Raw genomic sequence first — 71,339 nt, 5'->3', positions numbered from 1 at the left:
TATGTAGCATGCCATATATGCAGAATTTATAGGCTTGATCATGGGATTTTTTATTCAAATATTATAATTTTGTTCAGTCGTTTTTTTGTTTTTGTTTATGTTTCTGATGGATTGGTATGTCGGTAATTTACTTAAATTTGTCTACGGATTGGTAATGTCGGTAGTTAACTTAAATTTGTCTACAGATTGGTCCGTCGGTACTTTTCAGGTCTGTTAATATTTAGCAATCGAGTACCGTACATTTTAATTTCATCCAAGAAAACCTTTGAATTAGATAAACAAATGTAAAAAATATATTTAGGGATCAATTAAATAAAAATCAAATAAAAAGTACAAAAATGTCATAACTTGCATCCAACTTTAAGTTTAAGGTCAATCAACAAACTTCATTATCATATAACAGTGTCCTCTTTAAATTCAAGATTATTATTGTTGAATAGAAATTGCATCCTAAGAAAGTTTATGTACTTATATTTCTTTTATGAAGTTTTCACTATGACCATCACTTGACAATTGACAAAAATATTAGTAGTAAATAAAGGCTTGAATAATTCAATCTCTTATTTGATTTTTTTTGGGGCGATGACAAAAGTACCTAAAATTTTAAAAATATTTACAAAAGTACCAGTAAACTTTTTTTATTTACAAAAATACGACTGATTTAAAATTAATTACAAAAGTACCAAAAAATGAAAAATAATTACAAAAGTACGATTTGTATAATGTCGGTATAATTAAGGTATAATTTTGGAATACTAAAACTATAAATCAGATAATTTAAAAATAATATTTGGTTTATTATTGGTATAATTTCAGTATATTTTTGGTATATCGATTATAAATTTTTATATATTTTTTCTAGTTGATAACATGTATATTTTTTTTTTATATGTACTTTTCACTATAGTTGGTAATGAACTAGAGAATTTGTATATTGTTGGTATAATTTTAGTATATTGTTAGGTTAATATTTAGTATGCGATGTGGTGTAATGTTGATGTAATAATAAAATTTCAGTATATTTTGATGTGTACATTTTTGGTATACTGTTGGTATAATTTTGGTATATTATTAATTTAATTTTAGTATACGATTTGATGTAATTTTGGTAAATTTCCATTTAATATTAATAAAATCTCAGTATGTATAATGTCGGTATAATTTTGGTATAATGTTAGTTTATTAGTATACTGACATTATACCCACAGTATACACCGTATGTTTGATATTATTTTTTATTTTTTTGTACTTTTGTAAATATTATTAATATTTTTGTAAATGAAAAAAATCAACATGTAGTTTTGTAATTATTTTCATTTTTTTTGGTAAATGGTGTAATTTCCTCTTTTTTTTTTAAAAAAAAAAAGGAATCATTTCGGTCCAAATACTCGTATCACGGAATCAAATAAATCAAAATCAAATAAAGCCAAAACTTTACAAAATTAGAAAATAGTCTAACTTGAAATGAAACAGTAAAAAAATAAATTAAATTCATTTGACCTGAAATTATAAAATTAAGGCTCTATTTGATTTAAATAAATAAAATAAAACCTTATTAATCCCAGTCACACAAGGTTGTGAACCAAATTTTTGTCTCAATCATTTTCTCTATTTTCAAGTTCCACCATTTAGGAAAATAGAATGGAGATGGGAAGAACAAGTTGAGCAGAATAAGAATAGAATTGAATAGATATATAATAAATACAACACAATTATAATTCAACTCTCTCTATATAACGCAAAATAAGACGATCTGGCCAACAAACGTAACTAACTTCTAACAAAAAGGAATAGAAAGGAAAAAGAATATTCATCGAAACCTTCTCTTTGTTTCTCCGTAAGCAACTACACCCGATACAGTCATGGTGTAGCCTCCGATGCCTATAGCGGTGACAGGATTCCGGAATATGAATAGCGAGATTACAAACGCAACTGCACCTTTCGCATTTCCTAGTACCTGATCACAACATTCCACCCACAAATCAAAGTTAAGGCTCGAGAGAATTTGAAGCCGTCCAAGAATTGCAGTGCTTCAAGATATTCTCTTTCGCGTTGATAAAAAAAAAAGTCATCGAGGTCCGACACAACAAATTGTAATAGTAAACTATTGCTTATAGTAAGGTTTAACTGGATTATGTAGTTAAATGAGGTAGTTTGTATAAGGCGGAGCAGTGATAGACTGCTCATAATGACTGGGAGATTATCGTGCCAACTAATTTCAGGCTGATTAGTTTATGTTCAAGTTGTGAACTTTCAATGTCAAATTTATACTGTAATAAATATCACCACAAATTTACGATACATGTGGTCGATGATGAGAACAGTTGAAAAACCACGATAATAACATTTTTTATGCTTAACCAATGCAAATAGCAGACAAGACAATATTGCAATTGCTTAAAGAATTGATAATAATTTCGGTTGCTCATTCTCCATTTTTTATATTCAAGTTTTATTTCATTCCCTGCAATTCAGTCGCCAAACAGGAGAAAATAGTGAAGAATGATAAAATGCCAAACCTGGAGAGTCAGTGCGCTTGTATGCTTAGTGACCAAGAAGTTTGACAAGTTAGCCGAGTACGCCATTGTTGAATTAAGAATCAATAATAACCACATATATTTATGTTCTCTTCCCAGAGATAAAGCGACTTCCAGTACATTAGGCTCCATTATCAGTGCTGCAGGCAACAGTACTAATACTGCTATAGGGGACATATACAACAACAAGTTCATTGAGTTCAACTTTTCTCTGCAATCCAAAGGAATCGAAGATATGAGGTGGCTAATGTAAAACTCGGTTTAAATTAGAAAGTTAAAGGAAGAAAAACAATTAAAGCAGAAACCATCACAACCAAAGAAAACATTTTTTTTTATTCACTGACTTTTTACTTTGTTTTCTCAACAAGCTAAGATTTTTCATTTTACATTCTTGTCATTTTCCTAGACTTCACAGTATTTGGACATTAAGGTTTGGATCAGGACTGGGACCAAAACAAAATGTACATAATGACTATGCACAGACCATAATCATGTGACAAGATATGTTGTAAAAGCCATTTTCGTGATGCACGCCAAAACTAGCAAGCATAATGAAGACACTATGTTAACTAATCTTACGCCATATCATAGCAGAAGTCCTTTTCTGATGTTGTTTTTAGCTTTTTCTCCACATACAATAGCAATTCATAGTTAAACTTCACAATTAACATGGAAAATGTGGGAACAAACATTTTGCTATTTATTAATGGTAAGCATGAGATTAAAGCATTTCCTAGAAATTAATATGAAATGAAATAAATTAAACATATTAAATCAACCTTCAAATTCTACCTCCAATGGAATAATAAAGCACTTCCTAAAAATCTTGGACACCGCAAATTAACTTAAGAAAGTAAAACCAGCTGAATAAAACTAACTTTGCTGAATAAAACAGTTCAATCAAGTTACAGCAGAAACTTGAAATTGATAAAATGGCACTTTATTGATTGCATAATTCTCTAAATCAAAGGATTCTTTGCTGTTTTTCCTTTGATTATAACTACTAGCTCCCCTTTATAAGCTTGTCTATTTTCGAGAATTAAGCATCAATTCAATCTCCACACCATATATCTAGTCCATCACATGTTCATTTCAAATGTCTCAGATCGTTTTGTTTATTCGTTTAATTGCAACACTATGATTACAGAATCAGCTTCGCTCATAAAACGAAAAAAGAAATGCGTTCGACATGATTATCCACTCCTACGAAATAAAATGCATTTACCCTTCAGATGAAAGCAGGATACCCTGAAGAACAGACTTAAAGGCCCTTGCAGCAGTCGCACTTATGCACATAATAAATCCAAACAAGTGAAAACTCGGTTCACCCTGCCACCATCAAATAACAAAGTAAAAATGTAAAAAGTCGATGAAATTTACCCACAAATAACAGCTAACAAAGACAAAGATCCAACGGCGACACTGTTTGAGAACCAAAATTTTCATGCATTATGCAATACAGAGTAAAGTATCTTTCAAAGAAAAGACACTAGGAAATAACAGTCGATGAAATTTACCCACAAATAAAAGCTAACAAAGACAAAGACCCACAGCGATACTGTTTGAGAACCAAAAGCTTCATGCATTGTGCAATATAGAGTAAAGTATCTTTCAAATTAGGATTCATATCTGTACCTATTACGTAAAATCTCGCCAAGTCTTAGTTCACCATCGACCCCTCACTGCAGGGCCCATGATGAACTAGGCTATGCAAGATATCAACCCCCATCCCTATATCTTCACCAATGTATTAGAAAGATACGGACATAATGCACCTGAAATCTAAAGAAACTAACCATTGCAAAGAGCTTGTTCAAAAGCTTTAATGAGAACAAATTATAATTTGTTCCAAAGATGCTGCATAGAAATACCACTTTCAAGTCTCTACATTTAACATCTGGGCTGCCATTGGTAGAATGTGAGGATTTTTCACATAAGTAATTGCCATTTTACAGAAAAATCATCCAACACAAAACCTCTTTCTAACAATAAAAAGAGATCACAAACAATCGACACTAATTAAAAGAACAAACAATCACCAATTCCCACACACAAAACACAAACAAACATGATTTTAGATCCACATTGTAATTGCTAAGTCAGCATTGCATAACACAAACACAAATCTCAAAACTCAAACCACTCTAAAAAAACAAAAATCCCATAACTTTAATCAAAACAATCCACCAAAAAAAGGAGAAAAACTTACACCACTAGCAATGATAACACCAGTAACAACAGGAACAAGAGCAGCATAAGTAACCCAAGCCTCCCTCTTAAAGGTCATCAAGTAAGCAAAAACAGCAGTAAAAAAAGGAGTGGTGGCACCCACAGCCTGGTTAAACGAAACCGGCAGATACCTAAGAGATATATTCCCACCCACAACCGACCCACAAAACACAACACTCAAAGTTGCAATCTTGAGCAGCTGATTCCTGGATTTCACAGCCTGAAGAGGCACAATCTTGAAGAACACAATGGACAAATAACTCAGGATTGCACAAGCTGACATGTGGCACATTGTGAGAAAGATTGGGAATCTGAATCCATAGTTAGAAAGAAGGTACTTGTTTAATAGTAAAACACCAATGTTGGAGGAGTACCAGAGGATTATGAGAGATGAAATGAAAAGGGTTGATGAAGATGATGACATTGTGTTTGGATTTGTGTTTGTGGGTTGCTGGTGGTGTGATGATTTCATGATCTCAGCTGCAAAATCAATGAGCTTTTTTGTTTTGTTTTGTGTTTTTTTGGTCTGTTTTTTGTGTCTATATGTGGCGGTAGGGGAGAGGGGGGGAGAGGGAGTGAAAGTGTGTCATGTGTGTAGTGCCTAAATATATTTATATATTACTAATGTAGAGTATTTTGTATTATTTCTATTATTAAGAAAATTTATAATTTTTTATTAAATTAATGTCAAAAAAAATCACGAACTTTACACGTTTTCTCGTTTTAATCACGCAGTTCAAATTTTCTCATTCTCATGCACGAACTACCACTTTTTCTCAAATTCACGCACGGTGCTGAGGTGACACTCATTCATTGGTGTAAAATGACTTCCACCTCAGCGATTTACACCAATGGAGTCGTGACACCTTAGCACCGTGCATGAATTTGAGAAAAAGTGGTAGTTCGTGTATGAAAATGAAAAAATTTAAACTACATAATTAAAATGAGAAAACGTGTAAAGTTGGTGAATTTTTATGGCATTAATCAAGATACTTTTCATTTTGATTAAGTATTGTAATTTTAATCATATCTTTTCATTTTGATTAAGTATTGTAATTTTAATTTTTTATTATAATTGTATTTTAACGGTCGTATACTCGTGTAATTGTATGAAATTATTATAATTTTACTTCTTTCATGCCTTAAAAAATTAAAATTAATCATTTTAGACGTCTTAAAATTAGATAATTTTTGTTTTCTATTTAATTAGTTAAGTTGAAATTAAAATTTTACTGTCTAGTTTCTACTATTATATTTTTATGTAGCCATTTTTAGTATAATAATAAATAATGTCTTTTTGTTGGACAACATAAAAGTAATAAGTAACTGAAGCGTCTTATGATAATTTTTTAACATCTGGATAACGGGATAGTGGTCCACTTAAGCTTCCACTGATAATTTTTTAATATCTGGATGACGGGATAGTGGTCCACTTGACATAATATAAGTGGAATAATTATATAAATCAACATGTAGCGATAAATTTGAAGGATTTGATCACAATTTGTCGAACATAACCAATAAAAATCAAAGAAATTATGGGTAAAAGTCCTGAATTAAATCTAATACCTTACAAATTTATGAGTCAATTTGTAAATTTTAAGACTTAATCACTAAAATCATAAACTTAATGACTTTGTGAGTCATTTTTGACACTTTTTGAAGCCAAAATAGCCTTTTTACCACTTTTTCCATGATACACTTAAAATAATCAGAAAATAGCATTAAATAATTAATAAATACACTTAATTAAGTTAGATAATACTAATCCTAGAATAAGCCTTAACTAACCTAGCTAAACATTATATATACCACTTTATATCTACACTTAGGTGTAGAGATGGCAATAGAAAGGGGATTTTCCGTTTTCCGTGGGGACCCGCCCATAATAGGGCGAGAAATCCCCACCAATTACCTCCATGGATACGGGGATGGGGGAAAATCATTTCCCAACCACGGGAATGGGGAGAGGATGTGGAGTATAGTCCCCACCCCATGGGAATCCCCATCTCTGTCCTCATGGGGACCCGATTTATATTTATGCATATTTATATTATATTATAAGTTTTAGTATGTTATTTATAATTTTAAATAATTTAACTTAATTTTTTTATTAGTTTCCATTTAATTATAAATATATAATATTATAAAAGATAATAGTATTTTCTATAATTAATTTTTTTTAAATATCTTCTGAAAATAATGAAATTATTTATAAATTATATTTAATTGTACGGGGATCGGGGATCCCCATGGAGATGGGGAATCCATGGGAATGGGGATGGGGATGATTTTATCCCTATTAATTAAATGGAGACGGGGATTGGGATCCCCATAGACGTGAGGATGGGAATGGCCGCCCATTGTCATCCCTACTTAGGTGGTGGCAATATTCAAAAAAAGAGAGAACACACAAAATCTAAATGGAGACGGTCATTCAACTAAATTTTTGCCATATGCCGGCTCATCTCATGAACCGGTTAAATTTAGAACCGGATAGAAGCTAGCCCAAAATTGATAGAAGATTGGTTAAAATTTTTTTGGAACCAGATATGTTGATTTTGATTTTAAACTGCCGTTTTCGAATTCATACCATAAAATTTTAAATTTTAAAATATAAATATATTAGATATATTTTTTAGTATAATTACGACTATTTATTTAAGTCTATGGACTTCAAATATAATGAAATGACAAGTTAGAGTACGGTAGGGGCAGAGGATATTTCTGGTGGAACGGTTAAATGCGTAAAGAACGAAAATAATTTGAACGGTTAAAGTACTCTACTGAGCCGACACTAACACTGAGAGACGAAGAATAGAGGAGTGAATGAGATTAAATACCACAGTAGTCCTACTCGTAAATTATGGATCCATCTTTTAAACTAATACATTTTTTAGATATGCAAGTGTTGGAATGACTTAACTATGTTTGATGTTTCATATATTTTGTTTTTATTTTTCCATCTGGAATTATACTCCAATAACGTAAAATGATGAAACATCTCACATTGTTATAAGGCTATATTTTATGACTTGAACATCTTTACACATACAAGCCTTAAAAAGAGCAACCCAATACTAATGAACTTGTTAATTTAGTTAACGCTTTTGAAATTAAAAAAATAATTTTTTTTAATTTAAATTTTCAAATAAATATTTTTATTTATTTTATTTTTTGAACTAGTCCAAAACCGTCAACAAGGCGGTTCGAAGGCAGTTCATGTTTTATTGAACTGTTAACGGGCAGTTCTTGAACCGTGGTTAGATTTACCTTAAATAGCCACCACAATCAATATAATACCTTGTAATTTTAAATAATTAAAATAGACCACGAGGTCAAAATGGACAATCAAAATATTGAATATAATATGTTGAGGTACGAATATTAAGACAAATATTCATAAAAGAATTATTTTAATAGTTAAAGGATAATCGTCAAGTTTGACTATCTAAAATTATTAATTGAATCATGAGAAGTGATTTAATGAGCCGGGAGTATATAAATTCAATTTAAGCGTAAATTTAATTTATAAGTATCCCTATATGTATAAGAATTATATGAGTTGAAAAATTTAAACTGGAAATTTAAATTTTAATAATAAGATTTATCAGGACTAAAAAAGAGTTTATAAATTAATATAAAATAATTTATAAGTCCCGAATGAATAATTTTGGTGTCAATATTCGCGAAATAATTCTAAGAAACTATCGTCAAACACTACTAGAAAACAGCGTTTTAGCGACGGATTTTAGTGACGGATCTAAAATCCGTCGCTATTTTTTTGATTAGCGACGGATTTAGCGACGGATCTAAAATCCGTCGCTAAACACCACATTAAATTGGCGGGAATGATCCCGCCAACTTTAGCGACGGATTTTCCGTCGCTAATGTTGGCGGGAGTAGTCCCGCCAATTGTTTTAATAAAATTTAGCGACGGATTTTCCGTCGCTAATGTTGGCGGGAGTAGTCCCGCCAATTGTTTTAATAAAATTTAGCGACGGATTTTAAAATCCGTCGCTAATTACTGGCGGGAATACTCCCGCCTTTTATTTTTCGCAATTAGCGACGGATTTTAAAATCCGTCGCTAAATTATGCCTTTTGCGACGAAATTTAGTGACGGATTTCAAATCCGTCGCTAATTTTCAATGTCAAAAAAAATTAAAAGGCATCTAATATTATTTAGGATAGTATTTAATAAAAAATAATTATTAATTTTTTAATTAAATTTATATTATTATAATATAACGTTTTTATTTATAAAATAATAATTAAATATTATTTATGAAATAATAATTATATATTATTTATTTATTTAAAGTATATAAATATTTTAATAAAATTATTAATTATAAAAAAATTATCTTAGAATGCGGGTTTAAATTATGAAAACAGATATTTGTTGTTTTTAGTTAACATTTAAGTATAATATACATAAATATATAACATGAATATGAGCTGGTTAAAATGGAGTTGTGCGCGGGAGAACTACAAGGTTAAAGAGTCTTGAGTGGGAGCAATGGAAGGATGGGTGACCTACTGGGAAGTTAGCGAAAATTGACAGGTGGATGCGGGTGGTTGATTTAACTCGGGTGGGTGAGTGAAGGAGGGCGCGGATGAGGGATTGATTAAATAAAAAATTTATTTTACGATGTAATTTTTAAATTTTTAATTTTTTTTAAAATTAGTGACGGATTTAAATCCGTCGCTAATTAGCGACGGATTTAAAATTCCGTCGCTAAAACGGAGACCAAAATCCGTCGCAAATTTTTTTTTCCGTCGTTATCAAACGTTGCGACCAAAAAGGTTGCGACGGACTGTTTCCGTCGCAAATCCGTCGCTAAACGTGTTTAGCGACGGATTTTGGTCATTTAGCGACGGAAAAATCCGTCGCTAAATGACTGTTTTCTAGTAGTGAAATTTTTATGAAATTTGGATGTAGTATTATTTCAAGCAAAACTGATCTAGACCCAATAAATTTTTCGGGATTTATTAAAAATAAAAAAATAAATCGGATGCGAATAAAAATTATATTTTTATTCATTTTATATTTTATTTGATTTTTGGATAAAATTTTGTGAAATTTAAAATTAATATCTGTTTGAGCTACAAATGACTAATTAAAAATTAAAATTAAAGTACATGATTGGGCTAAAATAAAACGCACTAAAGAAAAAACTATATAACTATATTTCAAATGAATGGAATGAAGCAGAAGGCTCATTACATTCATTCCCTCTCATAATTTTCTTAGGGTTTTGGAGGCGTGAAACTAGGGTTTCGCCGCAGTTCGTCCGATTACTCGATTCCGACTCCGATTTTTTTGATAATCCGCACCATGAATTCGGTTACGAATCAATTGGATTATATTTGAAATTTAAACGGTTATCGTATCGAATTTATTGTATACGAATCGAATCGACGTTTAAACTATAGAATTGGATGTTTTAGATTGAGTGTTAGCTTTCGGAGAGAAAAAATGGATTGAGCACATCGTAAATTAGTCCGGGGAGCGACCCCAAGGATGCACATCGTACAGCCAGAGGGATGCACGACCGCGCAACATTGAAACTCCACGACCGTTTTGAATTATATTTTAAATAAAAAATAGATATAATTATAATATAAACAAATTTTAAAATAAAAATAAATAAAAATATTAAAAGGGTGAGATATTCTTTTTTCTTATTGAATTAGAAGTCGTATTATTTTTGAAAATGAAATATATATTCTAATTGTTTCTAATAATTTTTATGAGTTCTTATGAATTAATTCTAACATTTTCACTTGTTCTCAATCTCAATAAATTGTTTATTTTAATTTAATGTTGGTCTAATTATTTTTAGTATTTGAGTTAAAAATATTAATAATAAGTTAATTAGTAAAAATTGTATTTTTTATATTTTCATAGATTAAATGTATAACTAATAAACTTATAGATTATAGACCTAATGATAAATTAAATCTAAATTTTTATTGGTTGTTGCAATTTTATCAAAAAAATTAATTTTTATAATAATATGTTAATTATAATATTCGATTGTAATTTTAATCATTTTTTTCAATTAATGTAGTTTGTTCGATTTTTCCCTCAATAAATACCAATTAGTTTCCTTTGATTTTTTGTTTTTTTATCAATTTTAACTTCAAATTTGTTTTTTTAGGGATTCAATCATCGAAAAAATTAAAGAATTTGTAATTAGGTTTAAATGTTATTTTTAATTTTTTTAATATTAGAAGTTAAATTTTGATATTTTGAAAAGTAAATTTTGTTAATTAAAATTCAAATTAAAAAATATTAAAATTAAACTATTGTGTAGAGATTAAATTTTTAAAATAGAATTACTATGCAAAAAGTTGTCTGACAATTGGAAATTGAAAAGTTCATGCATAAATGACGGTTACAATTTCAATTCTGCAAACATATATCAAAAGCTTTTACATAATAAGGCTTGGGCAACGGTGATTGACGGTTTCTTGGATGCACCATTTGATCCAAAAAAGGAAAGCAAATAGCGGAATAATATAAGGACAATTAAATTGGACATATTAAGATGCAGTAGTGGTGGAAGGTATATTTTACTCACATATTGCTTCTCAAAACATGCAGATGGTGGTATATTGAAATGCCATGGAAGACAGTGATACCATATCCATGTGATGCACAAGAAAATATTGTATGTCCTGAAGCAGTCGCCGCCTTTCTCCCCCATCGTACAGGTTTTTTGTTTCTTCACTTATTTATTGGTTAATTTAATACACAATTTTTTTACGAGTTCTAAGAACGAGAATGAAAAATTTATTAGATATGGCTAACTTCAAGTTATTTTCTTTAACTAAATACTTTTGCATTAATGATATTTTTTTAATAATTGAAAATTCTTGGCCGGTAACTGCCACCGGAGAAGGAGAGTATTAACTACAACTGGTAGATGGTTAAATTCCATCACCTTCATTATGTTGTTGCCCCTGCCACTTACAGTTGCGGTGTTTTTGGACTTCTTCGTGTGACAGTGATAGAGTTAGCAACTATGCAATTATCATATTGTGCTTCAAAAGTGAATGCTGTGAAGAAATGGAAATTGTTGTTGTCTAAAATCGAAAGTCGGACTGTTGTTTCAAAACAGATAATTTGTGATTCTATTATTCTCTTTTTCTCACTAAATCGAGATTATAACAACAGTTACATGTATTATTCGTGTGCTTAGACTTTTTTTATTTGATTTTCATTAACGTCAAGTATATAATTTTATTCATAAAAAAATATATAATTTATAAAGACACATCATATTGTTTAATTAATTTTAACGGTTATCCAACAATGAATATGCCGAAAAATCGTTAAAGGCAACTGGTCGAGCCCTATTCAGTATTATATTTTAAAGATAACAATTTTTTTCTGAAACGCCATCACTAACTATTGATTATTCATTGTTTTAGTTTTTTAACTCATCATTAAATTGGATTAAAATTCATAATTTTTTTTCTTTTTTTCAATTTTATTTTTGCATTGCATAACTTGGCCGTGAAATGTTGATGGGTATGATTTTGATTATTTGTTGTAGAACATTTTTCGATAACTATTTCATATGTCAAAAATAAAAACTGGTTCTTAACTTGTATTAGTTGATAGTGACCAAAAATGAGAAAATGTGTTTTTAATTTTCATTTTTGAATTCATATTTTATATATTTTATCATTCATTACTATTAATCAAATGCACAAATATCTTAAACTATGATAAGGAGAATACTAACGAGGATATTGAATATATTGGTGTGCTCCTTGTGAGATTATTGTACTCCTTGTGAGGTTTTGTACTCCTTGTGAGGTTATTGTACTCCTTGTGAGGTTTTATACTACCTGTGAGGTTATTGTAATTCTTGTGAGGTTCTATATTTCTTGTGAGGTTATTATATTTCTTAAGAGGTTCTGCATTAATTTTTTTTGATGAATGAAAATGAATGAAGAAGCCTCGAGAAAAGGCAAACCAAAACTCGAAATCAAACCGCTAACGAGAAAGGCAAATAGTATATCCAATAACCTTGTATGGTCATGATACTTCTTATCAACGTAATTTGTTGGTAGTAATAGGTTGGAGAATACATATGCGTAATCACGGACCATAATAATTTCATTTCCATTTAGGTGTTTCTTTTCTCTTTGTGGGTGACTGTATCACTTAGTTGATTTATTATTTTGTAGAGTTTTTAATTTTTTTATAAGAGATCGGCCCCTCTAACTCCTATTTTCGATAGGTAATTCAGAAGTCTCCTCCAGCATCAGGTATGATTACACTAAACTATTATTTTATTTTATAAATAAATAAACAGGTATGCTATGGTAGGAAACCTTTCGGGATAGTTTTTCAATCTACGCTACTACATGATGCAATAAACTCACAAGGTACTATTATAATATCATATCATTTCTACCAACGGTACGTGTCTTGGTCATCTTTAATATTGTCATTTTATTTTACCGTTCTACCGTTTGTTTAACAAATTATTTAAACTTTGGTTTATCTAAATTTGTTAAATGGATGTGTATTTGGATGGCTCGTATAGTAGCTACAAAGTCCACATATTATTATTTGTTTAAAGAATGGCTCATTTTTTTCATGGGATGGTCATTCTTCCCTATATTTATATATTGTTATCTCTGGTAAAAAAAAAATAGAACTACTATAAATTTATATTTATTTTGCTATTAAGCCTAGATTCTATAACTGCATGGAAAACGAATGACTCGAAACGAAAAGATTTCTCTCTTCTGGGCCCACTAATCCTACATGTCAATATCTACAGCCCTCAAGCAAACCTAGATTTCCTAATTTACCCTCATCAGGATATTTCTGTTACAGTTCCATCCCTGTTAAATTACGGTTATTATATTTTTCTTGCTTTCTTTCTTCAGCATTACATTATCTTTCAAGCACCGTTTTCAATTTGAAGCATACTTGCAGAAACACATCGCAGGTATTTTTCTTTGTGTTTTGTCCTCTTGTTTGGTTGCTGAGAAAGCTCTCATATATTCTTTAAACTTGTGTTCTTGCACATCTCAGTACGTCGATCAGCCATTTCATACTAGGGTTTCTTTAAATGGTTCATTTTCTTTTGACGATGATGATGATGGTTGCTTTGAATATAATCTGTGGACTTAAATTATACGTAAATCGAAAAAAAAAGGTTTATATTCCAAGAATTTGGTTTCTTGAAGTTTTCAAGAATTGAAAACATTGGTCAGTTTGATAACACAACTGGCTTATTAAGATTTTTACATGTTTATATCTTATCTGTAATGTTGATTGCAGGGTATATAAGATAGAATCGATCGCACCTAATGGATGACATTGGGGAGTGGGATCTATGGAACTGGAGACCAGGTTAATTTGCACCACTTTCTTGAAATGTATACTTATGCTTTAATTTTGGCTTCTTAGTATTGATTTGGTTACTTTCATTTGCAGAACAAACCACATCTTGGTCTCAACCTGAAATACCTTCTCAGACTGGTAGCTTTTTATATGAGACTGGTACATATTATGTTGCATCGAAACTTTTCGAGTCATATCTTTCGGATTCGTTTCTATTTCCCGTTTCCGTACTATATATGCCCCTTCTTACTCACTTTGTAATATCATTGTGCGTGTGTGATTTTCGGCAACTCTTGTAGATATGGTTGAAGAAGATGATTTGAATGTGAGAAGCTGCATCGAAATCTTGAGGATTTTAATAAAAAATGCAGATAATGAGATCGATAAACTGAAGAAAGAGTTTGAAGTAAAGCAAATAACCGAACGGATTTGGAGACAAAACGCGGCGCGGTTTAAAGAATGGTGTGATACTCTACTAAAGAAGACAGCTGAAACCGAAACTACAATGATGATCATGGCGAATACGAAATTCAAGAATATAGAAGAGCTACAGTATATAATGTTTGATAGACCAGTTGAAAGTCTGGATGAAATATTGGAGCATCTTCTTACGAGTGAGAATAGTTGTACAATATTTTTGAAGCTTCATGCAGAGAAGAATAATGCTCGCAAGCCAGAAACTGTCGAGGTACTCAAATTTCAACTCAAAACGTTTCTATAAACTGTTCGGTTGTATATGAAAGATGGTGTGTTTGTGTGAGTAGGAAGCAGATAATAAGTGTGAAAATGGTGAATCACGAGGTTCATTTTCGGTGAAAGATGAGAATATTGTTGCACCACAGGCCAAAGAAAATGAAGTTTGTAGGGCACAAAGTACAATTCAAAATGGTGCATTATTAGAGAAAATGAAATATAGTGAGGTGCTGCAGATTGCAAAGCGGTACAAGTTAGGTCCTAAGAAGGCTCTTATTCAACAATTACTTGCTATTCCCCATCTCCAAATCTACGATCCACCAAATTAGACATTTATTAACTCACTCCTTATATTTCTTGCTCACCTTTAGCCTATCAATTGTACACACACATTCAAAATTCTATTTTATATCTTTACAAATTTAGACTGCTCTTTTGCTTTCCAAGTGTTTTGAGTTTAGTGTGTGCATTCTATTTGATTAGTTTTAGTTTAATTTGGTTTAATTTTCTGTATTATTGCATGTAATAGTATTTTTTTTAGGTTTAAAGAAAAAACATAAAAATTTGAGATATTAAAATTTATGCCAAATTTTGATATTTTAACTATTTAAAAACACATAAAAATAGTATTATTTTTAGACCTATATCAATCTTTAATTCAATAAAAGTTTATTTTGCTCTACAGCTTGATACAAATTATCAATTACAGATAAATTTATAGTTCTGCACAAAACTATCCTTAGATTGATTAATTGAGCTCATTTTATCCCTCTACCTAAGGTGATAGAAAATAGAAAAAATTATATTAAAGTCCTTGAGTTATATCGTAATTAACAGTTTAATACCTTTTGGTTTCAAAAATCTATTTAATAGTTTCTCAGTTTTAATTCCGTTAACTGAAAAATCCTTTCATTTAATTTGAGGGACTAAATCGTTTAAGAGAAATAAAACTGGAGTACCAAAGCGTTTAAAAATGAGGTACCAATTCGTTTAATAAAATAAAAATTGAGGGACAAGGTGGGATACCAAATCGTGTGATAGTAAATGTCAAAATTAACAGAGGGGCCTAATAGTTAATATAATTAAAACTAAAGAACCATTTAGTGGACTTTTAAAACAAGAGTTATCAAACTGTTAATTATAATATATCTCAGGAACCTCAAAGTAACTTGCTCTATAAAATAATTAGAGCATTGTATATAAATTAGAATTGAGGGTAAATGAGTGAAAATACTTATTTTTAAGGTGTTTTTATTTAAAATGCTTATTTTAAGGATGATTTTCTCTAAAGCCACGAGTTTGATTTTATTGACCTTGCATCCCAAGTTCAAGAGATAAAATAAACCTTTGTTGGTTTTTAATTTGGTTCGATTTCATTTTCAATTTTATTGAACATAATAGTATTTGTTTAAATTCAAATGAAAAAACTATAAAACTTTTACATTAAATTTATAATCAAATTTCTGTATTTTAACTATTTAAACCCATAAAATTAATGTAACTTTAAAATAAAATGTAGTTTCACCCTTTTAATTTTTTAATATTTTAAAACCAACTCAATTTTTTAATTTATAATAAATAAACCAAATTGTTTATTTTGGTTCAATTTTTTTGTTAGATTCTCTATTAGACATAAATAAAAAATAAAGATCACATTTAAGATCATAATTGCTGTTTAATTAACAATAAATAGAATTCCTAAATGATATAATAAACCGAGTTGTGAGCGGAGAGGGGTTCGGAGGCCGCTCACCCAACCTTATGGATGACCTCTATTCTAGAAAGGTTTGAGAAAATGTGAAGTAGCCACCTAGATCAGCTAGAAATGCCGTTTAACCGTTTGCGGCATTATGCCTTTTCCTTGATCGATTGTCGCTTGTATTTTAGTCGTTGTCTTTTTTTTTCTTATTGAAAAATATTTCTCAATAAATTTGACTTTTACCTTTAAAATATGTCTCTCAAAAAATTTGGCCGTTGCTTTTGAGAAATGTTTCTCAATAAATTCTGTGACGTTGCCCGTTTGTAGAATTTTTCTTTTCATTTCTTCATCGGATGTCGCTTGTATACGAGACATTGCCCATTTGTAGATTTTTTTTCTTCGTCGAATGTCGCTTGTATACGGAACGTTGCCCGTTTGTAGAATTTTTCTTTTCTTCCTCGAGTGTCGCTTGTATACGGGACGTTGCCCTTTTGTAGAATTTTTCTTTTCTTCATCGAGTGTCGCTTGTATACGGGACGTTGTCCGTTTATAGAATTTTTCTTTTGTTCATCGAATGTCGCTTGTATGCGAGACGTTGCCCGTTTGTAGTTGACATTATCATAAATTTGCTTTAATAACTGATTGGTCGACCTGTGCTTTATAATAGATCAAGTATAAAACAACTCATAATATAACATGAATCATAATTTTGTGATGCTCAAAATGACCACCTCTAACACTTAATTTCAAAAAGAGAACAACATACATTTTCTACAGAGCATTTATGTTTTGCGTATCGGGCTTATCTATATTCATATAAGATCTTCCATAAAAGGATGTAAAAACGTAGGTGAATAACATTATACAATCTGGATGCATCGCTAGTCTCACATGAAATGATATTTATGCTTATATATCAAAATCTAGCATTAAAAATATACATGGATATATATGCTAGCAAAGACTTCCTAATTTAATTATCTAATGTGTTGGGCATATCTCCTACATCATGCTACTATAGGCTGATTTACTTAAGGGGGCACTCGAATAAACCTACAAACCTCTTGCCGCTTGTTAAAGACTTCCGAAAGATATAGATCTAAACGAATCCGAACATCAAAAATTTATTTATAGGAGAGTTATTCGTTTCCCACAGACGGCGCCAAATGATGGATCCGGTCCAAGATCGTCTTGTCTTTCGGGTCGCTTCGTGACAAACTTTATATTTAGGTGAATTCCGAGTAGTGTCCTACACGACAAATAAGGTCAGATAGGATTTTGGACCCTTGGTCTGAAATTCACTCCGAAACTTAAGTCAGTATTGATCTCCATATAATATAGGAAAATACTATTTATAAGAGGTAATAAAACTTAACTTGCCATAATAATAGGTTGGTTTGCCTTTATATAAAGACTTGTTGAATGAGCTCATTTATAAACTAGCAATTTAGGATTTTGATATAAAGTGGCCATATGAAATTTTGTCTTTTTACATTATGTGAGATTTTGTCTATGATGGAGCTTTTGTGAAAGAATCGAATACAGAAGCGTGCGTAGCTAGGGACCGTGAAAGGAGAATGATCAATTTCTTTCCCTTCCGAGTTAATCACGTGGATTCCCCGACACATGTTGAAACTCATGCTTTGCGAGAAAGTATCTAGGCAGGAGGTTAAGACTTAGCAGTATTGTGTTTGAGACTGTTGTCAAAGAACTTGATAGAAGCAATGCAGAATGATGCGATGGTGAATGTGAATTGCGATCTAATTCTTCAAGACTGTAGGTGTGCTAAGGTATACTTTTTTTCGTTTGTTAGACGCAATTGTAATTGGATGACTTTATAATCCCAAAAAGTCTTTAGAAATAATGAATTTTATAATAATTCGTTCGAGACTTTTGTAAGTCGTTTTTCTAATTTATGAAGTTTTCATACCGGCAAAAAAAAAAGATATAGAAGGCTATATTTTGATTCTCTGCAGTACTGCCACGTGTACAACATTCATTAAAAGCCCAGAAAGAACTAAAACCATGTTCCCTCCCTTGACCGGCAGCTAAGTCCTTCTACAAATCGAAACGGCGGTACTCTATTGTCGTTTTCCAAAAGCAGAGCTCTCATTGCCCTTAAAACGGCCCAGCAAAGACACTCAAAAATTTCCACACCCATCCCTTTTTCTCGTTTCAGAATCACCAAATCCAACGGTCCTCATTCTTCCAATTAATCTCAAAAAGAATCTCTCCTCCTGGACCCCACTTTGCTTACGTATCATCACATGCTGACGCACACAAACTTTCATTTCCCATTTTGTCCTTGTCTGGATCCTATATTTACCGTTTCATCTCTGTTGCAGCTTTTTTATTTTCTTTTATCCTTGTCTCCTTTCACTCTCCACTGATCACACACACTGCTCTCACATTCTCTCAATTTCTCAGCAATTTCAGGTAATTCCTCTAATTTTCTTTCTCTTGTTTGGTTCCTCAGAAAATTCTGTAAAGTTAGCTGTTTTCTGTGTTTTTTCGTTTGCATTTTACAGTTAATTTGTTTTATATCTTTAAATTAACTTTTTTCATGTTTGTTTATCTTTTAATTACGTGGGTTTATTTTGTTGTTGATGATGGGACCTTAAAATCGTAGAAATGACTAAACTTGCTATGTGGGTATCAGTTTAGTTCTGCTCGTGTTTCAGATTTGATTAGTTTAGACTCAAATTGGAAATGTGGGTTATAAGATTGTCCAACTGGGTATTTAGGCTTGATTGTAGATTATGAGAATTTTTTTTGTAATAGTTATTTACTTACGTAGCACAGACACAGACAAGGAGAAACGGTACAATTTGAAAGTTTTCTATGTAAAAAATGAGGTTTGGTGTCCGAAATGTCAAGTGTTTGAAATGTTTCCGAAACCGGACACTTTGGTTTAACGAAGTGTCCTTCTAAACCAACCTCGTTTTTCCTTTCTTTATTGGTTGCTGTTCTTATATATGTATATATGGTGTTTACACTGCAGAATTTTTATTGGATTTCATGGATTGGGATCTTTGGAGTGCGCCCGGTATGTGGCAATCTTTATATAGTGTTTAGGTTAAGGTTACGTCCTGGTTTTTGATTATTAACTCGTTCGATTTACCCTGACTTGCAGAAGAAAGCTGGATTTTCTCCCTACGTGAAAGGCCATGTGATTTTTACTTTGGTTATGGGTTTGGTATGTGTATGGCTCTTACTGATTACTTTGGTTATGTGTGTATTCGTGCATATATGGTTCTTATACGAATTTTCATTACTCTTGTAGACGTGATGGAAGAAGATGCTTTGAATGAAAAATACTGCTTACAAGTGTTGAGGAGATTGATAGAAAATGCGGATACCGAGATCGATAACCTTGAGCAAGATTTGATATCCCTGCAAAATGAAATGGGTTGGATAAACAATGAGGATTGGTTCGAAATATGTTGTGATTCGTTGAGAGAGAAGATCAATTGCCTTGACGTTTCAATAAAGAGTTTGACAAATAAGGACAAGAATGATGTTGAGGTTCATTTATTGAGGCATACAAAACCAGTTGAAACATTAAAGGAAATATTTAAGGATCTCCTCAGCAATAACTTGCACAAGAAAGATGAGCAGGTTTGATTCTTGAAGATTTCTTTCAATTATTTTCTTGATTTTGTAAATTATGATTTAGCCTTGAGGTGAAAATTAGTATGAGATGCAAACTTTGTCATACAACTTCTGATTATGGGCACATATGTAGCACGGAAATGGAAACTCTTGCCATATAACTTCTGATTAGAACTGAAAAACAACGAAATATTTTACAAGAATAAGTTATAAGTATAGAGTTTTGGAATAGATAGATGCTTTTGAAAATGAAAAAGAGATGCCAAAACGTAAGAATGAAGTTTCCATGCAACATCGATGGGCACATATCACATGTGGTGAATCATGCGCGTGCACTTGCATCTGTTTTCTTGTCTACAGATGCATGTTGCATATATATGCGTAATGCATGTGACCACCAGTACTCATTCATCCTGCACTTGGCAATTTGACTTCAAGGCTGTAATAGTTTGTTGGGTCAATACAAAAAAAAAACAGACATTTGATGTATTTGGTTGTTTCTTATTATACGTTTTCCATTTAATGTATATTTATCTGTTTTTCCTTTCGTAATGAACAGCCTGAGGAAGTTAAGTATGCTGTTAGCTTAAGCACAACCTCTGATGCTCATGCTCCGAGAGAACCTATCAACATTATGGGCGAGAATGAAAAAAAAGGCAGTTGTAACTCTAAATCTTTTTTGAAGGAGGGAATGAAGGGTTCAAGTTTCATGACTGATAATGTTGCAGTACTAAATCCATCTTTGAAGCTTCAAGGGAGGAAAACTAACAATCAAGCTATTATTAAGGTCCTGAGGCTCCCAATCATGGTTTAACTTGTAATGGTACCTCATTTTATGCAAATAGTGAAACAAGGTGAACTTTGGGGCATTTGGGTTCACTTTGTTCTGTTCGTGGATTCCTTTTGCCTTTTCACTAAAATCTTATTCGACAATATGTTGTTTCTATACCTGGATTTCTTGTTCATTTTTAAAAAGGAGTCATGTTTTTAAAGAGAATAATGATTTAATGAGACTGTAATTATGGTCAATCTGACACTATTCAAAGTCATGTATTTCTTAAACTTCTGGTTGAATGATTTATGAGTGGAATTTTTATTTTTTTAATATTTCATTTCTTCATTTATGAAGTAGATAGTTTGGAATTGTTGGCAAATAGGATGAACATGCATCCTAATGTGATTTATGAATGAAAGCTTTCTTTTGTTGCCTCTTCTTGACATTTTGTTGTCACGATGAACAGCCTGCAAATGTTGGTACCGCAGCTGGTCATTCCACTGAGGAGATATTACCAGGCAACTCCAGTACGAAAAATCTAGGGAAGGGGGAAGATAGAAAATATGGTTTTATTCTGAAGGACCAAAGAATGATCCAAAGTTCATCCTCAAAGTCTGCAGACAGTGAGAGATGTAGAGCAGAGACGATTAAAATTGAGGTAGTTTCTCTTGTTTATTTTGGTTATATTGGAAGGAATTCTGTCAAGAAAATTTGACTACTTTTTCCTTTCTTTTTTCTGCTATAAGGAGACAGTATATATTTACAGAAAAATGGCTACTTACAAAATGCATGAAAAGTAATTGCACTTGGATTAAGCCCCTTAATGACTAATAACTGTTGCATATGGAACTTATAAATCAGAGGGAAGAACCTGATTATGAATATGTTTTACCATAGATGTCAACAAGGAATACTTAAAGGAAAACACAAGTAATCACTCGTACAACTCATGCAGACACATTTACTTTCTGTTAGCTTATGCATATTTTGGAAGTACTGATCAACTTTGCAATTTCTCTTTGATATTCTACAGCCTACAGATGTTGGTATTAGCAATTCCATCTCAGTTGCTTGTGGCAATTTCAGTACGGAAAAAAAATCGAGCAATTCAGGTTCAAGTACTGTGAGTGGGGAGATTGAAGAGCATAGTTCTATATGTTCATACATCAGCTTAGGTCCATCAATTAAGCCTGAGGTGAAGAAAACAGATCCTCGTAAAAAGGTGAAGGTACCCGTACCTTTCATATCTAATTTAAAGTAAGCCTGTATTTAGTGTCCATTAGTTTGTCGTCAATATGATCATGTATTGGAGGGCCCAGAACTTGAGGGAAGAAAATTAGTTGAACTTGTAGGTCAAGTGATTTGCATACTGTATGCAACTGGCAACTGGCTGCGGGTCCTAATCTTATTTATCTTCACTAAGAGTTCCTGTGGTTGATCCTAACCTGTTGTGTTTGGTTCTTTCGTCCGGTAATGAACAGCTTGCAAATGCTATTGTTAAACGGTTAGGCCAAAACAGGCAGGCAACTGGGAGCTTCAATGAGATGAAAACATCAGGCAAGTCTAATTCAAAAGTATCTGGAAACAAGGGATTCTGTTCTAGGCCTACAGAAAAAAGAAAACCTTTGAGTCCATCAATTAACACCGAAGGAAAACAAACTTGTCCAAGAAAACATGAGGTTTGATGTCTTACTTTCTTAGATTGTTATCCTTAAAATGTTGATCTATTGTGCAATCATATACCATAGTCAATACAATAGTTTTAACCAGTAGTTCAAATCTAAGGGATAATTATTCACTCTGAGAGTAGATCAAAATTATTATTATACCTTGATTTTTTAAAAACCACTGTTATTCTAACAGTTTGGTATTAGTAACTGCAATTCTACTTAACAGTGATTTTTTAAAATACATGAGAAAATTAGTGATTTTACCCTAACCTCAGGGTTGATAGTAATTTCCCTAAATGTAACTGCTGGACAAATTTCATTTATTGCTGCCTCTGAATTTGCTGGTATATGTTTCTTTTTGAGCAGCATGCAGATTTTGTTAAAACTGCCAGTGCCGAAGAATTGAAATGTACACCTGGTCTGTATAGGAGAAAAGAGAATGACGATTCAGGATTTAGCAGCAGCAGTAACTCTGATATTAAGCAGAAAATCTGCATTGTTGCACTGAAAGCTGCGAGCAAGGGGACTGCAAAAGATTCGAAGGTTGCTTCACTTGAGAATGTGGTCTCAGTAAATTTGTATCCGAAGGTGGATAGAAAAGAGAAAAGTCCTTTGCGAATTAGAAAGGTGGTTGAAACTGCTGTGACTGAGACAGAGAATTGTGCCTTAACTTCTCTTTCAGAGCCACGGGAAGAAGGAAAAGACGCAATCAGGCGACAGCCTAAAGAGGAAGGAAAAACTACGTCTGAAGAGCACATATGTGAAGTTGCTGCTGATGAGACGAAGTCCAATTCGAAACCATCCCTGATATCGCTGAAAGAAAAGGTGAAGAGGAGTAACAAGTCAAATCTTCCAATTCTGTATGATGTAAGTATCTCTAGAATGGTAGATGGTTCCTGCTCATCTATTATTTCCAAGGCCAAGAAGCGAAAACTATCAGTGGTCAGTCCGCTAAATGCCGGTATATATCAGGATTGCAAGACCACTGCTAAGAAATTGGTTGAGCTAAGAGAATGTGCATCTAAACGGAATAGTCATTCTTCTGGCGACGTCCCAAAATCAGCTCCGATGAAGATTTTGAGTTCAGACAAGAGCATAAATGAGAGTTCATATAAGGATGACCCGTCACTGTTCGAGTCCTCAATTTGTGATTCCAGTTCCAATTCTGCACTTTTATTACCTTCTGCATTAACACTGGAGAAAATGAGATTAGGTGAGCTCCGAGACATGGCGAAGCGATACAAAATAAGCAAGTACTACAACCTGTCAAAGAAAACTATCCTGCAACAGTTAGCTGGTAGAATGGATGATTAGTGGATGTACATATTGCTACTATTCTCTACTTTGACATGATTTTGAAGGGTCATCATCTTTAGTATTTAATTTGAAGGTACAACTCGAAATCCATGTACAGTTAGGATTTAGCTTTTTAATTGTAATGGTAATGGATATGCAGATGGCAGGATTTAGAAAATATATACAAATATATATACATATATGAATGACATAACAGGCTGAAGTTGTTTTTGAAGTCATTAGCTGCAATGCAATCAGTTCAGAAGCGGCAGTAATTTCCTGAAATCAAAATATGATAAGATGTATGGTTTATAGATAGACTTAAGAATTAATCTGATCCCTAAATTTGCAGTTCATGGTCAATAAACTACAAAAGTAGTCATCCAAAGTTGAGAATTTTGATAATCTATAAGGAATCAAAGGACTAATTGATCAAAATTTGGATTATTCGATCAAAATAATTAAGTTCAGAGTCCAAATAAACGAATTTAGGAGCGATTGATAACAGAGTTAATTGATGATAATCTACAATTTGAGAGGGCATTATGGATACGAGTTGCAGATTTGCTGCTGTTTATCATATGATTCTGCCATCAATAATGTCAAATAAATCTAAATTCAGACAGAACAATAACAAAATTTGAATCCATTTTATATGAAATTAAACATTTCTCAGTAAAATCAAATCTAAATAATCCCGCCATGTATGTTTGTAGACTGAAATGACCTCTTTCTCAGAAAATTCCATACACTTGAACCCTAGTTGATACCAAACTAAAATATTTCCAATTGTTTCATCATGTTAAAAAAATTTAGTAGATTGCATCTTATGGTTGCCGCTTCATAATCGTAGATCCTCCAACTTTGCGGTGGTTTGTGCTTTTTGTTCTGAATCTGCAGAAACCAAAAACGAGACTTCTGATAAGTAGGTTAAGATTAATAGACAGCAAAGGAGGGTAATCTTATGCCTGCATTGATTATGAATATTCCAAAAACTGTTACTTTAACATATTTATCATAAATATTTGACAGTGTTCTTCATAAGAGTGTGCATTCGGTCATACTGAACCAAATTGAACTGGAGTTATAGTTCAAAGATAATTTATAAGGATTTAAAATGGTATAAGCGTTGAGCAACATTATGCTAAGCTCGTGGGTTCAATTCCTCCACAAGCGCTCCTCTTCTCCAATGATGAAAGAAAAAAACTAGTTGATTTTTATAAATTCTATTTGATTATTTTGATTTGGTTTGTATCAAAACTGAACTGAAATTTTAGCTATCAAAACTGAACATAGCATTAAAACCAAAACATTTTTTTAATATAAAAACCGAACCAAATTTATCGGTTTGTTTTTTGTTTTGTTTGCATACCCCTAGTTCTACAAAAGAAGAAGCACTTCCATTTTATTATGATGGTGATGATTAATGAGTGTGGTCAGGAAAGAAGAGACGACAATTATTAGCTATTCAATAACCAAAATGATCTCTCTAATAAAAAGAAAGGGCATAGTATTTAAAATATTTAGTTTGTGTTAATCTCCAATGGTAAACATTCTTAGCCTGACTAAACAATATCATTGTTGTGCATACAATAATTCCAATCTAACTTATTCTCTTAATGAAACATTACTCTTAATTTTCTAATCTTAAGAGACAACAGTTTAATTTTTAGTAACAAAACATAGATAATTATTAGAAAACAAAATGATGTTATTTACCTCTCAAGGCCTCCAACTTGCTGTTACTGTCCCGAACTGCCCTGACAAGATGTGAAATCTGATACTGCAGCTTCCCATTTTCCGCAGCAAGCTTTCTGTTTTCCGCAGCAAGCTTTCCGTTTTCCGCAGCAAGCTTGTTAGCCTGCAAGTAACAGTTGACAAAGTAAGAAATGAAGGTAATGTAGGTCAATCAAAACGAACAGATCACGAAAACATTGACATCTATAACTGTTCTCGTTCAGAAGCTACCTCTGCGTAGAGTTCACTACTTGTTTTCATAAGTTGCTCATCTTGATCATCAGCAGTACCTATGAAGTTACCTTTTTTAGTTGCAAGGGCAGCCTCAATCCTTGACAATCGATCCTTCAATACCCAGAAAAGAGAAAATTCTCTTATCATTAAATTAAACACGGAAAGATGCTAACCAAGAAAATAACATCTTTTTAGGGAAGTTTGAATTTTCCGTCAACGCATCAAGATTTTCTTCACATTATCGGAAGATTAATAAACAAATGTATCAATCACATACCCAAAATCAAAAAGAGCAGAACAATCAAGACAAAAAATAACTAAACTCAAAAAAAATATTCAGAACTAGACTAAGCAAAACATCATAGCAACTTTAAATTTCAATCAGCAGTGTGTTTAAATTCCTCATTTAATGAAATAACCAAACTTGGATTTAAATATACTTGTTTTATTAGAAACCTTCGAATAGGGGCATGGCATCATACAGATGGGCAACAATTGTATGATTATGGTTTCCAACCCGTTCGAAACCAGAACAAAACGCAATATTAAACTGCGAAATCAGCAGTGAAGGTTTAGTTTAGTTTTTCCCTAAGCAAATATTGAGAGAATAATTTAGAAAAAAAGGGTATACTACTGTATCAAAAATCACTCAAAACAAACCATTTTTCACTACTTAATTCAATAACTGTTATGATTCTCACCAATCCAACCCAATAAAGTAAAATTAATGAACAACAGATAAAAGGCATTAAGCAAAAGAAATAAAACCTCAGCTTCAGAAGCTCTTTGGAAGAAGGGTTTAAGGAGACCTTCATTGTTGGTTTCCATTTCTCTCTTTGTTTTTTGCTTTCTGAAAACTAAATACAAAATCTAAAGGGTTTTTATTGGTATTTTATTCATTTTTTTACTATACATGATATTGTCGGATTCTAACTATAAAACGACACTTTTAATATTATTATATGAAATAAAAAATTAAATTAGATTTGCAAAAGATGAATAAATTTATCAATAAGTTATATCATGTTTTAATTAAACGCTAGACAACAAACTGTTATATCATGGTTTCAAATCCTTCTCAATTAAAAAAAAATGAATAACTTTATAATCTTTTTAGTACACTAGGCCTTATTAATATTAAAAAATTAAATTAGATTTGCAAAAGATGAATAAATTTACCAATAAGTTATTATATCTCAAATGTTATAATTAAACGCTAGGCAGCAAACTACTCCCAATTATTAAAAAAATGAGCAAATTTATAATTTTTTTAATACACTAGGCCTTATTAATATTAAAAAATCTTGATAAAAATAATTAAAAATTCAAAAAACACAATAGAATTGAAATAATCATTACATATTATTGAAAAAATAAAAGCTTAATACCTTAAAAAATCCGACCTTGTAACCGCTTTTCGATCCTACTCTGACGTTAAAAACTTGTCTATTGTACCTTATTTTCATTTTATCGTTTCAATTATACCCTCAAATATTAAATTGACGTCTTTTTCATTTGGAAAAAAAAATTAAAAACATTCTTCATGTATAGCATATACTAATTGTACATATTTAAAATTTATTTAAATTTAGTTTTTTTAATTAAGAATTTCAATTAATTTTAATTTGATTATGATTTTTAGTTAGTTCTTAAAAATAAAGGACTTATATGTACTTTTTTGAATGAAAATGAATTTAATTTTATCGTTAAACATGGTTAATTAAATGATTTCATCATTCAAGTAAAAAAATTGATAAAAATTAAAAAATTGGAATACAATTGAAACGATAAAATGCAAAATAAGGTAAAATTGACAAGTTTTTAACGTCAGGGTAGGATCGAAAAGGGGCTACAAGGTCGGGATTGTTCTAAGACATTAGGCCTAAAATAAACTATACTCTCTACAAGATAAATCATCGAAAAGAAAACCTGATCACAAGGATCAAACAAATGCATATTACTATACCCATTAATGATATTAGATATATAAAATAATCATCATAAATACAATATGTTTTTGTTCATCACAATCATATTCATAAAAAATTGCTATTATATACTATATAATATATATTTTAATTAACTCTTATATGATGACTCTCATAAGCAATGTAAACCCGGTGAAGTCAAGGTTGGCCAAGAAGAGATGGCCTGTAAAATGCATGACTTTGTGCAATCTCAATGCGTTCCCGGGGATCATTCAATGTTTCATCTCTTAATGCTTGTAAGATAGCTTGTGTCAAATCTTCCCTGTAAGATTCAAAATCCGCCACAAACAGAATATTAGTTAGTGAGTTTTTGATTCATCCGTTTCCAGGTCCAACATTAGTTGTTTGACTCACACAACAACTTCGATTGATAACATAATGAAAATACGAACATTATAAAAATACGAGGTTTGTAATACTTGGAAAACATATGAAAAAGAGAAGATCGGTGAATTTTTCGAGTTCTGCAGGGATTATTACCTTGAAATAAGTATTTTATAGAGTGTTTTCAAAATGGGGCATAGCTCAACAGGCGCGACAAGCCTCTTTTCATTGGGATGCAATACACTCAAGCTTGGCTGACTCAGGAGTGCATAGAAAGCTTTAACCGCAGAAACTCCCTACAGACATGATCGATTATAAGCACTGAAGAAGATTTATCTCGTTCACGAAACAATCATTAGAATCATCATTAAATATTCCATGTTTAACTTGAGTGATTCCTTGTTTTATGCATTTTCCTTGTCAAATGTTTTGCTTTACAGTAAAGAGGAAGAATCAAGATCACTACCTGAATCATTCCTTTCCCGCTGATGCTATCACCCATGTCTCGGTTCAACTCTCCTTTGGCTAACATTTGTCCGTACCATGCATTACGACCTTTTAACAAGGTTACGTATGTGTCTGCCAGCAAAGGCCCTGCAAGCTTCTCTGGTTCTTCCGCCAATAGATGAGTAATAAATATCATTTCTGATGTACAATGTGCAAAATATACAGACTTGCTGGTAGCACTCTCATTGGTAAGGGCAGCTACCATTCCTGAAAATGTCAATTTGAAAATGAGTGCTAAGATTCATGTAGAAACCAAATGTTTCTATAAACAATTTAAATTCGTTTCTTGTTTATATATTTTCCGAGAGTAATTATGCCAAGCGACTACGTAGCTTAGATTCTATAGCTTCCTCCTAAGCAAATAAGTGAAGTGTTGTTAAAACTGTGTAAGTTACCGTATTTTCCTATGAAGATGTTGATTGGTATGACAAATATGATTTCGTTTATACATCCCTTACAATAATAACGAAAAACAGCAACTTACCGGCTCCAATAGCATATACATTCTTCAGGCCACCCATGACTTCATGAGTGACAAGATCACTATTGTCCCATACGATGAAATGCGGCTGTCTTAGAAATTTAGCGAGCGGCTTTCTCCACTTATCAGCACCGCATATCCGAGCATTAGCATATTCCTTGTGATATATTTCCGAAGCTATATTTGGTCCACCGAGATAAAGTATATTCTCCATATTTACTCCAGCTGATAGGCATAGAAAGTAAGGTTTTAGGTATAATTGGAAGAAGGTTACTTATCGATTAAAGTGAGCGGAATACAACAGTCATAAATGAAACAATGGAAGTTTGGAGAAAAGTAGCCATTTACACATTAATGAGGCCGCTATCGAGCAAATTCTAATATAATTTAACAAATTACAGAGTACGAAGTACGAGATTTTTGGTGCAAGCTATGTTGCTCAAAAACGGAAATGTTGAAATAAAAGCCGAATTGATATTTATAACAAGAACAGGCTACAAATATAAAGTTTCACATTTTCTAAAGCATTTATGGAAATGGAAACAAAATGCCGAAATATATATTGAAACTTAGATCTTACTTGCTTTATTAATCATCTGCGTCGGAGTAATTATGTGGGGAACAGGTTCGAGTGCAGCCTCTATACCCTTTGCTAAAGAAATGATGATAGGTTCACTTATTCTCTCCTTCCAATAAGGCCTAATCTCTTCGAACACCTCGTACGTTTCTGTCGAAGGAACGCCATTTACCACAATATCTGCATCCCAAACAGCCTCTTGCAAATTAGTCACAACCTTCAAAGGACTAAGGGGCGTATCGATCATGTTCAAGCAAAATCCGTCTTTCAAAATCTCATCTGCAAAAAGGGTCCTATCGCCTAGTCTTGCCTCGACATATTTCAAATAAGCACATCTCCTGATCAACCTCCTCAATACATCCTCCCTCGAATTGATCACTTCAAATAGATGTTCTGCTGTGGCTCTATCGACAGCTCTGCCAGGCCTTCTCCATATCCTGATTTGGACCTTATCTCGAAACTGACCATAATTATCTTGCAGCAAAGCAGCAAAAACACTTCCCCAAGCTCCCGCCCCGACACCAACAATCCTCAAAGGATCACCATCGGCCTTTCCAAGAAGGCGCCGAAGTTCATCGAGCTTATCTTCCAAACCATTACCATTAGGTCCATTACCATTCTGAGCAGACCATCCATTTTGATGAACATTCATTGCCTCAATACTTCCAACCATCTCTTACCACTAAAACCAGCAACAACGACAAAAACAAATCCAAAAGAATCAGCAAATCAAACCCAATCAAACACTTCAATCACTATTGAAATTAATTCCTTAAACTTTTTTGCATCCTAAGTACCAATCACCATTAATTCAACTCTCCTCCTCAACTAGTATATAACAAACAATTAAATCAAATCTTTATAGGTAGGATCTTATTGCCAACATCAAAACCAAACCAATCAAGCCCTGTTCCTCAAATTAAGGGTGAAGCTACAGACAAAAACAGTAACAGAACTAATACAAATTCTCATCAAAACACACCTAAAAATGTTCTTAAAAGTTGTCTAAGTATGAAAATCCAAAAGCCATATACACATGCAGCTTTGTTTTCTCCGTCTGAGTTGGTTCATCTACCCTAACTATATATATAAACTTCCAAACTAAGCAAATTTAAATTTAAAAATATATATCATTAAGTCAAAAGGAAAACACCGACCTCTTAATTTTCATGTATAGCTAACTACAAAGCGGCATTTCTGTGCCCATCATTGACAAAACTCAAAGATTTGAAAGCTTTTTGTGTCATCAAGTTGCAGTTTCTTGGAGGGAAATTAATAGAATGGCAAGAAATGGAAGGGGAATATGCAAAAGAAACAAAGAAAATAATAATGAATGAGTTGTATAGTAATGTGAAACTTTTTTGTTTTTTAACACAAAAAGTGCATGCAAGTTAAGTTACAAGAGGAAACAGCAAATTTGCTTTTGCATTATTGTTGATTGATGATAATAAATTAATAATTAGTTTAAGGGGAAATTAATATTCATTTTTTTGATGAAAATTATAAATTGTTTGTTATATATTCCCCCTTCCAAATTAATAGACAGTTTCGGACAAACACAAGTAATAAATTTTTTTTAGCAAATTTATGTAAAATGAGTAATTTCATAAAAACATATCACACTTTCCCTTATTTAATGCAGTGTAGACTTTGTCTTTTAGTGGTGTTTGCTCTCTTTTTAATATAACTAGTATTGTCTTACATGCTACGCACGTGGCTCGTAATGTGACACGCGAACGATTGTTTAACTTTTAATTAAAAATAATATAAATAATTAAAGTTTATTAGTAGACTAATTAAAATTTTCAAGGGACCAATTATTATATTGAAGTAGTAAATAAAAAAACTTTTTTTTTTAAATATTATTCAATATAATAAGAGAATATACAAATAAAATTATATTTTATTAATTAAAATATCTAAAACATTTAACTTAAAAGAGATAGTAATGAATAACTTGAAAAAGTATGTAGTCTAAGCAAACAATAAAAATTATGAAAAATAGACAAATTTACACAAAGTATAAATGGTTTATATAGTGTTTGTCGATTATATTATTATACATTAATTATAGGACATTATAGATAATCAAGAATTTACGTATTACATTTACTATAATTATATTAATACATTCTATATATAATTAATATTAAATTAATTAGAGTTTTTATTAAATTAAATTCTAACTTTAATTATCAAATGACAACAATCCTAAATTTGCATCAAACACAAAAGCAAATTATTTATATGACCTAATAACTAAATATGAAATTATAATGTTGACATTGCTATTATTAGTGGTTAAATAATTGTTTTTTCAGTATGTTTATAATTTTACTACGTAAACCAATAAAGCAATGGAAGTTAAATACCTTTCAAATACTTAAAACTTAAAAGCATGTGTTTACATGTTGTACGGTTTATATAATCTAATTAGCATTATTAATTAATCATATTAGGATTAGTTTAACCTAGTTAGTATTTTAGATATATTACAGATAGTTTAACTTGGTTAGTTTTCTAGATATATTAGGAGTACTCCAATTAGTTTTACATGTTGTCCGGTTTATATAATCTAATTAGTATTATCAATTAATCATATTAGGATTAGTTAGATATATTAGAGGTAGTTTAACTTAGTTAATGTTCTAGATATATTAGAAGTACTCTAATTTAGTTAATATTTTAATTAATTAATTTTAAGGACGTTAGCGTAAATTTGCCTGTCCCCCCCATCCGTGCTTTTATATATAGTATAAATATGTAATTCATGAGGGTATCCGTGCCGTTTTATCATTTTAATAATAAATGACTGCCTATAATTTAGAACAAAAAAATTTAAAATAGTGCCTATCAATTTGAGACGGAGGGAGTATAAAAAATTTAATTAATATATGAATATATCTATATCTATACTATATATAAAAGCACGGATGGGGGGGACAGGCAAATTTACTGAATAATCCTTCAGTTTACTACTAAATAAAGGTTTTATAGTCATTAACTAATTAATTATGTAATTAATCACTATTGTAATTAAAATCCTAATTAGAATAAGTAGCTAAATTATCTCCAGTTTAGTTTTGAGTATGTAAAAAATAACTAAATTGTCTCCAAATTAGTAGAAATATCTATCTTTTAGTTTGATTGAACTATAAAATTAAAATACTTATTATTTAAATTTCTATCTTATTAGTTTTAAAGATATTATTAATAAAATTAAGTTAATTATTTAATTATGTTTATTATAAAAACAAAAGAAAAATAAATTCAGTATGGAAAAAAAAATTAATAACCGAATATATTATATTTACTTTTATAAAAATTGTTAACTAATTTAATATTAATTATAAATAAAAAATTGATAACCTAAAAATTTCTCAAAATTAGTTGTATTTAGTTTACATTAACATGTATATATAAATATATATACAAAAAAATAGATGATCATTACATAATTGATATTAAAGGATTTCTATTTTAGGTGAATTGGCCACAGTTGGCAAATTGAATTTTTTATTATTTTCAAATAACATAATTATAAAATCCCTAAACTAATTTCTAGGAACTATATCGACTTTAAAAAGATTATATATGGGAAGTTCATGACTCTGGCATTTTTGATTTTGAAGATGAAAGTATCAAAAGTCTTAGGGTTGGTATCATGTCTGATTAAATGATTTTTAAATTTATTTTAATTTTTTTATTTATATAATTTTAAATAGGCCTAATATTTTAAAAAACCCCGACCTTTTAACCCCTGTTCAATTATATCCTGACGTTGAAAATTTGTCAATTTTACCCTATTTTGCATTTTTGTGTTTCAATTGTACCCTGAAATATTAAATTAACGTCTTTTTTACTTGGAAAAAAATCTAAAAACATCCTCCATGTCTAGCATATATTAATTGTATGTTTTTAAATTTTATTTAAATTTAGTTAAATTAATTAAGAATTTATAATAGTGTTAATTTGATTATGGTTTTTAGTTAGTTTTTAATAATAAAGGACTTATTTGTACTTTTTTGAAGAAAAAAGAATTTAATTTCATCTTTAGACTTAGTTAATTGAATGATTTCATCATTTAAGTAAAAAAATTAACAAAAATTAAAAAATTGGGGTACAATTGAAAACGGAAAATTCAAAAGTGGATAAAATTGACAATTTTTCAACGTCAGGGTGGAATTGAAAAAAAGTCTAAAGGTGAGGGGTTTTTGAGTGATTAGGCCTTTTAAATAATAATAACTTCATTTTAGAAATAATCACAAGTGCAAGAAAAACTCAATTCCAATAAAAAATAAAAGTATAAAACACAATAATATATATCTATATCCTGTCCATGACGATAAATAAATAAATTAGAATAAATAAATTAGTTATTTAATTAAAGGACAAAATTATATTTAGCTGCAATGTTATGCCAATATGCGGAAGATGTTTAAGATGTTAATTTTAGTATAACATAATCACCTTTTAACAAAAAAGGGACAAATTATATGATACGTATGTTTTTGTATCTTAATTTTTGTAAATATTATTTGATTATTTTTTAAAATAACATACACAATAAATTACTATAATAACCTCAGTTTAGATAATTAATCAATAATGAAAAAGAGAGATCAACCTCCATTTATGCTTTTAACATTTAATATTTAAACGAACTCCCTTTTAAAAAACAAATTGACTGTTACGTTACGAGCCACGTGCGTAGCACGTAATGCAAAACTAAAATTGACATAAATATTAAACTAGAGTGCTCTATGATGCTTATAAATGTATTTTAGAAAAATACAAATTGTCTTAATTGCTTCATATACAGAGAGACAGGTGCATTGATGGGTATGGGGAAAGTTGAGATAAGTTGGTGTAAATAGATAGACTATTATTAGACTTGAAATGCATTAAAGATTAGGGTATGCTTTCTGCCAACTTCCCCAATAGTCATTAATATCTTACTTTCCTATGCTAATACAACTGTCAACTTCTTTAAAAACAAAATATTTGCTCATTTTCAATAAATTTTTTTTTTTTAAAATTAATATTTATATTTTTTTACTAATTTAGAATAGGATTATTTTCAAATACCTAATTTGGGTAAAATATTTATACCATTTTGCTCCATCTTTTCCTCTTATTCTATATTACCTAATAAGTTAACTTATTTACAAAAAATTCCTACTATATAAAGAAGTTTTATCTCATTTTAGGTTAAACTTTTTTATAGTCGCCTTTTCTTTTCTCTCTCTTCTTCTCTCTTCTTCTCTCTTATTTTTCATTTGATTTTCAGTTTATCTCTTCCGATTATTTTTCCGTTCGTCTTTTCCGTTCGTCTTTCCGGTCGCGCTTCCGTTCGTCTACTTCCGATGGATTTCTCGTCGCTTTTGGTCGTTTTTCCGTTCGTCTTTTCCGTTCGCGCTAGTTTGTTCGTCTTTTCCGTTCACGCTATGGATTTCTCGACTCGTTTTTAGATTTGTGTAATTTTTTAGATTTTTTGTAATGATTTAAATATTTTGTAAATAAATTATTGTAAATCTATAATTTTTTGTTTATAAAATTGTTCTATTATTCATATAATTATTTATTTTGTCTTCTCTTATTCATAAATTTGTTTATTACTACTGATTTTGTAAAGAAAATGTTGATTTGTGGTGCATTTGTAATAATTTTATAATATCTTTACGTTTTAGTGTATTTTTGGTGTATTAATAGTGTATTTCTGCCGTTTTTAGGTTATTTATGGTGCATTTACAGTGTTTCTGGTGCATTTACAGTGTTTCTGGTGTATTTGCAGTGTTTATGGTGTATTTGCAGTGTTTCATGGTTAAACCACAAAAACACTACAAAATGCCATAATTACACTACTTATACACTATATACACTAATTGTACACTATATAAACACCATAAAAACACTACTGTTACACTATAACAAATAAAATAAAAATTCAGGAAAAAAATCTATAAAAAATAAAAATTAACACTATATATACACTAATCTTACACTATATATAAAAACTGCAGGTCGGTTTGGTCGGTTCGGTCGACCGAACCGAAATTGAAAACCAAAAAAAATATTTATGAAATTAAAAAAAAAGGTATTTTTCGTAAATAAAAAAAATCAAAATTTGCAATGTAAAGTTATAAATAAAATGCCAAAACATGTATTTTGAGAAATTACCATATTTAGAATACATCATTTGCTATTATTATTTGAGAAAGAAATTACCATATTTAGAATACATCATTTGCTAGTATTATTTGAGAAAGTGAATTAGTCATTATCATAATAAGAGCATAATAGATAAAATAAAAAGTAAATTTATTAAAAAATTAAATATTAATTATAGTTTTGAAAATGTGTGTGTTATAATTTAAAATTCAAAATCTAGAAACCCAAAAAGTTAAATTTAAATGGAAATTTGTCCTCCTTATTTACAAAAGAATGCCAATTAACACATGTTTTAAGTTATAGTCAATTTCATACTCCCTCTGTCCTGTTTAAGAAATCTCATATTTTATTTTAAAATGCCCATTTAAAAAGTTCCATAAAATGTTTCTTCAATGATTATCCTCTTTAACCCTTCATTTAGTCATCTTAAAAACATTCTATGGCATTTCCACTACCATTAATAGGGGTAAAATATGAAAAAATATAAAAAGACATAAATTATAAATATTTTCTTAATTTGTGCGTAAAATCAAATGAGACTTTTCAAACGGAACGGGCGGAATATATAAATTTGTTTTTTTTATTAATTTGTCTCATTTGTAAATTGAACACAACACGTGATATTCATTCCTAATAGAGAATGCGTATATTATTAAATACCAATTTACCCCATAAATTAATACGTTGTTATCAATTAACACCAAAATTAGATTTTTTTATCAATTTTTTTTTACTATTTTGTCAATATTTATCAATTAGATTATATTATTATTATGAGACTTCAATAAAAATAAAGTTCATTATCCTGAATCTATTTTTATAAATTAGTCTAAAATTAAAAAAACAATAATTACAATTAATAATTATAATAGTTTTCTAAAATCTAATAAATTAAATATTAGATCAATTTTTACTTATTTATAATATAATTTTTTATAATTTAACAAAATTACTAACGAATAATTATAAATTATTAAAATCATATAAATTAATTATTTTAATTAGTGACAATATCTGGTCATCAGTGCTAAGAGCAACAGTAGTATATGGCCACCTTCGAGCAATTTTTGAATCTTTACAAAATAATATTAAAAATAATTATTTTATTTTAAAATAATTATAATTACTAATTCAACACATTTTTTATTTAGTAAATTATGAAAAAATATATGATAAGGTAATGCATGTTTTTGTTTTATGTTGGATTAATTATACATATAATTATAATTTTTAATACATTATTTGTATATAAATTATTTTAGGGTTAGGTTTAGGCATTTAGATTAGATAAGAACTCGACCTTAGGTTCTTTATTAATTAAATTTGTTTTAGTTGGTAAATGTCATAAAAAAAAGGTGGAAAAGACTGTTTTGGTCCCTAAAAGTATTCATAAGGGCTTGCGAAGCCACTAACTTTAGGTTTTGGAAAAGTTAGTATGTCAAAGCTACAAATTGATCAAATCTTTCAATCGAAGAAGCAAGCTCGCGGCTCCCACAAATAGACGCAACTTATTCGTCCAACTGAGTTAACTGGAAATCTATTAAAAAATCGTCTTATCCCTTCAATTTTTTTAATAAGTATAAACAGTTAAGAACAATAATATAATACACTTTAAAATCAATGAAAAACCATAAATACCTCAGTCAAGTCCAAATTTTTATCAACATCAACCTCGGAAATATCGTCTGTAGCTTGTTCACCACCTTTCACAGATTTATCTTCTTCTTTCTCATTAGCATTATCCATAGCAGAAAGATCTTCAACCTTATTAAGCTCATTATCATTATTCTGATTATCCTCATCACTTTCCGACGAAGAATAACTTTTATGACCACGATCACCTTGATCATCCTTATCATTGACACGCTAAAAACTCAAAATATATATCAACACAACAATTTCAAAACTAAAGGAATGTATATAAATAAAATGGCCTAATCACTCAAAAACTCCTCACCTTTAGACTTTTTTTCAATTCCACCCCGACGTTGAAAAATTGTCAATTTTACCCACTTTTGAATTTTCCGTTTTCAATTGTACCCCAATTTTTTTAATTTTTGTTAATTTTTTTTTACTTAAATGATGAAATCATTCAATTAACTAAGTCTAAAGATGAAATTAAATTCTTTTTTCTTTAAAAAAGTACAAATAAGTCCTTTATTATTAAAAAACTAACTAAAAACCATAATCAAATTAACACTATTATAAATTCTTAATTAATTTAACTAAATTTAAATAAATTTTAAAAACATAAAATTAATATATGCTAGACATGGAGGATGTTTTTAAATTTTTTTCCAAGTAAAAAAGACGTTAATTTAATATTTCAGGGTACAATTGAAACACAAAAATGCAAAATAGGGTAAAATTGACAAATTTTCAACGTCAGGGTATAATTGAAAAGGGGCTAAAAGGTCGGGGTTTTTTAAGATATTAGGCCTAAATAAAATAAGGAAAGTTTAAAACTGTACCTGAATAATTTCTGACTTTTCAATATAACGGTCCATTTTGGTGACCAAATCCTTCAAAACAGATTGTCTTTCAATCATACTCTTATTAATATCATCATGATAGGATTTAAGATCCTTCTTGATCTCAGATTGCTGAAGAATAACATTTTTGAGCTGCTTTTCAAGATTCACAACCTTCTTTGACAGACTGTTGATATGTTGTTGATTTTGTGTTGATGCAGAAGTCAAAGAAGAGTCATTCACATCATTAACAGCAGGAAAATCGTCATCTTCAGAGGTCGGAGCTTTCCAGATACTGTCCTTCTTCTTTTCAGAGGCAAAAAAGCCATTCAGCATTAAAACCCTCTTCTCATCCACAGAAGGGACAATTCTTTGAAACTTAAACTACGTTTTAAGGACATAAAAGAAAATCAACAAATATAAACAAAAAACAAAAAATAATCAAAATACAAATACAAATACTGTAAACAAAAAATACCTTTGATCCAAAATCATAAAAATCGCTTTCCAACTTGATCGCCATAGGAGTTTTGCTTGAAGTCCAATTCAAGCCTCTTGGCACTTTGCTACGCACAAGCATGCATATCTTACCGTCAACGGCAGGAAAACACTCGTAAAATAAATACTGCAAAATAATAGGAAACCCAAGCAATCTGCAATACCCTTCTTTTTTCGTCTTCTTTAAAAGGTCTTTACTCTTCAAACACTTAAGAGTATAAAAAAAGATTTCTTTACCCCATGGATAACCGTTATTGATGACCCTCAACAAGATTAGAATCAAAGGCAGACAGAAAATAAATCTCCAATACATACAAAAAAGCTATTTTGACAGCATCTTCATCAGACTGCCATCGCTTCGACATTAAACACTCTATCACAGACTGCCTATTAACCTTCGACATACCCAAAAAGTACTTATCAACAAAAGCATTACCTGAATCTTCGAAACCGACCTTCTGAATTTCACCGGTACAATTCAGTCTGGTTAAAACTGCAAACTCTTCCATGCTGAATCTGACTTTTAACTCACCACCACCAAACCACATCTCATTCTGTTCTGAATGAATGAGTTGTCTCGCTAACTGGCGAATGTATAACCTGCTCTTGAAACAAACATGGGGGCATGTCTAACAAATCCAAAACATGTTTCCTTGAACAATTCTAGTTGTCCTTCCGACAAATGGCTTCTCAACTGATCAGCAACATTATGCTTCAAACAATGGTCAAACCTTGTGGTAGGAATGTCTCCAAATTTCCAACGAGGAGACCATATCTATTGCAAAAAATAAAAAGGAAATAAGACAAAATTTGTTCAAAAATAAATTTAATCAGTAAACATAATAGTAACAGCCTAAAAATTTAAGAATATATTATATTAACATGGATGTCAACAACAAATAAACATAATATCAACAACATGTCAATACATAGTCAGCATAAAAACAGTATTGACATAAACTTAATAAGTAAAAGTTTCAAACAAAATCAACACAAATGAGCATAATATAAAAAGCATGTCAAAATATATACTTAAAATAAAATATAAAATTATAAGTTAGAGAAATGAAGTTGAAATAACATTTCAAAAAACACAAAAATGCAATATCTTGATGGAAACATCATCCAACACCTTTTCAGATTCAATGGTTTCAGTATAAGATTTTTTCTTTGCAGAACCAAAGGTTGCCCTAGTTTTAGGTGTCTGTTCCAGCCAACACAATATCAACACCATATCAACAACTTGTCAACATAAATCCAACAACATGTCAATACAAAATCAGCATAAAAACAGCAATGAGATAAAGTTAATAAGTTTAAGTTTCAAATCTAATTAACACAGGTCAACATAATGTCAAAACATATATTAAAAATAAAATTTAAAATTATAAGTTAAATAAGTGAAGTTGAAATAACATTTTAAAAAACACAAAATGCATTACCTTTATGGAAACATCATCCAACACCTTTTCAGATTTAAAGTTTTCACTGGAAGCTTTTTTCTTTCCAGAACCAGAAGTTGCCCTAGTCTTATATGCCTGTTCATATCAACAGTATGTCAACATTATACCAACAACTTGTCAACAAGTAAAGTGCAAATATTAATAAATCATCTGAAAATCATTACAAAAAATATTAAAAAAAAAACATAAAACAAAAGAACAGAAAACAATCACTACAAGTTTTAAAAAATAACTATACAAAATACAATTAAATGAACAATACCTTCATCAATTTTTCTTCCAAAACTTTTTCATGTTTAGAAGTTTCAACATAAGCTTTTTTTTTTTCGTACCAGCGGCACTCTTAATAGTTTTCTTTTTTATTGGTGATTTCTGAAAAAGGCAATTCATACACAATTACATAAACAAAACAAGGCAAAATTATATTCAACCAAAAACAAACAACAACAATAACAAAAAAAAGACAAAATAAAAAATAAACATAGATTAATACCTCGACAGTTTTATCAGCCCCGCTGTCGTCATTAATCGATTCAAATGACACTTTTCTTTCTGCACCACTTGTAGACTTCTTTGTTATATTTTTTTCCGCAATAACAGCTTCTTCGACACAGCTATCTTCCTTACTTGTTTCAAACGAAACACGCTTGGCTGGTTTTTTGGCAGTGTACGATACCTTCAATTCAGACAATTCAGCAATAGAAGAGTCTTCAGAAGTCTTTCTACGCTTTGAAGATCGAACAACCGGCTTCAATATATTTTTCAACTTTATCTTGTAAATCAGTTGCAGCGGCTTTTGGTTCCTCAGTATTTTTAACAACAGAAGCAGCAGCAAGTTTAAGCCTACTTTCAATAATTATTGACTTTGTCAGCGTAGGTTTCGGCGATCTTGGAAGCATGCTCAAAGCTTCCTTGGCGATCTCCAACATGTTAGGCTGCTCAACAGTATCCTTTTCTTCAACAATAGGAATTTCAATCGATGCATCCTCTTTCCTTATTTCAGCCGATTTTATTACTTTCAACGACTCCACTGGTTGAGCCGTTTCAACAACAGTAACATCCTTGGTATGCCTAGATTTCGCTACTTCGCCGTCATTATCATGATTCAAAGTTTCAGAATCAGTTTCAGCCGACGAATGGCTTTTTGCCGGTCTATGGTGAACAGACTTATGCCCTATATCAACAAACAATCAACAACAACCTGAATTTACAAAACCAAACACAATGAATCATTACAAAATTAAACAAAATATTTCAATAAAAGCAACAATAACATAAATATTAACATATCCAAAAAAGAAACTAAATCAATTTATAAACAAAATTACTGTAAAATTATAAACTTGAATCATATATGAAAATCAGTTTGGCTACTTAAATCAAAATTAAATTACAAACCTAAAACATGTATAAAATCTAAATCGAATTAAAAACAAATACATTACCACAAAATCATCAGTTTACCTAATGAATTCAAAATTAAATTGAAAACCTAAAACATGCACAAAACCTAGATCGAATTAAAAACAAATACATCAACACAAAATCATAAAGTAAAATCACATTTCAAATTTTAAATATCAAATGCATGTAACAACAAGAATTGAGAACGGAAAAATAAAAAAATAAAACACAAAACAATTACAGATTAACATAAACAAAGTTAAAAAAACTAAAATAACACAAAATCATAAGATAAATCAAATTTACAATGTTAAATAACAAATACATGTACGAATGACCACTGAGAAAAAGAAAATTTTTCAACAAAATAGAGCACTTACTGTTTTATAAGCACGAATGGATGAGAAAATGGAGAAATGGAGAAGAAAATGAGAGAAGCAAGTGCAGTCGTGCAGTAATGGAGATAACGCATGAAAAATCGTGGAGAACAACTGCGTAAATGGCGGAGAAAAAAGAAAAAACCGCCAATTCAGAAGGGAAATTAGAAAACGGTAAAAAAAAAATGAAATTCAAAAAAGAAGGTTGGGTTACTTAAGTTTGATGGTGTGAAAAGTAAAGATTTAGATTGGACCGTATAAAAGTAAAAAGTGGACCATTTTCGGTATGAGAGTTTTTCAAAAATACCCATACTGTGTATAAATATTTTGAAAAATACGGTTTGACCAGCTTGGGTTGATTTTTACGGTTTGACTTTTTAAAGTTGCGAAATTACACTTTTTGAGTTGAAAAATACGGTTTTTTATTTTTAAAAAACCAGTAAGTTTACTATCGGGTTACTAACAGTTTACCAACGGTTTACAAACAAAAAGTTAACTAACAATTTACTAACAGTTTACTAACGATTTTTATTTATTAAAATACGGTAAATATCCTATCGGTTTACTAACAAAAAATTTACTATCAATTTACTAACTGTTTACTAACAGTTTACTTAAAAATCAAATTTACTATTAATTTATTTTTTAACCGTATAGTTAATTCATTAATCGTTTACTATCAATTTACTAAAAGATAAGTTAATTTACCATACGTTTACTAACAGTTTATTTTAGTTTTACTAAAAATTATAGCTAATTTATTAAATATAAAGTATAGTTATATTTTGACCGTTTACTAACAGTTTACTATCGTTTTACTGAATAATAAATCAGACTCCTGAAATTCATAAATAGAAAATAATATAAATAATCTTACTTTCAGAGCTTAATTAACCTCAATTACAATCCTAGATGTTTTAGCAACACTTAGTAAGAACAAGAAAAAATTACTATCAGTTCACTAATGGATTACTAGTAGTAGTTTACTAAAAGTTTTATAAATTTACTTTTAATTTGTTTTTTGAATTATAAAATAAAAATAAATTATTGATTAATTTACTATTAGTTTACTAATATTTTTTTACTATTAGTTTACTAACGGTTCACTAACAATTTACTAACGATTTAATTAATTTATTTTTAGTTAATAAAAAGAAGAAACACCAGATCTACTGTTTCTTCTCTTCAATTTACAGTACAATCCAACAAACTTCGCATACGCTCGAATCTTAGAAATTCCAGAAATCAAACCAACTTGAACATACCCAAAAATTCCAAAAAATATGGCATTCCAAGAAATAGAGTTTCTCTCAGGCATTTTATCGAACAGTCACTGTGCAATCAAAATTTGACCACATTTCACATACCCATTAATCAAAGCAATCCAAATAATCACATCACGATCACGGCACATCATCATCAGAAGAAGAAATTCCATCACCGCTGCAGAAATTCCATGTCTCGCCTATTATACCATCGCCGTTTTTGAACCGTTCGTTTCTTTCCTTTTTTCTTCGAAGAAACAAAAAGGAGGAGCAGCATTGATGACGATGAACGGAAGATTCGAGGAGCAGCAAAAACAAACGTGTTGTCTTCTTTATGGTAGTCTTCCTCAGCAACGGTCTCATCTTCGTCGGTCTCATCTTTGTCGACGTCGTCTTCGTGGCTAGGAGAAGCACCGTGTTAATGAAGTTAGTTAACAGTGATATTAAAAGAAAAATAAGTTAATTATTAAATAAACTCAGCTTTGACAGTAATAATAGGGAAGGATGGGCCGGACGGTATATTTGAGAATAAAATAGACATGTACAGTGCTGGGCCTAATTTCCTCTTTCGGTATTTTATATAAAAAGCCCGAAGAAAAGACCAATCTGGGTATTGGCATACCGGCCCAGAAACAGACATACAAAAGAGTAGATGATCAGCCTCTATGAAAATCCTCCATAAGCATCATCATCATCACTCACTCACACTCATATAAACACAGAAGAAAAGGCAAAGCCAAGATTGAAAGAAAGAATAGTGTTGCTTTTGCAGAAGAAAAAATGGAAACAAAACCAAGTGAAATCAGTAGCGCAAAGATGTTTGGAGGATACAATAAAAGATACAAACATTTCAGTCCAACTCTTGGCTGCTCCATGACCTTCCACATCTATTTTCCTCCCTCATCATCTCCTTCCCACAAGTTTCCTGTATGTATTTCTCTTTAACTCTACATTTTCTTCAATACCCTTCTCAATTTTGTCATCATAATTGCTATTCATATTTCAAGTTTTGATCTTTGCATTTGTGTTAGTTATTTCCTGGGATTTTGTTTTAGTTCTTGCATATGCTTTTTGATTATCTTTGCGTGATGTAGTCAATGTTAGTTGATAATCAGTGAAATGAGAGTTATCTTTGTAGTTAGTTCAAGATTTTGCTTCGTCAGGGTTTATTAGTAGGCACATACTGGAAGAATTGAATTCAGATGTTCCATTTGGTGGTTGGTTTATATGATTGTTATGTTGAATCATAGCGGGCTTCGTAGAAACTATGGTTGTTTGTTTTGGAATATGATCCAAATCAGTGGTGATTCAATTGTTTATTTGTCATAAGTTGATAAATAAATTAATCATTTCGCATATTAGTTTGATGCTGTTTAAGTGTTAGACTAGTCCAACTATGCGTTTGTGCTATCCGCGACAATGGATTTTCTGTTAAAGTGGTTCTTTGTGTGTTAGTGTGTTTATGTACATACAGACATCTTCATGATTTTTTTTCATTGTTTGAGTAGGTTCTTTATTTTCTCTCGGGCCTCTCCTGCAGTGATGAGAACTTTATAATCAAGTCGGGAGCTCAACGAGCTGCATCATCTGAGGGTGTTGCACTAATTTCCCCTGATACATCTCCGAGTAAGGGCGCGTTACCTTTTAGGATTATCAGCATACTTGTTTATATATGTATGATATAAGCACTCAGTTAGAGATATCAAGTATTTTGACATTTTGCTCTGCTCTTTTCGACATCATAGGAGCCTACATTAGTGACCAACAAAAAGGCCATGGTTTATTGACAAGTTGGTTTATTGACAAGTTTCTCTATTTTTGCAGGAGGCCTGAACGTGGAAGGGGAGGCAGAAAGTTGGGATTTTGGTGTAGGTATGGAGCTCGGATTGTTAATATGTCTTGTGAAATATTTGCTGATAGTTTTTGCTTCTGGCTTTGTACACCAGTCAATTTCTGTTTTCATTTTATCAATTCTTTGTTTTTTTAATCATTGAAATAGATTTAAACAATAGTATGAGGATCCAGGAGTTATTAATTAAATATTTGATATTTTTTAATTTCTAATGACTTGGAAGGAGGTTTTAGACCATTAAGTGGTCGAGGATTTTTAAATTCCTTTTGCTAGCTATTGAAATCAAATTATGTGTTCATATTCGACTGATGTAATAAGGATGCTGAAGACAATTGTCAAAACAAGATGTTCTTGTCAAGCCTTTCACTTGAAAATGTGTAAATTCTAATTTTAGTTTGCTTCACCTTTTCTCCTATTAGGTGCTGGTTTTTATCTTAATGCTACTCAGGAGAAGTGGAAAAATTGGCGTATGTATGATTATGTTGTCAAGGAACTGCCAACACTTCTAAGTGACAATTTTCCGCAGCTTGATACATCAAGGGCATCTATATCTGGTCATTCAATGGGTGGCCATGGTGCCTTGACAATATACCTAAAAAACCTTAATAAATACAAGGTAGTTTCATCATGATTCTGTTCTTTTCAGTTCTTGATATTATTCAAATCCAAGTTCCTTTCTGGTTTACACTTTGGCTTACACCTTGACATAAATGTCATCTGGGGAAGAAGGATGAGGGTTATAATATGAACCGATCAATCCACCTAAGCATATCTTATTCCGTAATTCTTCTTTTTACTCATTTTGCAGTCAGTTTCCGCATTTGCACCAATTGTTAATCCTATCAACTGCCCCTGGGGCCAGAAAGCTTTCACAAATTATCTTGGTGGCAGTAAAGCTGATTGGGAGGTTCGTGACTTGAAGAATGTACGTGTTTGATTTACACTTTTGAAAATGCCTTAATGTGATTGTGGAAATACTTATTTGCAGGAATATGATGCTACTTCTTTGGTTTCAAAGTTCCACAATGTATCTGCTACGATTTTAATTGATCAGGTAAAAATTATGTTTCCTACTTTTGATTTAACTGGCAACAAAAAATCATGTCTCGAAACTTGCACAACAAAAGGGTTGACATATTTCTTCGTGTATGCTGCCAAGATAAACACAAACAGACATGTCTCCTAGTGGGGAATGAACAAATTGTGTGCTACTATTTGTTTATTTTTAAGGTCACTTTTGAGTTAATGACTTGACGTATAGTTTTCATGATGGCCAAAGATTTGTAAAGCAGTCTCTTTGCCGTTGAGTTTGACAACTGCTGCTTTGAAAAGCTCAAGAAAATCTATGAGTTTCTTGACTGAGATGGCCTACTTAGATACAATACCAAGTCATAGAGGATGCTGTAGAAATAACTTTAAACCAACAGACATTTATAGGATAAAATGACATAAGGTTTTTCCAAAGTGTTCTTTTCTATATCTCATCATATGCATAAATGTTAATCATATTATCAGTTTGTCATGGAAAGAGGGGCATTTGCTTTGTTTTTCCCTGTCAGATAAGTTCAGATTCATTCAAAGTTCATGGAATTTACATTTGGTCTGTCTCTAGCAATCAGACTTTATGGAAGTTCATTCAAGCATGTTAATTTTCGTTCTAAACAGTGTAATTATTTTCTGCATTTGTACCTCCACTGACCCTCACAAAGTGGAGACTATTGTATAACAGATGCTCATTTTTATTTGTAGTTTTAGGTGTTTGCTATGTGTTCTCATTCTTCGCTGCTGTGATTGATCAGGGGGGAGATGACAAGTTCTTGCACGATCAGTTGCTGCCAAACAAATTTGAGGAAGCATGCAGAAGTGTTAATGTTCCACTTCTGCTGCGAATCCAACCCGGTTATGATCACTCCTACTTTTTCGTGTCCACTTTCATCGATGATCACATCCGTCACCATGCTCAAGCGCTTAACCTGAACCCAATGCTATAAGTGGTCATTCAAATGATACCTGCCAACTTCTACAGAGGATATGAAATAATGGTGAGATGTAGTAAATGCATTATGCTATGGCGTGAACTGGTAATCTTTGTGTTATGCCGAAACTCCTAAATCTTTATCTATGTAGTCGATATAAGGTTTTGATGGAGTTTTTTTATTTGTTTATTCCGTCTTCTACCAGCACCATAAGTGAGGATGCTAACTAGTCCATGTTTGTTCTAAGTTTATGGAGTCTTTTCTTTTGTAATTGTAGTTGAAGCAAATAAGTGTGTTTTATATGTTGAGGTCAGTTCCGCAGCTGTTCATCTCAATTTTTTCTACACTGTGAGCATTCTTGGTTGGGGTCGAGTAGAACAGGAATATATAACTTCCAGGGAAGTTTTTTCAGTCTTACTTCCTAGAGAATAGAGTCAAACTTATTAGGAAATTATATTCTTAGAGAATTTATACTTTAAGTTAAGTTTGGTTCAATTTGGTTGATTAAAATTTAAATGAAACTATTCTATAAGGATAAAATTAAAAATAAAAAACGACAAATATGTATATAAAATTCTTAATTAAAAATTATTGTTATTTCCTAAAATTTAAAAAATAACCCGTCTTTTTCAAGTTCCAGCTGCTGTAACACACCTATTAGTTTCTCCAAGTTGAAAATTAATTTCTCAAAGTTGAAAAACAACGATGTGAGTACCTTTTCTTTTTTTGCAAGTTAATTCTTTAATCAAAATAGTAACAAGAAAAGCAATAAAACAACAAAGGTCGAACTTTACAATCGGAATAGAAACGATCATTTTGTTAAATTTAAACTGTAATTTTTTTATTGTACAAATGAAAAATATACCAATATTTGTACATTATAATTGATGGATACCGAATCCTACAATAAATAGAATGGAGCCGAGTCACAGGAGATTCACTCTCGGGTGATACCGGACTCTCCACGAAGGTCTGAATATATGAGGAGATACCGAATCCCCTGAGATTCGGTAATACGCTAACAAAGACCGAATCCCATAGGATCCGCCTAAAGCGCGTTAAGTCCGGGATTCGGGTAGACTATCAAGAATGGAAGTATTCTCCTACTCGGACACAAACACCGAATATGGAAGGATAAGCTCTACCTTAGGAAGATAAGACTATTTAGGAAGACGTTCCTAAATAGGACTCTTATCAGATTAAGGTAGATCTCGACAAATCAGGAGAATCCTTACCATATAGCCGAATCCCTACAAAGTAGGATTCACTTACCTATTACGACTCTACAAGGTATATTCGACTACTATAAAAGGAGTGTGAGGTATGCCTAGAATCACAATTACATTCATATACTCAAAACGCTGCTCAAAGCTCTAAACTGACTTTAGCATCGGAGAGTTAATCGGACAACCACCGTCCGGTTAGCTTCTACCTTATTTTTCAGGTCTTACTCACCGGCTCAGAAGGCAGACTCCATCAATTGGCGCCGTCTGTGGGAAAAGTTTAACTAAACTTCAAATCGAAGGAGCTTTTCTGAACTCACAAACAAATTTCATTGAAGAAGATGACTTCTGAAAGAGTGAACCTGAAGGACAAACAACCAATGGACCCAAAAGACACTCCGGAGATAATCAACGTGACGGAAGACAGGCTCCACAACTCCGGGGAGAAAAGCAATACCGGAGGACCCTCTTTTTCAACACCTCAATACCAAACTAATCCGATGAGGGGAAGCAACCCAATCGCTTTCAATCTGAACACTGAAGAACAACAAACGCCAAGCGTAGCAGCACAAGATTCGTACAACGAAATGCTGAAAAAGGTACTAGAATCTGTCCAAGCAAATCTGGACAGATTGGCTAGCGAAGCCAAAAGAACGAACGATAGGCACGAAGAAACCATGAAAATCCTGAGGGAAAATTCCAGCCCAACAGCTCCCAGAAGAAGAGGGAGAACAGAAAATGCAAACCCAAGCCGCCGAGAGACGAGAGCGGAAAACAACAAAAGCAAGGAACCCCGAACCGGAGGGAATGAAGAAAGAAACGAAACAAGAAACCAACGAGAGAATAGAACAAGTAATGAGGAAAGCCCAAACGATCAAAATAGAGACAAGTCCAACGAGGAATCACCAGAGACGCCCAGAAATGAGCATAACCAGGAGGACGCCCGAAGTGGTTTGAATTCAAAGAGAGACGAACGGAGAGAGAAGGAAAAAGAAGATGCCCCATCAAAAAGCAAGCGACAAGACAGAGATGCAGGGAAAGAACAACCAAAGAAAAAACATCAAGAAGGGGAGGGCGAATCCTCAGAAGCGCCCCAAACAAGCAAGGCCACATACGTAGTGGAAGAAGACTTGGAGGAAACTGAAATCGGAAGAGTTAGACATAGACGATCTCAGGCTGAAAGGATCCCCCCTCTCACCTGAGATCCTGGAAGAAACTATCCCGTACAGCATGAAACTGCCGGTCCTGCCAACCTTCAACGGGGAAGGGGATCCCCGAGATCACACATCTAGATTCACAGCAACCATGGGGCTACTCAGCGTATCAGACGTCATTCTATGCAGGGTCTTTCCCACCACGCTCACAGGCACAACCCAGAGATGGTATAACAAATTAAAGTCAGGATCAATCAAGAGCTTTGCTTCACTCTCAACAGAATTCCTTAACAGATACCTCACAAACATACCAGCAAAAACTACCACCAGCATCCTGAGATCCTGCATCCAAGAAGAAGGAGAAACCTTACGAAGCTACATTGAACGATTCAACAAGCAAGCTATGAAGATTGACAACCTGAACGTCGACATGGCGACTGAAGCGTTGCGAGAAGGAACGCGATTCGGAAAACTGGTGGACAAGCTGCTAGTTAATAAACCCACGACTTTCTCGAACTTGATGGGCATAGCCCAGAAATACTTCGAGCTAGACGAAGGGCGAAGGGCGATTCGTGGAAAAGAAGCAAAAGGAAAAGAATCGAAAGAGAAATCCAAAGGAAAGACGAAGTTGAAACCTGATGATAGGAGAGGAAGGCCAGAAGAAAATAGACGATTCGCCCCCCAGACAAGATATGAACCAAGATATGACCCCAGAGATGACGAGAATAACTTCACACCACTAAACACCAGCCGAACTAATGTCCTCATGTGGATCAAAGAAAACGTCAAGAACGTGGTATGGCCACCAAAGATGAAAGCAGAGATAAGAGACACCAGGAAATACTGCAAATTTCACGAAGATTACGGACATGAAACGGATAGCTGCAGAGATTTAAAGGTCGAGATCGAAAGAATGATCGACACAGGCGAGCTAAGGAAATTCGTGGCTCGAAAAGAGAAGAGCAATGACAAAGGAGAAAAAAGAAGCAGAGAGGACAAACCGAAGGAGAAAGAAGATGAACGCCCATTCAAAGTACTAGGAACCATACACATGATCAACGGAGGCGGACACAGCAGCTCCACGATCAGGAGAAAGAAAAGAAAAGAAATGATGAACATCAGAGAAACTCACATGCCGCCAGTAATATTTGATGTGGAAGACTACGAACATGTCAAAGCACCCCACAACGATGCTTTGGTGGTAACTACTATCATTGAAAATTGGAACATGGAGCGAATCCTAATCGACGAAGGAAGCACAGTAAACCTTATGACAAACGCAACGTACAAAATGCTTGGAGGAACCGCATCAAGGCTACGCCGAGTCCCGATCCCGCTATCAGGACTCAGTGGCCCCTCCATCAATCCACTAGGAGCAGTCACCTTGGAAGTAATAATCGGCCTAGAAAGAGGAATCAACAAGAAAGTCATGTCACTGTTTAACATAGTAGACATGCAATTAACATACAACGCCATCCTAGGAAGACCTTTCCTCCATGATTCGGCGGCGGTGACTAGCATAAGAGCATTGGCAATGAAAATACCAACCGAGAAAGGAGTAGTGACGCTGAGAGGAGACCAGGGAATCGCCAAGAAATGCTACGACGAGTCCGTAGTGGATCTTCAAGAGAACAAGACCGAGAAGAAGGAAGAATAGGAAAGGAAAACGACCCATCGCTAGTAACGATTTTATGTCTTACCCGATGGCGTCAAAGCTATCTTTAATGTTTTGTATGCAGTCTTTTTATCAATAAAAGTTCAATTTTCCTACTATATGATTAGCTAGACGAATCAATAAAGAAATAAAAATCAAGAACTGCCACGAATGATTAAATCAAAGATGAAAAAATGAGTTAAGATTAACTCAGAAAAGGCAAAATCGCCAAAAAAGGCGAATCGCCACAAAAGGCGGATAGCCAAGAAAAATGAGTTAAGATTAACTCATAAAAGGCAAAATCGCCAAACAAGGCGAATCGCAATAAAAGGCGGATAGCCAAGAAAAATGAGTTTAGATTAACTCAGAAAGGCAAATCGCCAAAAAGGAGTTTAGATTAATTCGAAATAAAAACAAAAAATAAAGAGTTTAGATCAACTCTATAAAAGTAAAAACGCCAAGAAAGGGTTTAGAATAACCCTCGAGGCAAGACAAATACATAAATCAAACACTGATATAAAGCAAGAGCACACTTATGCAGAAGCACGAAGAAAATATATTCATAGATCGCGAATTACATTCAAGACACAAAAGAACAAAAATTCATAAATTAGGAAATATAATCAAAAGAAAGACTACTTAACACGGTCCGTAGATATCCTATCAAGAAGATCACGAGCGATGGCCTGGGGATCCAACCCATTAACTCCGGAAAGATCGATATTGGGGTTCTGCTCCAAAAGTTTCCTCCCAATCGCAAGACGATACTCGCTAATCAAAGCAGAATAAAAAGTCTTTGTATCAAGTAAACGGATGTGGAGTCCTTCCACCTCTGAACTTAGTTTATTCCTCTCCTCACCAACAAGAGTATTGATTCGAATAAGCTCATCAATCTCTTGAGTCAAGTCATTAGTTTTCTTCTCGATCACTCTGACTTGACGATCATTAATCGCATCTTGCGCCTTAAGTTGCGCCAAAAGTGAATCATGCTCCTCCAAAGATGCCTTCAACTTTGCCCTCTCAGACTCGGAAGTTGCCAAAAGAGAAGATAGACGCTCGACCTCCTCCTCAGCACACTGACGGCGGTCATTCAACACCAAAACAGATTGAAGAGCCTACAACACCAAAAATAGACCAGTAAGGAAATAACAAACTCAACAAACATTATATTCAATAAAGAAAACACCAACTCATAGAGAAACCATGAAAACAAGTTAGATCAGAGAGCTCCTGCCCCGGCCTAGAGCAGAACCATGTGATATCATTAGGAATCGCCAAAGTCCGGATGTATTCCGCCAACACTCTTGGGTTCAGCAAACTAGCTGGATCATGACCTTCAACCCATTGCACCAAATTTGGAGCGGATGAAGAGCTTCCAGGAAGACTCTCTCTCGATGGAGAATCATCACTAACTCGACGTCTCTTTCTAGACGGAGAATCCATACTTCGACCCAAGGAAATCTCTTCTGAATCAACAACAACCAATCCACCTGAATTCACATCCTCGACTCCCCCCGAGACGTCAAATGGTGCTAGAGGGGGAGGAAGAGATGGAACAGCCTCATCACCTGCCAGTTCAACCACATCATCATCTATAATAATAGCCCCGTCGCCCACAGGCAATGTTGTCTTGGCGGGAACAATAGGCGCCCCAGCAGGGATTACATCAACATCGATACCGCCAGGAATAATGTTGGCAATGTGAGCTTCAGGACCGCCCATCGGAACACCCAAATCTACTTGAAATCCGGAAAGGAAATCGTCAGAAGAAGAAGACATCCTACAAAAGAAACATCAAGAGAACTTAAACAAATTAATATACCTTGAGAAAGGAGTAGCAAAGATCCGCCAGGCCTCGAGGAGGATCCTCCAAAGGAAACCATCGATGCCGAAGATGACTATTAACCAAAACATCCAAGATAGGACGCTGAAGAACACTATAAAATGATATATCAAAAGCAAGTGTCGATTCAGACAAACTTAAAGGAGACGGACAGCTCCTGACTTGATGAGAAGAAAAACCGTCCGAAAAATGAAGAAAAGCAAAGTTATGATAAACAATAAAAAAACGCCTTCGCCAGCGACTGGTCAGGCAAGGAAGATAAATATGAGATCGCCCTTCTCTACCAAGGGCGAAAACGAAACAACCATCGCATTTCCTAAAGTCTACAAAATAATACAACACGTTAAGAGAAGGGGCATAACCCCGAACCCTACACGCCTCCGAAAAGGCAAGCACTACTTTAATCGTGCCAGGATAAAGTTGTCCCGGAGCAACCTTTAAATCCCTGCACACTTCTACTAAAAACGAATCTAAGGGAAATCTAAGACCAGCAGCAAACTGCTCTTCAAAAAGAACTACCCTACAGGGTGAGCCCGGAGAATCGGATGCAGCCATATCGGCACCAGGTAATATTACCCTATAATCAGAAGGAAAGCTATACTTAAAGTAAATATCTAAGACTTCACTCCTACGAAGCCTTGATCTGGTAATAGCCATAGTAGCGCATGCATCTTCCACTCGACTAAGAGGCATCCTAGAACAGGAAATCACAAATATAAATACGAAGCGAAGATCAAACAGGAAATATATCGAAGAACATATTGAAGAACACCAAGAACAGAAAAGTATTTTCCAGAACGACGATCATGAAAAATATATATATAAGCAGAAAAGCCACCACAACATCCAAATAACAAGAAGAAACATACCTGAAAATCTGGAGAAAACAAGTTATGAAGAAAGAAATGAGCAGACGAAGAACAAAGAAATAATTACAGTAATAAGAATAAGTTCGAAAAACAAGTGAGGGAAAAGAAGAAATACAAAGAGATTAAATATGAAGAGTTTCGAACATTCACCAAATCATTAAATGCCGACACGTGGCAACACAAAGAATCTTACCAGGGAAGAAACGTTACCCACCAATATATGAAACGACTCGCCCAGAATACAAAGCGACTCGCCCGTGATATAAAAAGACTCAGCTCTAAAAGAGCTAAAATCTACTAAGGCATGAATACCAATTACTTCAGCTCACTTGCGGGGGGCTAATGATGGATACCGAATCCTACAATAAATAGAATGGAGCCGAGTCACAGGAGATCCACTCTCGGGTGATACCGGACTCCCCACGAAGGTCTGAATATATGAAGGAGATACCGAATCCCCTGAGATTCGGTAATACGCCAACAAAGACCGAATCCCATAGGATCCGTCTAAAGCGCGTTAAGTCCGGGATTCGGGTAGACTACCAAAAATGGAAATATTCTCCTATTCGGACACAAACACCGAATATGGAAGGATAATCTCTACCTTATGAAGATAAGACTATTTAGGAAGACGTTCCTAAATAGGACTCTTATCAGATTAAGGTAGATCTCGACAAATCAGGAGAATCCCTACCATATAGCTGAATCCCTACAAAGTAGGATTCACTTACCTATTACGACTCTACAAGGTATATTCGACTACTATAAAAGGAGTGTGAGGTATGCCTAGAATCACAATCACATTCATATACTCAAAACGCTGCTCAAAGCTCTAAACTGACTTTAGCATCAGAGAGTTAATCGGACAACCACCGTCCGGTTAGCTTCTACCTTGTTTTGCAGGTCTTACTCACCGGCTCAGAAGGCAGACTCCATCAATAATCAAGAGTGGAATCAAAACATAAGTAACATCAATCTGATGTAATGAGAATAATGTTTCCGAAGAAAACAAGTATATTAGTTTATTGCAAAAACCGAATCAATAATCGAAAAGCAATCATATGAAATAGAAATAAATATCAAAAATTGAATTATGTAAATAGGAGTTTGATCATGTCAAGTCTTCACAAGAACTTTAAATATGCTCAGTGAAAACTGCACTGAATCGATGAGAATGAAGGTAAGTTTCGACCAAAAGAAATTAATTTTACCAATAGATATGATATAATGATTAGTAGCGTTTTATAATATCTTTTAACTTTTGTTGTAAATTGATTAATGCATGCATGTTTATAGATATGATGAATGTAAGTAGTTTTTGAGTAGTTCGTTGGTAGCTTTTAACATTTCTTATAAACCGGTAAATGATTGCCCATTTTAAAACCATTATCTTGCATGTTGGATAGCTTTTTATTAGCATTTTAATAGCTCGTTAGTAGCTTTTAAAATGTTTTTATATGGGTAAAACAAATTTTTTAAACACTCATATCGTTATTCAATTACTAAATATTGAAATAGGCCTTTTGTTCTTGTAAAGAAAGTGAAGAGACTCTTGATTCTGAAGTAACCATACCTCAGTGCAATCAGAGCTCTTATGTGTCTTAATAATTGCACTCGTTCTGACATATTCTTTTTGTTACGTTAGTAAAATTCAGTTCAGCTCCTTTGAAGAGGTATTGGAATTGAATCAAATATATATCCCGTTATTTTTGTGGAAATATCAATCATTATTTATTTTATTCTAATGATTCAAAATTAGAGTTGATTGGTTATACAAATGCAGGAAGGGACGGATCTAGAGAGGATCGAGGAGGGTCAGCCGACCCTCCTCACCAAAAAAAAATTAAAAAAAAGAAAATAGATTTTTGGGGTATTTTTGTAGTAGGGGTCTAGAAACTGCCCCTACATGTATTAGGGGCGGTTTTTTCCTATAGTGGCGATTCAAAACCGCCTCTACAGTTGCAAATTAACACATTTGCGCCGTATTTACAGCCGTTTGATTTTTCTAAATAGCCGAACGTAAAAATTTCAACCCTCCTAAATTGAAGTCTTGGTTCCGTCACTAGATGCAGGTTATTTATCTAATCCTTGTAAGGTTAGATTTCAAATTGAATATGTATCTACAAGTAAAGGTATTGCAGTTTCTTGAAGATCACAAAAGCAAACATTTGTGACCACATTCCTCAAATCATGTTAAATTTATTGCATTTTATGAAACAAGTAGAAAATGTACGTGGTTCAAATTAATACCTCAACACATTTAAAAATCTTAGGGGCCGTTTGGTTGGGCAAAAAAAGGGGGGAATGGGAATGGGAATGATTCTCATTGTTTGTGTTTGTTTTGTTAAATTACACTAGGGAATGGGAATGTGATTACCCCTTCAATGGGAATCACCCATTCCCCTCTTACCCCATGGGAATGAACTTTTGGGAATGGAAATCAAAATTTAAAAAAATATTCTAATGATAAATAATAAATATATTATTATTAAAAAAATTATTTTTAAATTTAAAAAAAAAATATCTAAAATTAAAAAATTAAAGAAAAATATTTTTTAAAAAAATATCTTTTTATTTTTTTATTTTTTTTAAATTTTTTTTTTTATTTTTTTAAATAATATTTTAAAAAAAAAATTAAAAAAATAATTTTTTTATATAAAAAATTTAAATAAATTTTTTTTTAAAATAAATAATAGATAACTTTTTTATTAAATTTACCCATTCCCATTCCCATTCCTACACTTTGAACCAAACAAAAAATGAAATCAATCATTCCCATTCCCATTCCGATTCCCATTCCGATTCTCATTCCCAACCTTAAATCAAACAGCCCCTTAGTGATTTTCCGGTTCATAAAGATCCAAGTGTCTTGTATGAAAAATAATGTTGCTTGTATAACACAGTAAGTCCAGCTAATGATAACTTAATTTGCTTGATTAGCATTAATCATTTTTAATTTGTTCTATTGAAGACATTTAAAGCAAGCTTTTTTTTCTGCAAATGGGTTTCTAAAATTTTCTGATTGCATAACAGAGGTTTAAAATACTTGTAATATATATACTTTGCACTATAGGAATAAAGTAACGCCGTCTATACATACTCTATCCTTCTAATCAGTTAACCAAAAATATTATATGTACAGTCTACAACAGAGTAAAGCTTTCTTCCTCTGTATACCGCTCCGGCAGAATGCTTATAAAAATCAACAGCTAAAAGTGGACTTCACGTCTCTATTCCGACATGAATTGGCCTAGCAATCCACCGGTTCTATCAATGGGCTTAACCTTTTTTATTGTCAAGTTGTGGTGCATTTGTTTAGGAAGAACCATGCTCATTTGGTGGTGCATTCTGACTCCGCGTCGAATCAACCATGGGCGTGGCAGTAAATGCTGGTTCGAGATTCTCGTTTACGCTCTTCTTTGTCCTCTTTGGCCTCTTGAGTCTTTGTGATTGAGGGTCTGTATTTGCTGAAGGGTCTTCAATATCATAGTCCGATTTTGAATTTGGTTCCTTTTGTGAATTTCTTGGATTTGGGGTCTGCTTCTCAGAAGTGGATTTTCTCTGCACACAAGAAGATTTCATCAATGACACTGCAAAGCAAGGCGTGCATAATCCAAATGTAGGAAACTATTCAATACAGCATGAGATTAAGATGCCAAAACAACTACAAAAGCAACCTAGATTGTTATAAACTATGCAAAAAAGAGGTACCACCCCAACAAAAAAATGCGGACAAGAAAATAATCCAGATTGATGATTGTCTGTATAGCTCGCTCTCTAGCCCACCTTACTGGTACCTATCTTATCATTTTTGGCAATCTACCATATATATATATATATATTATTTACTAACTTCTTTATCTTTCTGGTTTCTTTTCTGGTATTTGGAGTCAGTAAGCAAGTTTTTTTTTCTGAAATCTAATACCCGGGTTTAAATGGCCATAAGTTTGCACTTTACTTTTGTTTTACGGCAATAAACAAAAACAACCAAATAGTCCAATATACAATATTAGCAAATATGAAGATTAAGCGACTGAATATCAGATTATATCCACTAAACGATTTGAATAATGCATTAAGTATGCCTTATGCCTGATGTGTAAATTTTGCAAAGCCAGAATTATTTTACATTTTGAGTTAATATCAGGACTAAAGTCTAAGTGCATGCAATGATGCTCCTGCCCAGTGACTATCGGGAGGGAAGGGGCAAAATTCATACAGCTAAACAATTAAAAAATTATCCATATTATCGAATGATATTTCTTTTTATAGTCTCTAAGAGAAAAGTTTGAATTATCGGTTACGATAATCAAATTAAAATCATGGGTTAAGAGTAACAAGAAACAAGTTTAGACTATGTAATAAAAGGTAATATTTAAATCAATTAAATTTTTCTCATCAAATCAACATAAATAGGGAATGGTTGACAGTTTATTGTTGACATGGTTAAAATGTTTAATAGATTAATATACCGATAAATGATACTTAAAGGAGTGAAAGGGGGTGAATGAGGCAAATTTAGAAAAACTTAAGACGTATTTCTAACATAAATAAGGAAACTGAGTTTTTTTAAAGAGATGTGATTGAAAATAAACTACATAACTTAAACAAAAATATGAAGAGCGTGTATTAGGATGAATAATTTAAAAGCATAGGATGTGAGTCAGTAGGGGGAAACTTAAAAACACTTGGTGGGGCAATCATTTAGACGGATTTTTTTTATACGGGAGGGTCAGTCGGGAAATTTACTCCCCATAATGGCTCTGTCATTGCTTCCATTGGAAAAAATGGAATTTATGAAGATAATAAAATCCAATATAATGGAAATAAATTTTGGTGCAATATGGTATCTGCACAAAAATACTGGCTAAAATTCAAAATTTAAGACATATCAAGCAGTTATGAATATACAGTAAAGTATAAAAGGAAGTACCTTTTTGTTACTGGATTTTGTTTTTTCCGGATCCTGAGACTGCTCAGCACCAGTACCCGGAGCCTCGCCTTCTATTAAATCTTCAAGAGTTGCATCACCCTCAGCATCAAGTCGTATAGCCTTCGTCGGTTTTTTCTTTTGTCTATCTTTGGCCTGATAGCAATTAATGATAAACAGATAAATACACTTTGGCGAGCACCTTTAACGCTTTTTCCTGGACTCCTAGCTCTGGAAAATCTATATTTCTAATGCTCTCAATACCATGCAGGTGGACAAAAAGGAAAAAGCTCTATGGAACAGACAACGGAAAGTAATAGAAAAGAAACAATAGGATTGAAACAGATTTAAAACCCACCTGAAGGGGAATTTCTCTTAATTTCTGCTCTAATTGAGTGTCATCCAGAAGTAGTGATACAACATCCTCAGGGGCCAACAAATCGCCCTGAACATGACCACCTGTCATGACAAGCTGCTGGACAGTATTCTTCTGACTCGCTCTTAGCAGAATTTTCTCCTCAACAGTTTCTTTACAAATGAGCCGATAAACAGTAACCTACACCCAAAATTGCATTATTAACTGAATATAATAAGATTTCTAAGCAAATAATTGTGAGTTTTACATTAGACCATTGGTATTTGATGCATGCTTAAAGCATATTTAAGCAAAAAGGATTTTGAGAGAGATCTTCTATCATGCATGGGCTATGCAAAAATATGGCTATGACAAATGGAATATTTATAATAGCCAGGAATGAACTAACATCTTTTGTCTGCCCCAACCGATGAGCTCGATCCATTGCCTGTAGATCTAATGTTGGATTCCAATCGCTTTCATAAAAAATGACAGTATCTGCTGCCGTCAAATTGATGCCCAGCCCACCAGCTCTAGTGCTTAGCAGGAATACGAAAATATCATTCCTGGGGGAAAAGATTAAAAAGACCACCACAAATCATTTCATAGTGAAATTGCAAAGCAGATAATAAAGAATCCAGCTTATAGATGATCTTTAAATGAACAATAGAAAATAATGAAATCAATACCTGTGCTGGAAATCTCTAACCATGTCCCTTCGATCCATAATTGTAGAGGACCCATCAAGTCTAAGATATTTATACTTCCTATAATTCATATAATCCTGCAATTGTACAAAGTCAGCAACAAAAGGAAGCTTTCCAAGAATATGACAGGCTTAGCACAAAGAATGCACTTAATCATGCCTTAACCAAACGAGTAAACACAAAAAATGAGGAAATTAATTCATTTCCTTCCAACTTCCCTATCTATGATTACTTGTTCAGTTCAAATTATTTACCCTTTTAAGATGCTTCAGAAATAATTAGAAAGAGTACCTCAAGAATATTCAGCATTTTTGTCATTTGTGCAAACAATAGAACACGGTGGTTATCAGCTCTCAATCGTTTCAACAATATATCGAGCGTCTGAAGCTTCCCAGAGTCCTTAAAAACAAAGGCAAGATGTAAATGCTTGATCGACTATCGCTAATAGACTGATGAATTTATATTCAAAAGAAGTGGAACAAAGTAACAAAATGATAATCATACCGTAAGCAACTTTGCTGGGTCAAAGCTTTGCATTGGGGGACAAGAGCCAAATATCTTGTATGTTAACTGAAGAGCAGGCTGTGAAACAGGCACTTCACAATCAATCTCTTTAACTAACGGATGAACACCATTCGGCTTTCTAGGTCCGTTACATTCAGATGTACGTGCAAATCCAATAAGCAACCTCTTAACCCACGGTTGATGAAGCTCTTCGATCATTTTATAAGCGAAATTTCTATCCGAACATTGAGAAGAAATCTATGAGGAAGAAGAAAAATACAAAAGATAAGCCAACCTAAATTATTTTGGACTAGTCAATTAAGTATTCCTCGACAGGTGATTAAATATTTAGGTAATACCGGTGGAGCTCTAGCTTGAGGGATGAATGTGTATGTTGAATGAAGAAGCTTGATGTTGGACAGAAGCCTGTCCTGGTGAGAGGTGACTAAAGCCTCGAATGGAGTATCCTCAGGTCCTGTTGCAAGTCTCCTTCTTAACAAATTTGACTCAGACCTTGACGGCATCAATAACATCCGTGTAACAGCTCTTACTTTCCCCCTCTCATAGTCATTACAATCAGGATCACCATCCATGTCTTCTGAGAGCAAGTCCAAGATTCCATCCAAAAATTGGCGATCCCATCTCAAAATAGAGAACAATAGCCTCTCAGTTAATGAACTGGTTGCCAGAAATGTAACTTCTGCTGGTGACAAATCCATCAAACGTGTAAAACCGAATATCCCACTCTTAGCAGGTGAATTTTTTGAGTTATCTGCTTGTGTGAATAGGGACTGATATACATTTGCTGGGGAAAAAATATTAAACAATTTCTGGAATGTTTCTCCAGATACACCCGACCAAACTGCCGAACAAAGTGATCCAGAGCTTGTTTCATTGTGCACTAATTTTGGTATCTGAAATAAGAAAGATTATCCTTAGCATGAGAATAACTGGTAAATTAAGTGAGTGAATATAAACCAGATCCTTAGTATGAGAAAACAAAGCACTCTTTTTTTGAAAAATAAAATTTCAAAATAAGCAGATCAAGAAAATACCTTGTACGTAATATGATTATGACCTCCTGGATAGTGTATATCCTCCAACTCTCCAAAAGGAGGCGGAAGAAGAGGATTTCGAATATCTGCAAAATAAAGATATGTGCTCCCCTCATTCCTCTCAAACAACTCTGGGTGGTTACACACCTACAATTTTCGGGAGGAAAAGTGAGAACCTACTTTTTTTGTTTTACTTTTAGTTTTTGCAACATTAATAAATGATATTGTAAGGAATGAATCATAGAAACTTCCATAACATATATATAATTCAAATGAATGATTCAAATGAAACCGAAGCCAACTAAAACTATAGTCTACCTTCCTCAACTGAATGACTATATTCATTAGATTCATTATTTTCTTATCATTCAAATGCCCACGTTTGCCATCAAATAACTCAGACAGAGATATCTTATTCTTAATAGCTTGATAAAATGCTTGCTGACGAGAGCTCAACTTGCAGTGCACAGTAACTTCTGCCTTTTTTGTCAGCTCAGAAACTACATCCTTTTTAACACGTCTAAGCATAAAGGGCTTCAAAATTGCATGCTGCCAGAAAGAGAAAAAATTAACAGAAGTCAGATCACGAGGCTAAAAGAATTAAAATGATTCCAGAACAGCTTACAACTAGGACTAGGATGTTCCGTGCTACGTATAATAACACATCTTACAAGTTTTAACTAAAAGCAAAGTTCAATGCAGCACAATCAATCGGTAGATAAATCCTTTTCATCTAACAAATTGATATATTTGAAGCACGTTGAAATTAAACAACAGTACGTTAAATTAATGCCCCACCATCTCTCTCTGACATTTTACCAGACCAAAACAGAAGCCTCTCTCTCATCACTTGCTCTATTAGTAGAATCTAAAGCAGCACAACTTTATTGGAAACACAATCTGTGAGAAGTTGGTTCATTAGCTTATATTGACACATTGTAAGGGAAAATTTGCATCAATTTCCCATCAAAATTGTTTATTTTGTTTACATAATCACATAGCCAACCATACTAGACATCCATTCTTATAAGTTATTTAACAAAAGCAATATACAAGAGCCTACATCCCAAAGCAAATATTTCACCTATCAAGCCAGCAAGGTAACTCATTGAAATGAACTCACCAATCGGTTAAGCTGGTGCTCGTTCAAAGTACCCCCATGCTCTGCATGATTTTCGATTCTGATAACACAAGTCGGGTTGTTAATTTTAAGCAGTTAATTATTAATTATAAGACCTCAATGAAGGACATATACCCTTTGGAAAACCACTCATTGAACTGGTCATGGCTGTCAAATAATGTTGGCATGATGAAATGGAGAAGGGCCCACAACTCGGCCATATTATTCTGGATTGGTGTACCAGTGAGAAGTAAACGGTTACGGCAATTAAAACTGAGCAGCGTCTTCCATCTTATACTGCCAAAAGCACCGAAATGTTTCAGATGACATACAGATTTGAGCAAGTACACCTATACTAATCCATCACGAGAACATATGTCCATAAAATCCGAAGGTAATGTGCATCTTTGAAAAAAGTGATGGCTACACATTGAATTAAAAAAACATAATGGAGATTACAAAATCAACATACAAAGGAGAAACCAGCTTACAGCTAGATGTTTTCTTTGTATTTTTTTTCAAATTTCTATCTACAGTATCCTTTTTACATGTGTTAATGTGCCACGACAGTTTAACGACACATTAGTAAGGATATATCAGTTTTAAAATCCAGACAGAAGGTTTCCGTTTACATTTTCAGTTCTTTTCAGTCATTGAAAAATATAGATTACTAAGCTTCTTAGCTACCTATGGAGCACCGCCACTTCTCCGGAGTGCTGTATCTAGGGGGACAAGGCAGCAACACGGGACACGGCCAACGACATGTCGCCGATACGACAAATTCCGTGTCCCAGCGCTTTTTATTGTTCAAAGAGTGGGGACACTGTAGGGACACTTCATGTTAGTTAATTTGAAGTCTTTTTCAGTGTAGGTCTTTTTTTAAGAACCTTATGTAAATGAGCCTAAGACCCAAATCCAATTAGACAATAAGCTACACTAAACCCTAATTCTAATTAGAAGAAAAAAACATGCTACAACACAAAACAACACCCCCACTTCTTTTCTTGTTCATCTCCTTTCCAAAAAATTTCAACAAAAACACAAGAAAAATAAAACCCAACAGCCTACAATTAAACATAATTATGCCCCTCAAATCATCATCTTTTTGACTTCTTCTAGTTCTTTCTTCTATTTTTCTAGTAGAATTCAAAATTAGAAATTTACTCACTTCTTCTCATGGATTCTTCTTCTTCAAATGATGAAACTTGTGATATTGTATCAAAAAATTGAAATGAAAAGGGGGCAAATAGAGGTTTATGTGTCATTTTTAAAGTTTGGAATTGTAGTTCCGCTTACACATTGATAAATTATGCATGTTATGACATGACATTCATAGTTTTTGCATCTTTAAAGCTTCTATATGAGTAAATAAATATTTAAAAAAAAATAAAAAATTGGTCGTGTCGCCACCGTACCCGTGTCCTTTTTTTAAATTGTTCCCCGTACCCGTACCGATGTACGGATAACCGTACCCTTATCGATGCTTCATAGTTAGCTACAAGTAGCAACATGAAAATTTGCATTTGTTTCATCTCACTATTGTGTTCAACATAGCAAACTATAATAGTGAATTTCACTGAACTTTTAGACTCCTTAGACAGAAAATGACAAGTCTAGGATGGGCATCATTATCATTTTTACTTTTAAGAACATACCAGCAGCCAACTATCCAAAACTATTAAAACTTTTATTAAAAAAGAAACACCCATTCAAGCATAGAAAGAAAACAAAACAACTCATATAATTCCAAGATGGAACTAAAACCTGCTAGAACTTTTTATAGCCTGGGCTTCATCTAACACCATGTACTGCCATTTCACACGCCTGAAATACTTTTCATCAGACACTAGCAATTGATAGCTGGTAATGAGAATGTGAAATGCAGCCTCCCTGGTAAGAAAAAATGCAGCTGATGATTAAAGATTATTGCTTAGGAATCTCATTAAATAATAAAAAATACAGAATTTAACATTTGACATTTGACATCATATAATGGATTGAGTGGCATATCTTGAAGAAGCATCACCAAGATGCAGCCCTAAGATATGATACAAAGGAGAACTTGACTTCCCTAAATGCAGTCAACAACCCACTACATTTTAACTTGAGTCGAGTCAAGTCAAATATTGAGAAGATTGAGATTGACTCGTTTATTTTCAAGTCGAATTTCAAGATTACAAATCAAGTATTTCTCGAGCTTATTAAAAGCTCACAAACTTGACGACTATAATCGGGTCTCATTTTTGTAGTAAAGTTATATCAAAACTAAATTCAGAAATTGAATAAAAGCTTAAACTCCTATATTTCTTTATACATATAAATAAATTTAAACGATCCGTAATATATCTATTTTTTAACAAAAAATATACAAATTCAATATTTAAAGTTTACAAATACAAATAAAAATAAAAATGAATCGAATTAGCATATAAACATACGACTGAGTTTACTTTCAAGTTGAGTATCACTATGATTGAGATTGGCTCGTTTACTGAACAAGCTTCAAAAATTCAAGCTCGAATTAATTTTATTGAGCCGAGTTTCGAGTAGCTCGATACTGAAATTGACTCACTTACGCCCCTAACTGAAATAACACAGAATAAATTTTTCTTTTACCGTTCTTTCCAACTCAAAGTCTACCAGTTCAAAATTCTTTACAAGGTGGTCAAAAAAATGAAAAGATGTATTTGTTCCCATTATGTAACAATTACATACTTGCATATGGACAGAAAATTGTGAACTATGGCACTCCATAATGTCAAAAATAAAATACACATGCATTATGCATTATGCATGATCAAGCTACCAAAACACGACTAATTCTCATCTGATTGAAAAGTAAATGTAATTGTCTACAGATAAAGGCAACGAAATGGAAACAAAGAAAACTTACCTTCGATAGAGACGCTTAGCATTGATGTTTTTCCTTAATATTGTTCGTTCATGAATGCCACCCCAATATGGGAGGGTTTTTAGGTCAGGGCAGAAACGGCTAATTTCATCAGCCCAGTTATTCAAGACAGAAGCAGGTGCAACGACCAGAAAAGGTCCCCATATATTTTTTTCCTGAGATAGAAATTCAATTCAAGCACAGAAAGAAAAAAACATAACTAGAATAGTACTAAAACAGCTAATACAATTACCTCAGCCAAATGAGCCAAAAATGCCATAGCTTGAATAGTCTTGCCAAGGCCCATCTCATCAGCAAGTATACCATTTAACCCCTAAAATTGCAAGAAAAAAGATGATTATATAAAAGAAGTTCAACAAAGAAAATACTAGGTGTTAATAAAGGAATTGTCTTACAACCTGCTCATAACAATTAACTAGCCACTGAAGCCCCTTCAATTGGTACTCTTTAAGGGTACCGTGAAACAACTCTGGTGAGTTAACAGTTGATGTAACAGGCATGGTGGATCTACAAAAAAGTGGTAACAGTAAACTCAAATCATTAAAGACAAAATATTACGGTTAACAGCTTAATTTATTAACGAAAAGAAACAAAAAAAAACTCACGGATTATGGAGATCTATGTCACTAGATCCTGCAACTGAGGCATCAATTTCAGCTGCTTGACGCAGCTTTGAGCATTCAGAATCAAATGCACTTGTTAACTTTTTTTGCTCAGAGACTGCAGCTTGGGCAGCTTTCAGGGCCTTGTTTCTCATGTCGACCTCATCAGGGTCTTCTTCCTCACCAGGAGCAGCATCAGAAGAGCTCAATTTGCTCAAAGGCATTTCTGGGTCAGTTGTCTCATCTTCCCCAGGCAAAGCTTCAGAGGGCTGTGAGTTTGGCTTATTTTGCATGAAGTGATTATAAAGTTCAGTTTGTTGTAGGAGAAAATTGAGCCTTTGCTGTTGCCGCTTTGTTTCTCGGAGCTCCTGTTCACGCTTCAAAGCTTCTGCAGCTTCTCTCTCCTCTTTTTTCCTCACTTCTGCCTGGAAGTAAAGAAATTCAAAGATAAATAACTTTTAGGTTCAAACAATTTAACGAAAAAATATTTGACTTGTAAGTTTTGAAGTTCACACTACGGAAAAAGAATGATCACTCTGCATAATATGCATGTGTATATATGCATGCTGTATAGATGGCACAAATCGTTAAATATTACAACAGCAAGACGTTAATCTTAAATTTCCAGTCTTTCTAGACAAATTAACTTTCGGCAAGTATATAGCTACTGAAATATTACCTGTAAATGGAAATCAATAATGTAAGTACTACGACTTTGGCAGTATTTGGCAAGTACATATTGTTTTCCATTAAAATTAAAAGTTAAAGTTTTAACTAGTCCTTTTTCTCTAGCATTTTATGTCGTACTAGTAGAGAAATGAAATATCTAAATAGACGCTCACAAGGAAGCTAAAAAGTGGACGTCATGATTGGAACTTAGAGTCTTAGACATGCATCACAGTATAATTTCTGCGGTTAACAAATAACTAATAAGACAAAAGACCGATGTGTAAAATAAATTAGCAAAAATAATCAAAGAAACTTAACGGAGAGGTAAGTAGTAGGGAACTTATAGGCATAGGAGCTTCTAAGTTTACACTTCATTAAACATTGCATATTGCAATAAACTGCGTCTATGAAACAGGACTCCACTATGATGGCCGATTACATTATATGATGCAATTTGCTAAAGTTAAATTCAGCAAGCAAAAATTAAAGGTTACCATCTCCTTGTCCACTCTCTTCCAAAACAGCAGCATATCTCTAGCCAACTTCCTAGTGCGAATTGCAGCACCCCTCATCAGTTTGAGGGATCTACCAACTTTCAGCTTTACCTGAAACATATCACGGCAACCACAGAACATTTAAAACATAACACGAGAAAAGCAACATATGGAGACCAAACTTATTAAATTAAAGGGACACAAGCAAAAATACCTCTCTTTGACAGTTCTCTGAGAACCTCTTTGCATCAATTAGTTGCTTCCTATGGAATGTAGTGAAAATCCTATGATGCTTTGGAATGTCTCTTCTTACAATGTTTACCCAAACCTTGCCAATCCTTTCCATTTCCTCCCTCTCAATAGCACCAGGGTCTTTCTTCACCTTTGGCTTCTTGGGAAGGGTCCGCTCTATTATCTGCATCTCAGAAAATCACTATAGTTAATTAAAAAGAACTCCGACACCAGCTACATTGACTAGGTAAAACAATAGTGACAATACGAAAGAAATACATTCCCATCAAATTCTGAAAACAAAAATGAGACAGACCTCATACATGTCTCCTTTCTCTAAAACCTTCACATAGTAAACTTGCAGCAAACCACCATCTGACAAAATAGACCGCGGTGTATTACCAGCTGCCCCCTCTGGAATGGAGGAATTCAAGGCAGCTTCAGATATCTTTAGACTGAACTTCTGGGATGAGTTAGAATCTAACAATGCCTTCAATCTTGCTTGAAGTGATTCATACTGTGTCCAGGGATCTCCCATCCCTACTCGGCTTCTAGGTCCAAACTTTTTATCATTGACCATCATTTCTGCTAATGACCCTAAATCCAAGGTTCCCTTCAAGTAAAATTCCTCCACCCTGATGTCTGAGAAGCTTGGCAAGTTCAATAATGCAGCCAACTTATCATAAGAGGGAGGTATTCTATAAGTGATACCTTCTCCAATATCCAAATAAGCAGGTTCATAGGATACTCTGCAAAGCATAGGAAAACTTATCCATTCAAAAGAAATTACAATTTTGTTCACACCCACATGTATAACTAAATTACAGTGATGAAGCACATATAAGAGATACATTAAGTGCATGGTGCTAACACATACTTGGGCATATAATCTGAGTCAACATGGTCTCCATGTTTTTGAGGAGTAACATCATTGAGCCATTCAGATGTGGTATCCACATCACACAACCCTCCCCTTTGTTCATTCCTCAATTTCCTCATCTTAGAACTTCCCAAACCATTCTTCTGACTAGGATTTCCCATACCTGATGGAGCAGGCGCAGGAGTAGACGAGGAATCCTTAAACCTTCTCTTGTACTTCAGAATGTGTTCTCCCAACATTGAACGATAACGCTCCTCCGACATGTGTTTCCCGTGATAACCGTCTCCCTCCTCTTCACCACTATTATTAGTCCGCTTCTGTCTCTTACCTAAACTCAGATCCCTCTCTTGAATACCCCCATTACCATAATTTTCCATTGCACCACCTGCATACAGCCAACCAATTCACCTTTCAAAATGTAAAGTTCACACGCGGAAAGTACAAACAAAAATAAAAATACAATTACAAATCACATACAGTAAAAAAAAACAGGTCAATTCGTCGGTAATTCGAGTATAGAATGCATTAATGGAGAGAAAATTAATCAAATACAATGAGAATACCTCTGCTCTCATCCTGACTACTATTCCCATAGTAATCAAATTCATCATCTGGTTGTGGAACTTTGAAGTTTATCAAAGACTAAAAAACACATTACAAAAATGTACAATCAACTAAATTGAACATCAAACCATAAACAAAATAATAAACTAAACTGAACCCAATTGAAAGGACAAAAAACCCACCTCCAAATTGAAAAGATTCGAATAAGAAAGTGAATCATTGTTCGACGGTCTCCTTGGCTCCATCTCGAGAAGCTAGTAATAGTCCGGAGAACCCAAACCCTAGCTGTTTGAAAAGCATGGGTAGAAGGAGAGATATTTATTTTATATAAAAAGAGGAACGATAATAATAATAATAATTACAGAAACCCTAATCGTAATGCTTAAGCTGATATTTTATGTCGAGGAAAAGAAAAGCGGAGAAGATGATGGTAAGGTCCGAACGTGATACATACAGAGTACGAAGCGTCAGGGGGTTCTAATGTGCGCCGTCGGTGCGCCATTTTGTTAACGGACACTGTATCGTGGTCAGTAAATATTTCGGTTAACTTCTAAAAAGAGAAAAGGTTTAATTATGCCCTTACTATTTAGGCTTGAAAAAATATCAGCCCTCATAAATGTTTAATCTTAAAAATAAATTTAGGTGGGGTTTGATAAAATTGAAAATTAAGTGCTGAACTTGAGTGATGAATATAATAATTTTTTAAATAATAAATTAAATATATCCTCTCAAAAAAAAACTATTAAATATATAAATTATTTAAATTTTTAAAGTTATAAATAAGTAATATATGAACAATAATTTATATATATATATATATATATATATATATATATATATATATATATATATATTAGGGATAATGTTAAAAAAGTTCACGGACTTTACATGTCTTTTTATTTTAATCACGCAGTTTAATTTTTGTCATTTTCATGAATTACCACTTTTATTTAAATTCATACCCGGTGTTGAGGTGTCACGGCTCCATTAGTGTAATCCGCTGAGGTGGAGGTCATTTTACACCTATTAATGAGTGTCACCTCGGCGGCGTGTATGAATTTGAAAAAAAATAGTAGTTCGTGAATGAAAATGTCAAAATTTAAAATGTGTGATTAAAATAAAAAAAATATTTAAATGTCGTGAATTTTTTTGATATTAACCTTAAATATTATAGACTTCAATTACAAATTATGAATATTAAATGTTAGATACAATTGCAAATTATGAATGTTGAAAGTTAGGTACGATAACAATTATCAAATTCTCATATTTATGCGCTCATTCGCAATTTGATCATTTAGATTCACCATAAAATATTTGATATGCTTGTTTTTGTGCGTTTTCTTATATAATGTTCGTTCTTTGAAAAATCATTTCCTCTCTATCAAATTATTCAAAAAAGTCATCTATAATATTCATTTGTTGAAGATGATTATGCACATAAATACAAGCGATGACAATATTTTCTTTGCCAATAGATGCATATGACAACATTAACTTCAAAATAGAAAATCGTTCTTTTAGAACTCTAAAAAAAAATCGCTCAGCGACATTTCTTAATTTAGCATGAAAATGGTTAAAAACTTCTTCTTTTATTCTAGTGCGACAATCATTTTGAAAATTTGATAACCAACATCATGTGTTTCGATACTAGTATTTAGAGATGCAGCATCACATAGATGCTATTTATTTACACAATAAAAAAATTATTATTTGGATCTCACATAGTTTAAATAACTATATAAATTAATAGTTTAAATAACTTGTCATGTGGATTAAAAGAAAAATTGTTACTTGATCTCACATTTACGTTAATACTCGTGAATCATGTGTTGTACCATCCATCCCAAACAAATGTGAAAATCATGTCAAAATCACATATGACAAGCATGTTTTGATAGCAATCTTCTTTTCTTCTACCTCAATGTGGTGTTTGTTGGGCATACGACATAGAAGCTCGAACAAGTATCCCAACAAGTGCGCCCACGACACCCTCTCAAAAGAAATAATTGTTAATTTTTCAATATATAAATTCGACTCTTTAATATTTTTTATCTTTTATATACTAACTTAAATATTTCACGAAGTCGTCAATGATATCTAGCTTGTTTCAAGTCTGGATTAAAAGTAGTAGGCATCATCATTTCTTTAGCAAACTGTAGTACGCTTAAAGCTTCGTGAAAATAAACATGTACAATTTGAGTTGAATGGTTAAATGTGTTTGGTTTTCTGGGTTCATAACGCATCAGAATTTCAAAAAACTTATCAAAAACCCAAAATAAGATCCATGTAATTCGAATAGATAGACTTATTGCATAATTAGAACTTATTCCAATGTCGAATTCAAACAGCAATGTAGGA

The 71,339-nt window shown here is 32.7% G+C and overlaps 6 protein-coding genes across 9 annotated transcripts; 2 read left to right on the top strand and 4 right to left on the bottom strand.

Annotated features, from left to right (window-relative positions):
- Positions 1 to 1,661: 1,661 nt before the first annotated feature.
- On the bottom strand, positions 1,662 to 5,358 carry LOC126679349 (UDP-URONIC ACID TRANSPORTER 1-like). The gene is made up of 4 exons (XM_050374363.2): positions 4,747 to 5,358; positions 3,763 to 3,866; positions 2,520 to 2,748; positions 1,662 to 1,957 (listed from the first exon to the last, which is right to left on the bottom strand). Exons 1-4 carry the CDS (start codon positions 5,236 to 5,238, stop codon positions 1,811 to 1,813), a joined length of 972 nt encoding a protein of 323 aa, XP_050230320.1. The 5' UTR covers positions 5,239 to 5,358; the 3' UTR covers positions 1,662 to 1,810.
- A 13,511-nt stretch (positions 5,359 to 18,869) lies between these two features.
- Positions 18,870 to 24,102, top strand: LOC126677863 (uncharacterized). Of its 2 annotated transcripts, none has more exons than XM_050372676.2 (9): positions 18,870 to 18,971; positions 19,537 to 19,581; positions 19,669 to 19,731; positions 19,819 to 20,153; positions 20,707 to 20,934; positions 21,389 to 21,580; positions 21,956 to 22,150; positions 22,404 to 22,601; positions 22,959 to 24,102. In XM_050372676.2, exons 2-9 carry the CDS (start codon positions 19,554 to 19,556, stop codon positions 23,904 to 23,906), a joined length of 2,187 nt encoding a protein of 728 aa, XP_050228633.1. In that variant the 5' UTR covers positions 18,870 to 18,971; positions 19,537 to 19,553; the 3' UTR covers positions 23,907 to 24,102. The 2 variants fall into 2 exon arrangements, with proteins under 2 accessions (XP_050228633.1, XP_050228634.1); XM_050372677.2 differs by having other exon boundaries at positions 18,871 to 18,971; positions 21,956 to 22,144.
- A 417-nt stretch (positions 24,103 to 24,519) lies between these two features.
- Positions 24,520 to 26,737, bottom strand: LOC126676658 (uncharacterized). Its single transcript, XM_050370914.2, has 4 exons — positions 26,628 to 26,737; positions 25,857 to 25,970; positions 25,608 to 25,749; positions 24,520 to 24,782 (listed from the first exon to the last, which is right to left on the bottom strand). Exons 1-4 carry the CDS (start codon positions 26,685 to 26,687, stop codon positions 24,730 to 24,732), a joined length of 369 nt encoding a protein of 122 aa, XP_050226871.1. The 5' UTR covers positions 26,688 to 26,737; the 3' UTR covers positions 24,520 to 24,729.
- A 1,079-nt stretch (positions 26,738 to 27,816) lies between these two features.
- Positions 27,817 to 31,085, bottom strand: LOC126679221 (glycerol-3-phosphate dehydrogenase [NAD(+)] GPDHC1, cytosolic). Of its 2 annotated transcripts, XM_050374205.2 has the most exons (6): positions 30,894 to 31,085; positions 29,740 to 30,418; positions 29,163 to 29,384; positions 28,638 to 28,885; positions 28,328 to 28,467; positions 27,817 to 28,109 (listed from the first exon to the last, which is right to left on the bottom strand). In XM_050374205.2, the coding sequence occupies exons 2-6, from the start codon at positions 30,407 to 30,409 to the stop codon at positions 27,986 to 27,988; spliced, it is 1,404 nt and encodes a 467-aa protein (XP_050230162.1). In that variant the 5' UTR covers positions 30,410 to 30,418; positions 30,894 to 31,085; the 3' UTR covers positions 27,817 to 27,985. The 2 variants fall into 2 exon arrangements, with proteins under 2 accessions (XP_050230162.1, XP_050230161.1); XM_050374204.2 differs by lacking the exon at positions 30,894 to 31,085 and having other exon boundaries at positions 29,740 to 30,517.
- A 12,911-nt stretch (positions 31,086 to 43,996) lies between these two features.
- On the top strand, positions 43,997 to 47,534 carry LOC126678732 (S-formylglutathione hydrolase). Its single transcript, XM_050373630.2, has 7 exons — positions 43,997 to 44,312; positions 44,894 to 45,011; positions 45,210 to 45,257; positions 45,657 to 45,853; positions 46,046 to 46,144; positions 46,226 to 46,291; positions 47,037 to 47,534. The coding sequence occupies exons 1-7, from the start codon at positions 44,166 to 44,168 to the stop codon at positions 47,226 to 47,228; spliced, it is 867 nt and encodes a 288-aa protein (XP_050229587.1). The 5' UTR covers positions 43,997 to 44,165; the 3' UTR covers positions 47,229 to 47,534.
- A 9,458-nt stretch (positions 47,535 to 56,992) lies between these two features.
- LOC126676643 (chromatin-remodeling ATPase INO80) lies at positions 56,993 to 69,533 on the bottom strand. 2 transcript variants are annotated; one of them, XM_050370881.2, is made up of 24 exons: positions 69,433 to 69,533; positions 69,161 to 69,263; positions 68,978 to 69,056; positions 68,412 to 68,799; positions 67,851 to 68,283; positions 67,518 to 67,718; positions 67,304 to 67,414; positions 66,144 to 66,565; positions 65,937 to 66,045; positions 65,771 to 65,851; positions 65,521 to 65,693; positions 64,392 to 64,517; positions 62,763 to 62,924; positions 62,631 to 62,688; positions 61,826 to 62,056; positions 61,508 to 61,654; positions 60,812 to 61,366; positions 60,453 to 60,710; positions 60,240 to 60,347; positions 59,931 to 60,025; positions 59,651 to 59,807; positions 59,245 to 59,442; positions 58,890 to 59,042; positions 56,993 to 57,517 (listed from the first exon to the last, which is right to left on the bottom strand). In XM_050370881.2, exons 2-24 carry the CDS (start codon positions 69,221 to 69,223, stop codon positions 57,272 to 57,274), a joined length of 4,554 nt encoding a protein of 1,517 aa, XP_050226838.1. In that variant the 5' UTR covers positions 69,224 to 69,263; positions 69,433 to 69,533; the 3' UTR covers positions 56,993 to 57,271. The 2 variants fall into 2 exon arrangements, with proteins under 2 accessions (XP_050226838.1, XP_050226840.1); XM_050370883.2 differs by lacking the exons at positions 68,978 to 69,056; positions 69,433 to 69,533 and having other exon boundaries at positions 69,161 to 69,409.
- Positions 69,534 to 71,339: the final 1,806 nt, after the last annotated feature.

This window comes from Mercurialis annua, linkage group LG4 (assembly GCF_937616625.2).
Source record: "Mercurialis annua linkage group LG4, ddMerAnnu1.2, whole genome shotgun sequence".
Lineage (NCBI taxonomy): Eukaryota > Viridiplantae > Streptophyta > Magnoliopsida > Malpighiales > Euphorbiaceae > Mercurialis > Mercurialis annua.
This window is presented reverse-complemented; position numbering and strand designations above follow the sequence as displayed.

Bases quoted from the DNA above. Each gene is read 5' to 3' on its own strand.
- LOC126679349 (XM_050374363.2), bottom strand. From the start codon at position 5,238: ATGAAATCATCACACCACCAGCAACCCACAAACACAAATCCAAACACA. The intron at 3,867-4,746 runs GTAAGTTTTTCT...TGATGGTGGCAG, and splicing joins GTGTTATCATTGCTAGTGGT to GGTGAACCGAGTTTTCACTT. The intron at 1,958-2,519 runs GTTTGGCATTTT...TGTTGTGATCAG, and splicing joins CAAGCGCACTGACTCTCCAG to GTACTAGGAAATGCGAAAGG.
- LOC126677863 (XM_050372676.2), top strand. From the start codon at position 19,554: ATGGATTGGGATCTTTGGAGTGCGCCCG. The intron at 22,151-22,403 runs GTACCCGTACCT...GGTAATGAACAG, and splicing joins ATCCTCGTAAAAAGGTGAAG to CTTGCAAATGCTATTGTTAA. The intron at 22,602-22,958 runs GTTTGATGTCTT...CTTTTTGAGCAG, and splicing joins CTTGTCCAAGAAAACATGAG to CATGCAGATTTTGTTAAAAC.
- LOC126676658 (XM_050370914.2), bottom strand. From the start codon at position 26,687: ATGGAAACCAACAATGAAGGTCTCCTTAAACCCTTCTTCCAAAGAGCT. The intron at 25,971-26,627 runs GTTTTATTTCTT...TGGGTATTGAAG, and splicing joins AAAGAGCTTCTGAAGCTGAG to GATCGATTGTCAAGGATTGA. The intron at 25,750-25,856 runs GTAGCTTCTGAA...TGTTACTTGCAG, and splicing joins GTAGTGAACTCTACGCAGAG to GCTAACAAGCTTGCTGCGGA.
- LOC126679221 (XM_050374205.2), bottom strand. From the start codon at position 30,409: ATGGTTGGAAGTATTGAGGCAATGAATGTTCATCAAAATGGATGGTCT. The intron at 28,468-28,637 runs GTAGTGATCTTG...TCATGTCTGTAG, and splicing joins GCGGGAAAGGAATGATTCAG to GGAGTTTCTGCGGTTAAAGC. The intron at 28,110-28,327 runs GTAATAATCCCT...TGAATCTTACAG, and splicing joins TATAAAATACTTATTTCAAG to GGAAGATTTGACACAAGCTA.
- LOC126678732 (XM_050373630.2), top strand. From the start codon at position 44,166: ATGGAAACAAAACCAAGTGAAATCAGTAGCGCAAAGATGTTTGGAGGA. The intron at 44,313-44,893 runs GTATGTATTTCT...TTGTTTGAGTAG, and splicing joins CTCCTTCCCACAAGTTTCCT to GTTCTTTATTTTCTCTCGGG. The intron at 46,292-47,036 runs GTAAAAATTATG...GTGATTGATCAG, and splicing joins CTACGATTTTAATTGATCAG to GGGGGAGATGACAAGTTCTT.
- LOC126676643 (XM_050370881.2), bottom strand. From the start codon at position 69,223: ATGGAGCCAAGGAGACCGTCGAACAATGATTCACTTTCTTATTCGAAT. The intron at 65,694-65,770 runs GTAATTGTATTA...TTTCTATCTCAG, and splicing joins TTTTGGCTCATTTGGCTGAG to GAAAAAAATATATGGGGACC. The intron at 61,367-61,507 runs GTATTTTCTTGA...TTCTTATTTCAG, and splicing joins ATAATCATATTACGTACAAG to ATACCAAAATTAGTGCACAA.